The sequence below is a fragment of the Eretmochelys imbricata genome, chromosome 15, assembly GCF_965152235.1.
Source record: "Eretmochelys imbricata isolate rEreImb1 chromosome 15, rEreImb1.hap1, whole genome shotgun sequence".
Lineage (NCBI taxonomy): Eukaryota > Metazoa > Chordata > Testudines > Cheloniidae > Eretmochelys > Eretmochelys imbricata.
Genome location: NC_135586.1, coordinates 3,251,559 through 3,323,264, shown reverse-complemented (window position 1 = coordinate 3,323,264; position 71,706 = coordinate 3,251,559). Strand labels below are relative to the sequence as shown.

The window sequence follows — 71,706 nt, the reverse complement described above, 5'->3', positions numbered from 1 at the left end:
TGGCTAGTTTCCTGCTCAGAGTCACTGGCTTTGTCTAATGCATTGTCCTGGGGGCCCGCCCAGGTACTGCTAGCTGAATGTGAAGGGGCCAAGCTGCTGGTGACCTTAGCCTGTGCCAAGGTACCTTTGCTCATCAGGTTCCTGAGCCACAACAGGATGTGATTCTTGTTCTTCTGCACAGCCCAGCCCATGGAGAACAGGGACTTGCAAATGTGCATTCATACTAGATCTTTATTTAATCAATGAAAACATAAACTAGACACTTAGAGGATTGGAATTAATTTCAGCTGATGGACAGATTTGCTAGGGTTTTATGCATTTGCACAGGAAAATGTTGAGTGTTTCAATTCATTTCAAGGATCCCCATTCAGTAGAACTCCTGAACATAATGGAAATGTATATAAAAATGTTTTAATTTAAAAAAAAAAGGCTTCAAAGGGGGGCACCTGGATTTGAACCAAGGACTACTTCATAGAATCATAGAATATCAGGGTTGGAAGGGACCTCAGGAGGTCATCTAGTCCAACCCCTTGCTCAAAGCAGGACCAATCCCCAACTAAATCATCCCAGCCAGAGCTCTGTCAGGCCTGACCTTGAAAACCTCTAAGGAAGGAGATTCTACCACCTCCCTAGGTAACGCATTCCAGTGTTTCACCACCCTCCTAGTGAAAAAGTTTTTCCTAATATCCAACCTAAACCTCCCCCACTGCAACTTGAGACCATTACTCCTTGTCCTGTCCACTTCTACCACTGAGAATAGTCTAGAACCATCCTCTTTGGAACCCCCTTTCAGGTAGTTGAAAGCAGCTATCAAATCCCCCCTCAATCTTCTCTTCTGCAGACTAAACAATCCCAGTTTCCTCAGCCTCTCCTCATAAGACGTGTTCCAGACTCCTAATAGTTTTTGTTGCCCTTCACTGGACTCTCTCCAATTTATCCACATCCTTCTTGTAGTGCGGGGCCCAAAACTGGACACAGTACTCCAGATGAGGCCTCACCAATGTCGAATAGAGGGGAACGATCACGTCCCTCGATCTGCAGGCTATGCCCCTACTTATACATCCCAAAATGCCATTGGCCTTCTTGGCAACAAGGGCACACTGTTGACTCATATCCAGCTTCTCGTCCACTGTCACCCCTAGGTCCTTATCCGCAGAACTGCTGCCTAGCCATTCGGTCCCTAGTCTGTAGCAGTGCATTGGGTTCTTCCATCCTAAGTGCAGGACCCTGCACTTATCCTTGTTGAACCTCCTCAGATTTCTTTTGGCCCAATCCTCCAATTTGTCTAGGTCCCTCTGTATCCTATCCCTACCTGCCACCGTATCTACCACTCCTCCTAGTTTAGTATCCTCCGCAAATTTGCTGAGAGTGCAATCCACACCATCCTCCAGATCATTTATGAAGATATTGAACAAAACCGGCCCCAGGACCGACCCCTGGGGCACTCCACTTGATACCAGCTGCCATCTAGACATGGAGCCATTGATCACTACCCGTTGAGCCCGACAATCTAGCCAACTTTCTACCCACCTTATAGTGCATTCATCCAGCCCATACTTCTTTAACTTTCTGACAAGAATACTGTGGGAGACCGTGTCAAAAGCTTTGCTAAAGTCAAGAAACAATACATCCACTGCTTTCCCTTCATCCACAGAACCAGTAATCTCATCATAGAAGGCGATTAGATTTGTCAGGCATGACCTTCCCTTGGTGAATCTGTGCTGACTGTTCCTGATCACTTTCCTCTCGTGTAAGTGCTTCAGGATTGATTCCTTGAGGACCTGCTCCATGATTTTTCCGGGGACTGAGGTGAGACTGACTGGCCTGTAGTTCCCAGGATCCTCCTCCTTCCCTTTTTAAAGATTGGCACTACATTAGCCTTTTTCCAGTCATCCGGGACTTCCCCCGTTCGCCATGAGTTTTCAAAATAATGGCCAATGGCTCTGCAATCACATTCCTTTAGCACTCTCGGATGCAACGCGTCTGGCCCCAGGGACTTGTGCATGTCCAGCTTTTCTAAATTGTCCCTAACCACTTTTTTCTCCACAGAGGGCTGGCCACCTACTCCCCATGCTGTGATGCCCAGCGCAGCAGTCTGAGAGCTGACCTTGTTCGTGAAGACAGAGGCAAAGAAAGCATTGAGTACATTAGCTTTTTCCACATCCTCTGTCACTAGGTTGCCTCCCTCATTCAGTAAGGGGCCCACACTTTCCTTGGCTTTCTTCTTGTTGCCAACATACCTGAAGAAACTCTTCTTGTTACTCTTAATATCTCTTGCTACTTTACTTCATCTGCCGTCAAATCTCTACCGCTGAGCTATACCCCCTATAGCATTGGAATCACTGACCTTAAAGAACTTGAAGGACAGACTCTGCTTCAAAGCGCTCCTTTGCCATGCCCAATCCACGGGTGGTTTTAAAAATGGGAGTGGATTAAACATGATACATGCATGGTTACTTCATTCAGTGACGTGTGTTGGATAGCTCAAATTGTTTGTTTTACACATTACTTTAGTAATGCTGAAAATGTTCCCTCCTCCCTCCGGACCGGCCTCAGGATCCCCTTCCTTTTCTAGATTAATTTTCTCCTGGATCTCTGAGGAAAATATGGTTTCAGTGCAAAACACCATTTTTAACCGTAATAATAATGAAATGCCACGCGATGGCGATGCAACATCAGGAATGAAAAGCAACAGGCTCCTGGTTTGCGCCTTGATTATGAAAATGGCTGAACTCCACCCTCCTCTATTCACAGACAGAGTTGTTTATTTCTCCAAGAACCAAACATAAGTTCAAATGAATGTCTAGGGCCGATGAAAGGGGCCTTTGGGACTGATTTTACTTGTCCACAAATGCAGTTTTTGCTGGTGTAAATAGCACCATAGGGTGGGATGGACACAGAATGGCTGAGCTGTCTGGTCACAAAGGCTGGTTTCCCTGCTGCAATTGACCATGCTGCACATTTGCGGTGAATGATATAAATAGCCCAGCATGGCCCCTTCTGGAGGTTTGTGCCTGGCCCATCACTGCTGGTAGACGTGCTGAGGCTATGAATGGCTGCACAGTGCTATGGAACAATACCCACACACCCTATGGCAATGGAGGGGCGAGTCAACCCCCGCTCTGATGCAGGGTGAACAGGAGTTAGTTTCATATGTCTAATTTCAGGTTGTAATCTGGGGTACCCTGCTGTGTGGAAGGGATCCTGGCAGCTCAGATCAGGGCTGGAACAAGCCCCTGGTTTAGGGACTGACCACATAGTTTATTACATTCTGATGTCTCAGAAAAGTGCTCTCCCCAAAAGCCGCAGGCCTGCAGCCCCAGTTTCCCCGAATATAGGAGTCAAACTACACCTAGGCAGACCTGCTGTATGGGAGCCAAGAATTCTCCCACTGAACTGCATGTGTTCAAAACGACTGCTGCATTAGGGCCCCTACTTGCTCCTACTGCCCCACTCTGCTGCCACTCGGGGGAGCACCGTGTTTCTGCTCAGAATGGAATTATTTGGGAATTAATTAACTAAAGATATGGAGATGAATGGGTTCTATTTATATGCACCCTATCCCTTTAAGGTTTGGAGCAATGCTGGAGAGGTTGAAGGGCACAGAGCAAGGAAGCAGGGTGTAGTCCCAGAAAAGTTCTTGTGTTCTGGTGAGACTGAGCAGGTCTGAGGAATTGCAAGCTTTGGTGTTCACGTGCATAAGAACACAAGAACGGCCATACTAGGTCAGACCAAAAGTCCATCTAGCCCAGTATCCTGTCTGCCAACAATGCCCAATGCCAGGTGCCCCAGAGGGAATGAACAGAACAGGTAATCATCAAATGATCCATCCCCTGTCACCTATTCCCAGCTTTTGGCAAACAGAGGCTAGGGACACCATCCCTGTCCATCCTGTGTAATAGCCATTGGTGGACCTATCCTCCATGAATTTATCTAGTTCTTTTTTGTATCCTGTTATAGTCTTGGCCTTCACAACAGCCTCTGGCAAAGAGTTCCACAGGTTGACTGTGCGTTGTGAGAAAAAATACTTCCTTTTGTTTGTTTTAAACCTGCTGTGTATTAATTTCATTTGGTGGCCCCAAGTTCTTGTGTTATGAGAAGTAAATAACACTTTTTTATTTACTTTCTCCACACTAGTCATGATTTTATAAACCTCAATCATATCCCCCCCTTAGTCATCTCTTTTGCAAGCTGAAAAGTCCCAGTCTTATTAACCTCTCCTCACATGGCAGCCGTTCCATACCCCTAATCATTTTTGTTGCCCTTTTCTGAACCTGTTCCAATTCCAATATATCTTTTTTGAGATGGGGCGACCACATCTGCACACGGTATTCAAGATGTGGATGTACCATGGATTTATATAGAGGCAACATGATATCTTTGGTCCTATTATCTATCCCTTTCTTAATGATTCCTAGCATTCTGTTTGCTTTTTTGACTGCCGCTGCACATTGAGTGGATGTTTTCAGAGAACTATCCACAATGACTCCAAGATCTTTCTTGAGTGGTAACAGCTAATTTAGACCCCATCATTTTATATGTATAGTTGGGATTATGCTTTCCATTGTGCATTACTTTGCATTTATCAACATTAAACTTCATCTGCCATTTTGTTGCCCAGTCATCCAGTTTTGAGAGATCCTTTTGTAGCTTTTTGCAGTCTGCCTGGGTCTTAACTATCTTTAGTAATTTTATATAATCTGCAAATTTTGCTACCTCACTGATTACCCCTTTTTCCAGATCATTTATGAACAAGTTGAATAGGACTGTTCCCAGAACAGACCCCTGGGGACACCACTATTTACCTCTCCATTCTGAAAACTGACCATTTATACATACCCTTTATTTCCTATCTTTCAACCAGTTACCAATCCATGAGAGGACCCGCCCTCTTATCCCATGACACCTTACTTTGCGTAAGAGCCTTTGGTGAGGGACCTTGTCAAACGCTTTCTGAAAATCTAAATACACTATATCCACTGGATCCCGTTGGTCCACATGCTTGTTGACCCCCTCAAACAATTCTAGTAGGTTGGTGAGGCATGATTTCCCTTTACAAAAACCATGTTGACTCTTCCTCAACAAATTATGTTCATCAATACTGTTCTTTATTATAGTTTCAACCAGTTTTCCTGGTACTGAAGTCAGACTTACAGGCCTGTAATTGCCAGGATCACCTCTGGAGCCCTTTTTAAAAATTGGCATCACGTTAGCTATCCTCCCGTCATCTGGTACAGAAGCTGATTTAAATGATAGGTTACAGATTACAGTTAGTAGTTCTGCAATTTCACATTTGAGTTCCTTCAGAACTCTTGGGTGAATACCGTCTGGTCCGGGTGACTTATTGCTGTTTAATTTATCAATTTGTTCCAAAACCTCCTCTAATAACACATCAATCTGGGACAGTTCCTCAGATCTATTGCCTAAAAAAAAAGGCTCAGGTTTGGGAATCTCACTCACATCCTCAGCCATGAAGACTGATGCAAAGAATTCATTTAGTTTCTCCGCAATGGCCTTATCATCCTTGATTGCTCCTTTAGCACCTCAGTTGTCCAGTGGTCCCACTGGTTGTTTAGCAGGCTTCCTTCTTCTGATGTACTTAAAAATATTTTTGCTATTACTTTTTGAGTCTTTGGCTAACTGTTCCTCAAATTCTTTTTTGGCCTTCCTCATTGTATTTTTCCACTTCATTTGCTGGTGTTTATGCTCCTTTCTATTTTCCTCACTAGGATTTAATTTCCACTTTTTAAAGGATGCCTTTTTGCCTCTTACTGCTTCTTTTACTTTGTTTAGTCACGGTGGCTTTTTTTTGGTTCTCTTACTATGTTTTTTTTAATTTGGGTTATACATTAATTTGGGGGTATTACATACATAATTTGGTTCTCTTACTATGTTTTTTAATTTGGGGTATTCTTATGTTGTGATCCGGGAGCCTGCTGAGTAGATGAACTGTAATGGTCAGAGATTACACCAGCATAGAAATATGTTGAAGATGAACCCTAACGAAACTAAGATTTTAAATTATCCTCCACATGTCCCATGTCCCACTACAATGAATCCAGGAAGGATCATTTGGAAGCTGAACACTTTGATTCCATCCCTCACCACTGTCAAATTTTAGCAGATTAGGACAAGTCAGCACATAAGAATAACCATATGTATCAGTAACTGCTAATGGTAACAATTCACTACTTCTCCCTACTACAGGTAGCAAATTCCTACAGATAGCAGTTTCACACACATATGTGTGTGAAACTGCTATTTCTGTTGGAATTGGCTACATCAGATACCAGTTTCTAGCAAAGTAGGATCTGTCGCTGCTGCTGGTAGAATGATCCTACAGATAGCATTCACACACACACGCACGCACACACCCCTGCAATCTGAAGGATGTGGTACCTGTAACACTGCTGTCTGATCAAGCTAATTCCTTCAGATAGCAGTTTCTTACACCATAGGATGTGTGGAATTGCTCTGTAGGACTGTGCTACCTGCAGCAGTGACAGGTCCTACTTTGCTAGAAACTGCAATCTGATGTAGCTAATTCCTACAGATAGCAGTCTCACATGTCAAACCAATGATCAGACCAGGCAATCACTCAGTGAACCATCCCATTGTCCACTCCCAACAGCTGGCAGTCAAAGGACGGTTTAGGGACGTGCAGAGCATGGGCCTGCATCCCTGATTATCTTGGCTAATAGCCAATGTACTTATTACTGAGGGACTGATCTAATTCTTTGTTCAACCCATTCATAGTTTTGCCTTTCAAAATATAATGAACACACACCTACAACCCCAAGATACCTTTACAACCCCAAGAATTCTAAAATCACGAGTTGTACACCTTTGAGTCAAGAAATTTTAATAAATAAATGATATTTTATTTACGTGCCTCTTTGTTCCTGAGTCTGTAGGGTGCAGTAAGGCCAGTTCCAATGCCTTGAGCCTAAACACCTGAGTGAATCTTAGTCTGCCCTCATACTGGTCCTGTTACCGCTCCCAAACTTTTCATATACCTAAGGCCATATCTACACTTTAAGTGTGGGTTCACTCGAATTATGTCAGCATAGAGTCACTACGGTTACTATGTCACTTGTGTGCATGCCTCCTGGACTCCTTGTCTCAGCAGTCAGGGTACTCACCAGAAGCACTTGTATAGATTCAGAGTGAGGTGCACCATGCACAGATATCCCACTGTCCACCCACTGGGACGCTTTGGGTTGGCAGTGTATGCTGGATACCAAACAGGTCAGGCAGGGTGCTTGTGACCAGGGGATCCACCTTCCCATAATGCGTCATTAACCATCCACTAATTTTATATGTATCCCACTTAAATGTATACATAATGTTTACATCTTTTTTTCTAAACCCAAAACCTGCCTGGCCCTCCTCACTGTCTGCCATCTCACACAGAATCATGGAGCTTGCATGGCTCTGCACTAGTGTCATGAGCGTTTGCACTCAAAGGTGCGTGCTCCTTTACTATTTGCAAGATCAGCAAACATACATGTGGGGTGTGACATTATACTCTACATGCTTTATGAAAATATGCTTATGATATGGATATGACATAGCTAATATATACTTTATGCAAGATGGCTGATGTGGGGTATCATTGCAAAACTTAAGACCTATTGACTGTGTTTATCCAACCTGTATGCATGTAACATTTGTATTGGAGACTAGAAATATTGACCATGTCTCTGTATTTCAAATATGCTGTGCTGGATGAGGCCAGACAATGTTAGTGGCTTATTGAAGGAATGCACAAACACCTAAAGATTACCTAAGGAATGTGTATACATTAGAGTCCAGGGCCTTGTACCACCCAGACACATATGGAAGGAAAAGGCTATTTTCATGTTTTGTCAGCAGAGTTAAAACTGTCATATCTTTAGCTTGTACCCAGTCCATCTCCCTTTCTGTTCGCATAATAGCTAATTGTTGTTCACAACACCACAAGGCCAACAGGTACAGCCCTTCGCAGCTCTCAGGAACTGCTAATGGTAAGAATTCATTATCTCTCTGCTACAGGTAGCAAATCCCTACAGATAGCATTTTCACACACATGTGTAAAACTGCAATCTGTAGGACTGGGCTACCTGCAGCAGTGGCAGGCCCTACTATGCTAACAAAGGACATCTGATGTAGCTAATTCCTACAGATAGCAGTCTTACATACCTATGGTGTGAGAAACTGCTATCTGTAGGAATTAGCTTCATCAGATTGCAGTGTTACAGGTAGCAAGATTGCAGTTTCTTATTCAGATTCATACATATACGTGTGTATGGAAATGCTATCTGTAGGACCGGGCTACGGGCAGCAGCGACAGGTCCTATTTTGCTAACAAAGGACATCGATCTGATGTAGCTAATTCAAGCTGTCTCACATGTAAAACTAAACGGATAGCTTTCTTTAACAGTGTAACAAGCCTTGTGGATGGGGGAAAGTGGTTGACATGGTCTATCTTGCCTTTAGTAAGGCTTTTGATACTGTCTCCCATGACCTTCTCATAAACAAACTATGGAAATGCAACCTAGATGGAGCTAAAATGTGATGGGTGCAAAATTAGCTCTGGAAAACAGTTTAACAGTAGTTATCAGTGATTCACAGGCTGAAAGGGCATAATGAGTGGGGTTCTTCAGGGATCAGTTCTGGGAAAGTTTCTATTCAAAATGCTCAAATAAATTTGTTAGTCTCTAAGGTGCCACAAGTCCTCCTTTTCTTTTTGCGGATTCAGACTAACACGGCTGCTACTCTGAAACCTGTCAAAATCTTAATCAGTGATTGAGATAATGGCAGAGAGAGTACAATTATAAAATTTGTGAATGATAACAAGCTGGGAAGGAGTACTGCAGAAAGGTATCTGGGGGTCATAGAGGACCACAAGCTGAATATGAGTGAACAGTGTAAGGCTGCTGCAAAAAAACAGAACATCACTCTGGGACGTCCGCTCTACTCTGCACTGATTAGGCCTCAGCTGGAGTATTGTGTCCAGTTCTGGGTGCCACACTTCAGGAAAGATGTGGACAAATTGGAGAGAGTCCAGAGAAGAGAAAAAAAACTTAAGGTCTAGAAAACATGACCTGAGGGAAGTAGCATCTTTATTCAAAAGCTGTTTCTTACAATCTACACGTATAAATAACTGCTACAGATAGCACATTTCTACATGTAGCAATTTCACATACACCATAGTGCAAGAAACTGCTCCCTGCAGGCATTTGCTACATCGGGCGGCAGTTTACGACAATCGCAGTTTCTTACGATCTTTTATGTATCGGTGACTGCTACCAGTAGCACAGTCCTACGTGGAGCACTTGACTACACTACACCCTGCTCCTGGGGCTCCTGCTGCAGCAGGGCCCGCTCCGCCGGCAGCCAAGCTCCTTCCCCGCCTCTTCCCGCAGCGTGCCATGTTCCCGCCCCTCCTGCTCTCTATCGCGGATCAGCTGCAGCAGCTCGGTGCTCCGGGGAGCAGGAGGAGAAGACGCGGGGGCAGAGCCTTGGGGAAGGGGGTGGAATCAGGGCATACCCCTCCAGCCCCCTGCCATGAGTACCCCCACAACCCCAGCCCACACCCCCTGCCCACCCTGAACCCTGCAACCCCTCACACCTCCCCAGCCCCCTGCCCTGACTCCTGCACCCACCCCACACCTCCCTAGCCCCCGCCCCCCCATGCCCTGACTCCTGCACCTCCCCACCCCTCACACCAAATGGGAGCTCCTGCACACAACCCCCCACATTCCCACCTGCACCCCTCACACCAAATGGGAGCTCCTGCACACAACCCCCCACATTCCCACCTGCACCCCTCACACCAAATGGGAGCTGCCCCAGGTAAGCGCTCCACACCCCAACCTCCTGCCCCAGCCCTGAGCCCCCTCCCTCACCCTAGCTCCTGGCTAGACCCTGCACCCCAACTGTTTTTATAAGTTTTTTTATAAAATGCTCTTATCCAAAGCGCCTACAATGGTTAGCTAATGGCACAAACGATATTTGGAGAGATCATTACGTGGTGCGTCGAGACCCTCCGCAATTTTCAAGTGGTCTGCGGGAAAATAAGCTGGACGACAAGAACAATCAAGGTACCTCACTTTACTGTCATTTACTTCCTGTTACTTATAGGAGGAGGATGAAGAAAAAAAGAATGAAAAACGAGGGCAGGAGGAGATAACAGCGAATGTTCTTTTTCTTGGCTGGGTCCCAAGGAGAGGCCCCAAAAATGAAGCTGAGCACAGGGCCAGGGGCCCCACTCACTCTAAATCCGCCACTGGCTGTCACGTCACCTGGGCGGGGGGTACTGTGTCAGCTGATCCCCAGTCTCCAACCTACCTGGGCAGTACAGCAGACATGGCCCTGCCCACTAGCTCCTCTCCACCCCCAGCCCATCCCCCACCCCCAGCTTAGCCCTCTCACTTTTAAAAATGATTGCTTGCTCCTCCCCCCCTCAGGCTTTCCTGGCAGCCCTGTTGCCAGGAATCCAGTTTCAGACTGGGAACTCCAGTAGAAAATGGGACCTGAGTGTCCGGTTAGCAGTGCTGACTGGAAACTAAAAGTCCGGTTATAGGAGTAACCACATTAGCTCCGCTCATCCCACTCCCAATACCCACCCCAGAGGGCTGGAAGAGAACCTGTCCTGCTCCTGCGGGAGAAGGGGCAGCTCAGTGCAGAGAGAGCTGAAGAGAATGGGCTAGAACTGGGTAGGTACCCGCTGTATGTGGGCCGGGGCGGGGGGGTGTCCTGTTTACCCCAGCCCCAGCCCTGCTGCGCTTGCAGTTTACTCCTGGTCCCTCCCTTACTCCAGGGACCAACCCTAGCTCCCACCCCACTGTGCTTTTTCCCCCTGACCCTTTTACAATCATTCCTCCGGGGAGCCCACAAATATGTTTGGCGCTGGGCCCACAAAAAGTTAATCCAGCCCTGCTTGGGGGTGAGGTCTGCCTTGGATACTGACATCATGACCCAATCCAGTTGGAATGAGGCACACTTTGGGTTAACATCATTTTGGAAAATTCTCCCTTAATCCAGTAGTTTTCTTAAAATAGCCGTTCTTGAAAACCACATTCAACGTGGATGTGAATCCCAAAGATAAAAATGAAAGAAAAGCAAGGCCAGTTTTGAGGAGGTCTGCATAGCCTGGCCTAAGGAGTCAATGGCCAGGCTTTAATTGGTAGCCTTCTCAAAATGAAAAGGGGTCTGGATTGCAGAAGTTTTTAACAACAACAAAAAAAAAAAAATAAAAAAAATGCATACATCTTTCTTATAAATAAATATGGACATAATCATCACAAAAGTCATGTCTTTCCTTTGCTCACAAGAGAAGTGCGGAACTAAGTGACCCTTACAGTCTAACCAGTAAAAAAACTTGTCTTCTTGAGTAGTTTTCCTCTTAACAGAAATTTGACTTTAAAGCTTGTCAGAATAAATTCCATTTGAAATGGAAATAATTCATGTCTATACTGATCAGTATTCTCAGATACCTTATTTCTCTTACCTATTCTAGCACTGCAACCTTTGGAGTAAAGTTTTATTTCAGAATTCCTTAGTCAGAAGGGAGTAAAATACATCAAACAAGCCTTTAAGGATTAGCCACCATTTCCTATATTACCAATAAAAAGAAAACAACATAAATCAGAATTATATTGGAAAGCTGAGAGTCATCACATAATTAGTCTCTTGTTGGTTAACAAATAATTAACTTCATGTTTAATTTCATTCTTACTGGTAACAAAAATCTTATATGTTACTTTCTTTTAATTTAACACCGATTTCCACCAAGTAAACCACAATTTTACAGAAGGTTTCACACCCATATAGGTGCCTTCCATTTCTGGAAGTTAATTTATTTATGGCTCTTCTGCCATAAGTGTTCGTGGAAGGGGTCTCACACTATGTGACAAGGTTTGCAACATGAAAAAAACCTTCTTTTCTATTTTCACACTTTTTAATCTTTCAAAGTAGCAGGAGATGGAGACGCGATGCAAAGGCATAAAACACAAGACCAAAACCAAGACACCAAAGCATAGAATCAGGACTCAATATTCAAATATCCTGCAGTCTGAACTTGGAGCTTGACCCACGCATTACTTCATGGGTTACTATCACTTGCACAGAACGAAAGTGCTTATTGTCCAAGAAGGCAGCCAGATTGGGATCCTTCTGAGGAACAGGGCCAGTGCAAGGATGTTTTGCGCCCTAGGCAAAACTTCCACCTTGCACCCCCCCTCCGCCCTGAGGCGCCCCCTCTGCAGCATCTCCCCGCCGCCCCGCCTCCGCCCTGAAACGCCCCCCCTCCGCAGCAGTTACCCGGCGCCCCCCTTCTGCCCTGAGGCGCCCCCCCATGGCAGCTCCCCACCGCCCCCTCTCCGCCCTGAAGCGCCCCCACTGGGGCAGCTCCCCTCCGCTCTGAGGCGCCCCCCCGTGGCAGCTCCTCGCTGCCCCCTCTCCCCCTGGGGAACCGTTCAGCAATTCCCCTCAGCGCGGGGAGCCGTGCGGCAACTCCCCATCCCAGCTCACTTCTGCTCCGCCTCCTCCCCGAGCACACCGCCGCTTCTCCCGCCTCCCAGGCTTGTGGTGCCAATCAGCTGTTTGGCACGCAAGCCAGGGAGGGAGAGAAGCAAAGCAGGGCAGTGCGCTCAGAGGAGGAGGCGGAGCAGAGGTGAGCTGGGTCGGGGAGCGGTTCCCATGTGCGCCACCCCCCCCCCATTACTTACTGCAGGCAGCCCTCCCTGCGCCCCTCTGCCCCAGCTCACCTCCGCTCCACCGCCTCCCCGGAGTGCGCTTTGAGCTGCCCCCAACCACTTGGCGCCCTAGGCGACCGCCTAGTTCACCTAGTGGTTGCACCGGCCCTGCTGAGGAGGGAATGTCCTCCAAAGGCATCAACTCTTTTTCTTTGCCTCATGAAACTCTGGATTCATATGGTAAAGGACAATTGTTCTCAATCTAACTGGCATCTGTTGGGACTCTAATCAATGCCACGGAACTAGGAAATTGTGTTCTAAACACATTTCTGCTGGACCATAGCTCACCATAGCTTTCATCTCTGTGCTGAAAACCAGCAATTAGGTGCCTGTGGTTTCTGAGTTCTTGCCAAGTCCTTGGTCTTGAGGAGGACAAATTTACATTTCTCTGGAGAAGAATCCTTTACCAACCCACCCGAAATCTCAAATGACTTCCTCAAACATGCCCAGTTTACTTCTTTAATCTGATAGCACAGGTCTAAATTAGAAACTAGATATAGGCCTGGTGAGAATCATTGGATGGTACAAGAGGCTGGTTTCTATTCAAAAAGAGTTATTTTTCTTCAGCTGTCTCACATTCAACATCGATTTCATTTTATACACATTTGCAGCATTACAAAGGGTGAATTCAACAAAAACATCAATTCTATTTCCTCCACATCTGCATAGCTAAAGGCAGTATTTCCCAAATATTAGGATTAGCTAGGAGATATCTTCAGGAGTAACTTCCTGTGGGGGCTGGGTCACAACTGTGTTGGGAATCAAATACATGGGCATTTTGCCTAGTTCCAAGTCCCTTACTGTGGCACTCTCTCCTTGCATTATCTGAGATAATACTGACTTAAATAATTGAACAACGCTGCGATGATACCCAGTTAGTTGCAGAGTTTGGGGTGTGCTGTTGTTCGCCACTGGAGATTTCAAACCACTCCCGTTTCCTTGGTAGCGTATCCCAGAACTGGGAGTATTCGCTCCTGTTGACTGAGCTGCGTTTGAACTTTCCCCATGTCATCATGGAAGGGTGGAGGAAAAAAAAAGGAAGAAATGACTATTGAAGCAACTGGTCATTTGCCTCAATGTCCCCAATAAATCTGAACTGCATTCTGCCACAGAAAAGTAATATCCAGTTGTGTGACCAAACCGCCTTCAGGAAAGAGAGAAAAACCAGGGACAGATTTACACCTTTTGTGCCCCTTGGGACAGCATCTTAAGCGGCCCCATGGGGTCCTGTGACCCCCCCCCCCAGCAGCCCTGTGTGGCCAGCTCTGCCTCCTAACCTGGCTCCAAGAAGGCGGCTGCCTGGATAACCCCCCCACCCGCCTGCCGGCTCTTTGCCGCCGCCAGCCCGACCAGTCAGCCGCAGCCAGCTCAGGCTGTTCTGGCACCACCGTGGCCCCTGGTGGGCGAAAGGCAGAACTGCAGCACATTTGTGTAGAAAAAAAATGTTCTCCCTCGGACAAGAATGCTGCACATGCTGCAAATGTCACCCAAGGAGAGGTGGCACGATGTGAGACAAGCAGTGTGTGGGGCATCTCGGCAAGGAACGGGACGGATCAGGAGGCTCCCTCCCTCCTGAGCAGTGTAGCCAGTGGCAGCAGGGCAGCAAAACAGCCCAAAATACTGCAACTTGCAACTGCTAAAAACCCTGGCAACTGACAGCTAACAATAGCCCATTTGGGCTAGAAAATCACATACTTGGCAACCTGCCCGGTGTGCGTAGTTGGAAATCTGACCCTGCTCACAGAGGTATAAGACATTTTCAATTTCAGATGGAATGAGATTCTAGAGCAGGTTACATCTGATGACTCAGAATGAGAACCACCGATTTTCCCGTTGCATTCTCCTCTGATCCACTGAAACCTGATTCACTCGGCACTGTCTCGTTACTGAGTTGTGTTACTTTACAAAAGCTTTACCATCATGATAATGGTTTCTCTAGACTAGGAAAAGTGAAGCAGATTAGGACAGGTTGAGGGGGAAAGTGCTAGCTAACCCACACTACTGTACTTGGGCCATGTTAGTACAGAAAACAGAGTTGTGGTTTTCCATCTGGATAGCTCACTCATGCTGGTTAACTACAAAAAGTGTTAATGGAGACAAGGCCCCGGTAGATTTTAACATAATGCAGCTAACTGAGGTCTTTTGTGTTTCCCTCCCCTGGGCCTGATGCACATTCCTAGTAAGATGGACTCATACTCCCATGACTCAGAACAAAGCAGCTGGCAGAAAGGGTCCTTGGGGATTCACCCCAAAAAGGGTAGCTGCAAAAAGCAGAACCACACAACTCACCTGGGGGAGCTGAGACCACAATGACGTAAATGGCACTAACAGCCTTAAAGGCCACGTGTGGGAAGTACCAAAAATATTAAAGAAAAAATGTATGTTTTGCCAGCCCTAGACAAGGATTTTATGATGTTTATCTCCCTGGTGGATTCTCTGATGATAAATAAGGTGTGACCCCTGATGGAAGCTTTTCCCGCACTCACAGCATGCATAAGGTCTCTGTCCTGTGTGGATCCTCTGATGTCTTCTAAGGTCTGAGCAGTAAATGAAGGTTTTCCTGCACTCAAAACATTCATAGGGTCGCTCACCAGTGTGGATCCTCTGGTGTCTAATAAGGTGTGAGCGTCGAATGAAGTTTTTCCCACACTCACAGCATTTATAGGGTCTCTCTCCAGTGTGGATTCGCTCATGGTTAATAAGGTGTGAGCGACTTCTGAAGTTTTTCCCACACTCAGGGCATATGTGTTTCCTCTCTCCCATGAGGATTCTCTGCTGGGCTGTGGTTTCCTGGAGGTCCTTGTGATTTTCCTCACAATTGACGGATTTGCCCATTTTCTCTCCTGGCTGCCTCTCCTCATGTCTCCTGGACATGTCCCCTTTCGTTCTCTGTGATAATTCCTGGTGTGGTTCCACAGGCTCAGCATCTTCCTGCTGTGGATTCTGCTCCCTGTTCTCACTCACCATCCCACCATCTCCTGAGACACAGAGAGAAACTTCAGAAGCACGAATGAAAATCGGGAGAGGAAACCAAGGGTAAGTGCTGGAGAGATGGGAGAAAATATCAGAACATGAACTCCCCCAAACTCTTCCTCAGAGGGCAGAGAGGAGGGAATCAACTCTGTCTCCACATCCCATCCCAACGCTCACGATGAAGGGAGGTTAGGAAGGGAGCTATTGCCAGGAGTCGCTCAGGATGGGAAAGAAGCCATGAGCGATATCTGCCCTGAGGACACGACACCTGCTGGGGGACAATCCGGAGCTCAAACTGCTCTCGTGGACTTGGTAGGGAATCCCAGCTGTTTTCTTCACGCACAGACAGAATCTGAGTTGTTGGACTAATGACTCCTCACCTGGGAAGGTTCCTCTCAGGATCTCGCTTTCCTCAGAGCCCTGGAGATCTGAGACCCACAGCTCTTCCCCTCGTTCCAGCTGGGCCATAACCTCAGGTTTGGAAACTGGTATCCCTGCTCAGAGGAAAGAATCAAATGAGATCAAGTGACTTCATGGGACATTTGTCACAAAGAGCCTGGCCTTTTTTTAACCATTGATCATTTTAAAACACCAAAATTCTGTGGCTAGCTCTCCAGGTGCTCTAAGGTGCCAGACACTCTGCCTATAAGGGGAATAACCGCTGTCCTGGCACACACATGACCAGAGATTCCTGCTCAAAGGGGCTCCTAAAACCCAGGGAAAGTAACTCCCCATCACAGAAAGCCATGGGGACATCACCTTGGAACTACTTCCTACCGATAGAGACCCAAGGATAACGAGGGAGGCAGGGAAATGGGCTGCTGGGGCTCAGCACAGTAAGGAATAGGAAGGAGAGGGGACAGCACTGCGTGTGGGATGTCAGGGATGTTGGATATCAAGAAGGCACATGCTGAGGAGTTAGGGAATATAGTGAGTCAGGTGTAATGGGGGGGTGGGGGGGGAGATATGAAAATCCACCAGTGTACGGAGAAAATTACAGAATGGTGGAACCACAGAAATGTTGGGCGGGAAAATCATTTAATCCAGCCCATGCACTGAGGCAGGACCAACTACACCCTGACAATGCCTGATAGGTATTTGTCTAAGCTGTTCTTAAAACCTTCCAATGATGGGGATTCCACAACCTCCTTTGGAAGTATATTTCAGAGCTTAACTACCCTTGCACTTACAAGTTTTTCTCTAATATCTAACCTAAATCGCCCTTGCTGCAGTTTAAGGGCATGGCTACACTTGCAGATGTAGAGCGCTGGGAGTTAAACCAGGCTTCAGAGACCGCAGCAGGGAAAACGCTGCCGTGTGTTTACACTGTCAGCTGCAAGCACACTGGCGTGGCCACATGAGCAGCCCTGGCAATGCCACAAAGAGCAGTGCATTGTGGCAGCTATCCCAGTGTGCAATTGGCTGCACTTTTCAAATGGCGGGTGGGGAGGGGGAGTGTGACGGGGAGTGTGTTTTGGGGGGCTGAGAGCATGTCAGCTTGCTGTCTGGTAAGTTCAGACAGCAGCAGACCACTCTCCCCCACACCCCACTCACAACAGCAGCATTCCACACTAATGGCTTGCTTTGTCCCGGAGCAGATAAGCAGCTAGCTGTCCGAGACAGAGCTTTCAAAACAATGAGCAGAGTGGCCTCTTGACTTCAGGGGATTATGGGACGTTTCCGGAGGCCAGTCACAGCGCAGTAATGCAACACCTCATTCACACTAACGCCCGGGCCTTTCAGCCAGGACGCAGCAAGCTTTATGCTTCTCGTGGAGGTGGATTACCAGGATCACTCCAGCTGCAGCGTCCAGGCGCTCTATGTGCCTTGCCAATGTGGACACATCGGGAGTTAGGGCGCCCGGGGCTGCTTTAATGCGCTCTAACTTGCAAATGTAGCCAAGCCCTAAGATTGAGTTTGATCTTTCAACCAGTTTTGTGTGCTCACTTTATAATAATTTAATCTAGACCCCATTTCCCTATGAGAACGGCAGGTGGGACTGTGTCAAAGGAGGTACTAAAATGAAGATATAGCAAATCCACTGCTTCCCTGAAATACTATAGGCCAATCTCCCTGTCAAAGTAGGAAATCAGATTCATAGAATCATAGAATATCAGGGTTGGAAGGGACCTCAGGAGGTCATCTAGTCCAACCCCCTGCTCAAAGCAGGACCAATCCCCAATTTTTGCCCCAGATCCCTAAATGGCCCCCTCAAGGATTGAACTCACAACCCTGGGTTTAGCAGGCCAATGCTCAAACCACTGAGCTATCCCTCCCCCCACTTTTGGCTTGATTTGTTCTTGACAAATCCATGCTGACTATTCTTATAAAGCTTTTATCCTCCAGGTGCTTACAAAGAGAATGTTTAACAATATGGTCCAGTCTCTTTCCAGGTATCGAAGAAGCAGGATTAGCTGCAAAAAGCAGAACCGCACAACTCACCTGGGGGAGCTGAGATCACAATGACGTAAATGGCACTAACAGCCTTAAGGGCCACATGTGGGAATCATCATTAATATTAGAGAAAAAATATGTTTTGCCAGCCCTAGTCAAGGATTTTATTGTGTTTATCTCCCTGGTGGATTCTCTGATGATAAATAAGGTGTGACCCCTGATGGAAGCTTTTCCTAACTCACAGCATTCATAGGGTCTCTGTCCTGTATGGATCCTCTGATGTCTCCTCAGGTCTGAGCAGTAAATGAAGTTTTTCCCGCACTCACAACATTCATAGGGGCTTTCGCATGTGTGGGTTTTCTGGTGTCTAATAAGGTCCGAGCGCCGAGTGAAGTTTTTCCCACACTCACAGCATTCATAGGGTCTCTCTCCCGTGTGGATTCGCTCATGGTGAATGAGGTGTGAGCGTCTACTGAAGTTTCTCCCGCACTCAGGGCAAATGTGTTTCCTCTCTCCCATGAGGATTCTCTGCTGGGCTGTGGTTTCCTGGAGGTCCTTGTGATTTTCCTCACAATTGATGGATTTGTCCATTTTCTCTCCTGGCTGGTTTCCCTGCTGCCTCTTCTTGTGACTCCTGGATACATCCTCTTTCATACTTTGTGATACTTCCCAGCGCAGTTCCACATGCTCAGCATCTTCCTGCTTTGGATTCTGCTCCCCGTTCTCACTCACCATCCCACCAGCTCCTGACACACAGAGAGAAACTTGATGTCTCAGGACTTTTCTGCAGCCACATTAGGACAGCAGCAGCCATGAGCTAAGCAGCAGGAAGTCACAGCCGCACATTCCCTCTAAATTGTATCAAAACAATGTAATATTGGGCTGTTGGAGGCTGCTGTCGTAACAGTGCCCACCATCACCAGATAGAGAAACAGATCGTAAGAAATGTAAAGAAAATGTTGACAGCATTCTGTCTAGCAAGGAATCACCTAACAGATGTGGTTGTGAAATCTATACTTTATTGTTTTGCCTTCATTGTCCCTGCTTCTCTATTGTTCATCTGTCTGGTCTCTGCCTGGTTCTTTGATCATTTCTGCCTGTTGCATCACTAACTTTGCAAGATTTAAATCAGCTCAGGTGGTGGGCTCTGACTGGGTAAAGAGTGGTTTCGTAATGGGCTAGGACGGGTGAAAAATGCTGGTTTGCAGGACTTTACTTTACAATGATTGGTGACAGTAGAGCTAAGCAGGACTCAAGTTTCACTATAATAACTGGGGTCCAACAGGAATTTCTTGGGAACCAACTCCAGGGCACAGCCTAAGATCAGAGCTGCCAAACCTCAACACCCTGCCAACTATATCGTGCAGAAGCTGAAGGAGCCCCAGACAACCTGATCCTGGCTGACCACCAAGACAAAGTTCATCTGATTATAGGGAGTAGTGAGCACTGTATGCTTGGTGTGTGTGTTCTGCTTTGGTAACTGTTAATAAAAAGAAGTTAAGGATATTACTGTGTAAGGCTCTTTCACTAGTAAAAGACCCTGCAAACCTGCAGAAGATTATGCCCTGAGCCCTAGGAACAGCGTAAGGCTGGCCCTGAGCCCTAGAAACTGCATAAGGGTGAGGATACTTAAATTAACCAGCTTATGCCCTGAGCCCAGGGAATGGTAAAGGTGGAATACCCAAGAGTGTGCAAGTAACAGAACCTGAACTAAAAGGGGAGAGGAAACCAGAGTAAGTGCTGGAGAGATGGGGGAAATATCAGGAAATGAATTCCCCCAAGCTCTTCCCCATTAGGGAGAGAGGAGGGGGGTCAATTCTGTCTCCCATCTCATCGCTCAAGATGAAGGGAGGTTAGGAAGGGAGCTATTGCCACGAGTCGCTCAGGATGGATCAGAAGCCATGAGCGATATCTGCCCTGAGGACATGACACCTGCTGGGGGACAATCTGGAACTCAGAGAGCTCTCCAGGGCTTCGTAGGGAATCCCAGCGGTTTTCTTCACGCAGAGACAGTATCTGAGTTGCTCTGATGACTCCTCACCAGGACAGGTTCCTCTCAGGATCTCGCTTTCCTCAGAGCCCTGGAGATCTGAGACCCACAGCTTTTCCCCTTGTTCCAGCTGGGACATCACTTCAGGTTTGGAAACTGGTAACCCTGCTCAGAGGAAAGAATCAAATAAGATCAGGTGAATTCATGGGACATGTGTCACAAAGAGCCTGGCCTTTTTTTTTAACCATTGCTCGTTTTAAAGCACCAAAATTCTGTGGCTAGCTCTCCAGGTGCTCTAAGGTGCCAGACACTCTGCCTATAAGGGGAATAACCGCTGTCCTGGCACACACATGACCAGAGATTCCTGTTCAAAGGAGCTCCTAAAACCCAGGGAAAGTAACTCCCCATCACCGAAAGCCATGGGGACATCACCTTGGAACTGCTTCCTACCATATAGACCCAAGGATAATGAGAGAGTCAGGGAAACGGGCTGCTGGGGCTCAGCACACTAAGGAATAGGAAGGAGAGGGGATATCACTGCGTTTGGGATGTCAGGGGTGTTGGATATTAGGAAAGCACATGCTGAGGAGTTAGGGAATATAGCGAGTCAGGTGAAATGGAAAGGAGTTCAAAAATCCCCCAGTGTTATGGAGAAGGTTATAGAGTGACAGAACCACAGAAATGTAGGAATGGAACATTTAATCCAGCCCATGCACTGAGGTAGGACCAAATAAACCTAGACCCATCCCTGATAGGTATTTGTCTAAGCTGTTCTGAAAAACTTCCAATGATGGGAATTCCACAGCCTCCCTTGGAATCCTATTCCAGGACTTAACTACCCTTGAGTTACAAGTTTTTCCCGAATATCTAACGTAAATCGCCCTTGCTGCAGATTGAGTACAATCTTTCAACCAGTTTTGTGCCCACTTTGTAATAATTTCATCTAGACTCCATTTCCCTAGTTTCCCTCTGAGAACAGCATGTGGGACCGTATCAAAGGACGTACTAACATGAAGATATCGCAAAGCTGCAGGTTCTCTGTAATACCGTAAGCCGGGGTAGTTAATTATTTTTTTGTCAAGGTCCAAATATCTTGGTCAAGGGATAGTCAAGGTCCAGACTTGAAAGAAAACAATAAAAAAAAAAAAGAGAAGTAGGGCTGTCGATTAGTATCAGTTAACTCACACGATTAACTAAAAAAAAATAAATTAATCATGATTAAAAAAATTAATCATGAATAATTGCATTTTTAATCATACTGTTAAACAACAGAATACCAATTGAAATTTATTAAATATTTTTGGATATTTTTCTAATTTTTAAATATACTGATTTGAATTACAACACAGAATACAAAGTGTACACTGCTCACTTTATATTTTATTATAAATATCTGCACTGTAAAAATGATAAATAAAAGAAATAGTATTTTTCAGTTCACCTCATACAAGTACTGTAGTGCAATCTCTTTATCATGAAAGTGCAACTTACAAATGTAGGGTTTTTGGGTCTCACAACTGCATTCAAAAACCAAACAATGTAAAACTTTAGAGTTTACACATCCATTCAGTCCTACTTCTTGTTCAGCCAATCACGAAGATAAAGTTTATTTACATTTATGGGAGATCATGCTGCCCACTTCTTATTTACAATGTCATCAGAAAGTGAGAACAGGTGTTCGCATGGCACTTTTGTAGCTGGCACTGCAAGGTATTTACGTGCCTGATATGCTAAATATTCATATGCCCCTTCATGCTTCGGCCAGCATTCCAGAGGACATGCTTCCATGCTGATGATGCTCGTTAAAAAAACATGTTAATTAAATTTGTGACTGAACTCCTTGGGGGGAGAATTTTATGTCTCCTGCTCTGTGTTTTACCCACACTCTGCCATATATTTCATGTTCTAGCAGTCTCGGATGATGACTCAGCACGTTTGTTTTAAGAACACTTTCACTACAGATTTGACAAAACGCAAAGAAGATAACAATGTGAGGTTTCTAAAAATAGCTACTGCACTCCACTGAAGATTTAAGAATCTGAGGTGCCTTCCAAAATTTGAGAGGGACGAGGTGTGGAGCATGCTTTCAGAAGTCTTAAAAGAGCAACACTCCAATGAGGAAACTACAGAATCTGAACCACCAAAAAAGAAAATCAACCTTCTGCTGGTGGCATCTGGCTCACATGATGAAAATGAACATGTGTCACTCTGCACTGCTTTGGATCATTATCGACCATCATCAGCATGGACGCATGTCCTCTGGAATGGTGGTCGAAGAATGAAGGGACACATGAATCTTTAGTGCATCTGACACGTAAATACCTTGTGACTCCAGCTACAACAGTGCCATGCGAATGCCTGTTCTCACTTGCAGGTGACATTGTAAATAAGAAGTGGGCAGCATTATCTCCTGTAAATGTAAACAAACTTGTTTCTCTTAGCGATTGGTTGAACAAGAAGTAAGACTGAATGGACTTGTACGCTCTAAAGTTTTATATTGTTTTATTTTTGAGTTCAGGGTTTTTTTTGTACATAATTCTACATTTGTAAGTTAAACTTTCATTGTAAAGTGATTGCAGTAGAATACTTTTTTACAGTGCAAATATTTGTAATCAAGAATATAAAGTAAGCACTGTACACTTTGTATTCTGTCTTGTAATTGAAATCAATATTTGAAAATATAGAAATCATCCAAAAACATTTAAATAAATGGTATTCTATTATTGTTTTACAGCATGATCAATCCCAATTAATTTTTTGATCGCGTGATTAATCCCAAATAATTTTTTTTAATCGCTTGACAGCCCTAGTAATAATAAAAAGATTTCAGGGTCCATTAAAAAGTGTCTGGTCTGGATTTGGCCCACGGTCCACCTATTGATTACCCCTGTCATAGGCCAATCTCTCTGTCAAAGTAGGAAATGAGGTTGGTTTGGCATGATTTGTTCTGGACAAATCCATACTGACTATTCCTTATAACACTATTATCCTCCTGGTGCTTACAAACTGATTGTTTAAAAACATGTTCCAGTATCTTTACAGGTATCAAAGTTAGGCTGACTTGTCTATAACTCCCCAGGTCTCCTTACTACCTATCTTTAAAATGGGGAACAATGTTTGCCCTTCAGCAGTCCTCTTGGACCTCACCTGTCCTCCAGGAGTTCTCAATGATACTTGCTAATGGTGCTGAGATTGCCTCAGCTAGTTCCTTAAGTACCTAGGATGAGGTTGAGGAATTAGATATGATTATAACTCAGTAGCAACAGACTAATTCCTCTGGAAAAGTAAGAATAAGACCATGGGATCTCAGCAGGGACCGACTCAGAGATCCAAGGAGTCTACAGAGAAGAGAGACTGTGGCTACTACAGATAGGGAGGGGGGGAGCAGGACCCTCCAAGTCCCCAGAAGTTTCATTACCAACCTATGATGTCACCAAGCAAATGCATATTTATGCCAGGGAATAGGTCACCTTGTGAGGACTGAGGAACAGAGGCTGTGGTCACAGTTTGTAGGTAAGACAGTGGGAGGGAGGGAGGCCCTGAACAGTGGAGAGAAGAATGAGAATCATCATATTTGAAAATATGTGAACTGAAAACGGACTCTGATCAGAACGGAGTGCACGCTCTCCAACGGGGACAGGGCACGGATCCTCTCACAACAGGCTCTAGATCCCCAAACCACCCCTCCCTCCCACCCACTAACCGCACCCTCCTCACTTAACTTGGTGTCCCTTAAGCCATTCATAAATGCAACTGACCCATCACTCTTTAGGGGTGAAAAAATCCATGCCCCTGAATGACACAATTAAGCCGACCTAACCCCCAGTGCAGACCATGCTAGGTCAATGGGAGAATTCTTCCAGCAACCCCTAGCTAGTACCACTTGGGGAGGTGGATTGACTACGGTAATGGGAGAATCCCTCCCATCCCTCTAGTTCATGGCTACACTGAAGTGCTACTACAGTAGCATTCAAAGAGTAGACAAGCCCTTAGTCCTATTTCTCCAAGCCCGCCGTGGTGGAGCTGGAGTGGCTCTGTAATAACAATTGCTGTGTGTTGTCCTGGATACTGGGATATTTACTGCATGAACACTTTGGTTTACTTCAGTAGGGGGCTGGCAGGAAAAGAAGCAGAGAGCAAAGATGACTGGCTCAAGAGGAGTCACACCTTGGTAAACCCTTAAGGACTGTTAAGAGACAATGTCTGAACGATTAGCTTTGAGTATTCTACCTCCTACCTGCAGCAATTGTACAGACCTGGCTTAGACGAATAGGACCAGAAGATCAAACGGACTGGGGCAGTTAAAAAAGGGACTCCATCTTGGGAGGGGCACAGCTGTTCTGGTGACTGTTTGGGGGAAGAGAGAGACAAGACGACCCTGCTGGGGTGTCTGAAGAACTTAGACCTGCCTCGCTAACCATCGGACACACAGGCATGAAGACTGTTATTTTAAAATAATTTTCCCCACCGCAAAATAAAACAGCCTTCTGCACACCAAAGGAGAGTTTGTCTCTTTACACCACTGATCCCAGGCTCCCAATGGTGTCTGCACTCAGCCTGACCTGGGGGGTAAGCACACTTGATACACAGGGTATGGTAACCCAGAGCCCGGTCAAGGAGAGGGAGAATTGCAGAAATCCACTTTGGGAGCTGGAAAGGCAGGAGGCTGATACCTTGTATACGTGTGTGTGGGAGGGCTCAGACATACTGGGAAGGGGACAGAGATATAGCTAGTCCTGTCACTCACTCGGACACCCACTCCCCGTCCTCCCACTCCCCTCAGGCCTCCCTGCTGTGTGGTACTGCAGGGTCACCAGCAGCCCATCAAATTATCCCCTCCACTGCTCCCCCTTCTCCTAAGAATAGGAACCTCACACGGTCTTCTATCAGTGGACGGGCCCAGTCGACTCCCACACAGTACATGTCTTTGGGAAGCGATTACAGCTGACCACCAGTTCTGACACTATTATGGTTTCTGTGTAAAAGATGACTAATATAACTGCTCTAAAATCCACAGACTATGGTACTTGGGCCACGTTGGTACAGAAAACAGAGTTGTGATTTTACATCTGGATACCTCACTCAAGCTGGCTAACTGCAAAAAATGCTAATGGAGACAAGGCCCAGGTAGATTTTTACACAATGCAGCTGACTGAGGTCATTCGTGTTCCCCCCACCCGGGGCTGATGCACTTTCCTAGTAAGAGGGACTCATACTCCTACGACTCATAGAACAACGCAGCTGACAAAAAGGGTCTTTGGGGATTCACCCCAAAAGGGGTAGCTGCAAAAAGCAGAACCGCACAACTCACGTGGGGGAGCTGAGACCACAATGACGTAAATGTAACTAAACAGCCTTAAAGGCCATGTGTGGGAAGTACCAAAAAAATATTAAAAAAAAAATGTATGTTTTGCCAGCCCTAGACAAGGATTTTATGGTGTTCATCTCCCTGGTGCATTCTCTGATGATAAATAAGGTGTGACCCCTGATTGAAGCTTTGCCCACACTCACAGCATTCATAGGGTCTCTGTTTACTGTGGATCCTCTGATGTCTCCTCAGGTCTGAGCAGTAAATGAAGCTTTTCCCGCACTCACAACATTCATAGGGGCTCTCGTCTGTGTGGGTTTTCTGGTGTCTAATAAGGTCCGAGCGCCGAGTGAAGTTTTTCCCACACTCACAGCATTCATAGGGTCTCTCTCCCGTGTGGATTCGCTCATGATGAATGAGGTGTGAGCGTCTACTGAAGTTTCTCCCACACTCAGGGCATATGTATTTCCTCACTCCCATGAGGATTCTCTGCTGGGCTGTGGTTTCCTGGAGGTCCTTGTGATTTTCCTCACAATTGATGGATTTGCCCATTTTCTCTCCTGGCTGCCTCTCCTCATGTCTCCTGGACATGTCCCCTTTCGTTCTTTGTGATACTTCCCAGTGCGGTTCCACATGCTCAGCATCTTCCTGCTTTGGATTCTGCTCCCTGTTCTCACTCACCATCCCACCATCTCCTGAGACACAGAGAGAAACTTCAGAAGCACGAATGAAAATCAGGAGAGGAAACCAAGGGTAAGTGCTGGAGAGATGGGAGAAAATATCAGAACATGAACTCCCCCAAACTCTTCCTCAGAGGGCAGAGAGGAGGGAATCAACTCTGTCTCCACATCCCATCCCAACGCTCATGATGAAGGGAGGTTAGGAAGGGAGCTATTGCCAGGAGTCTCTCAGGATGGGAAAGAAGCCATGAGCGATATCTGCCCTGAGGACATGACACCTGCTGGGGGACAATCCGGAGCTCAAACTGCTCTCATGGACTTGGTAGGGAATCCCAGCTGTTTTCTTCACGCACAGACAGAATCTGAGTTGTTGGACTAATGACTCCTCACCTGGGAAGGTTCCTCTCAGGATCTCGCTTTCCTCAGAGCCCTGGAGATCTGAGACCCACAGCTCTTCCCCTCGTTCCAGCTGGGACATCACCTCAGATTTGGAAACTGGTAACCCTGCTCAGATGAAGGAAAACAAGTGAGATCAGGTGAATTCATAGCTCATGTGTCACAAAGAGCTTGGCCTTTTTTAACCACTGCTTGTTTTAAAGCACCAAAATTCTGGAGCTAGCTCTCTGTGTAAGGTGCCAGACACTTTGCCGAATTGGGGAGTAACTTTCCACCAATCTGCTGACACACATGGCCAGACACTCCTGCTCAAAGGGACTCCTAAAACCCAGGGAAAGTAACTCCAGATCACCAAAAGCCATGGGGAAATCACCTTGGAACTGCTTCCTACCATAGAGACCCAAGGAAAATGAGAGAGTGAGGGAAACGGGCTGCTGGGGCTCAGCACAGTAAGGAATAGGAAGGAGACGGGAATATCATGGTGTGTGGGATGTCAGGGGTGTGGGATATCAGGAAAGCACATACTGAGGAGTTAGGGAATATAGCAGGTCAGGTGTAATGGAAAGGAGTACGAAAATCCCCCAGTGTATGGAGAAAGTTACAGAATGATAGAACCACAGAAATGTAAGACAGGAAGATCATTTAATCCAGCCCATGCACTAAGGCAGGACCAAGTACACCTTGACAATCCCTGACAGGTATTTGTCTAAACCGTTCTTAAAAACTTCCAATGATGGGGATTCCACAACCTCCTTTTGAAGTATATTCCAGAGCTCAACTACCTTTGCACTTACAAATTTTTCCCTAATATCTAACCTAAATCGCCTTGCTGCAGATTGTGTATGATCTTTCAACCAGCTTTGTGCACTCACTTTATAATAATTTAATCTAGACCCCATTTCCCTATGAGAACGGCACGTGGGACTGTGTCAAAGGATGTACTAAAATGAAGATATAGCAAATCTGCTGCTTCTCTGTATTATCCTAGGCCATTATCTCTGTCAAAGTAGGAAATCAGGTTCGTTTGGCATGATTTGTTCTGGATAAATCCATACGGAGTATTCTTTATAACTCTATTATCCTCCAGGTGTCTACAAACCGATTGTTTAATAACAGGTTCCGGTATCTTTCCAGGTATAGAAGTTGGGTTCACTGGTCTATAACTCCCCAGGTCTCCTTAGTACCTATCTTTAAAATGGGGAACGTTTGCCCTTCAGCAGTCCTCCAGGAGTTCTCAACGATACTTGCTAATGGTGCTGAGATTGCCTCAGCTAGTTCCTTAAGTACCTAGGATGAGGTTGGGGAATTAGATATGATTGTAACTCAGTAGCAACAGACTAATTCCTCTGGAAAAGTAAGAATAAGACCATGGGATCTCAGCAGGGACCGACTCAGAGATCCAAGGAGCCTGGAGGGAAGAGACACTGTGGCTGATACAGATAGGGAGGGGGGAGCAGGACCCTCCAAGTCCCCAGAAGTTTCTTTACCAACCTATGATGTCACCAAGCAAATGCACATTTATGCCAGGGAAGGGATCACCTCATGAGGACTGAGGAACAGAGGCTGTGGTCACAGTTTGTAGGGAAGACGGTGGGAGGGAGGGAGGCCCTGAACAGTGGAGAGAAGAATGAGAATCATCATATTTGAAAATATGTGAACTGAAAATGGACTCTGGTCAGAATGGAGTGCATGGTCTCCACCAACGGGGACAGGGCAGGGATTCTCTCACAACAGGCTCTAGATCCCCAAACCACACCTCCCTCCCGCCCACTAACCACACCATCCCCACTTAACCTGGTGTCCCTTAGGCCATTCACAAATTCAGCCGACCCATTGCTCTTTAGGGGTGAAAAAATCCACGCCCCTAAGCGACACAATTAAGCTGACTTCACCCCCAGTTCAGACAGCGCTAGGTCAAAGGGAGAATTCTTCCAGAAACCCCTAGTTAGCACGACTTGGGGAGGTGGATTGACTACGGTAATGGGAGAATCCCTCCCATCCCTCTAGTTCATGGCTACACTGAAGTGCTACTGTAGCATTCACAGTAGACAAGCCCTTAGTCCTAGATCCCCAAGCCCCCTGTGGTGGAGCTGGAGTGACTCCGTAATAACATGATGTCTGTTGTCCTGGATACTGGGATATTTACTGCATGAACACTTTGGTTTACTTCAATAGGGGGCTGGCAGGAAAAGAAGCAGAGAGGAAAGATGACTGGCTCAAGAGGAGTCACACCTTGGTAAACCCTTAAGGACTCTTAAGAGACAATGTCTGAATGATTAGCTTTGAGTATTCTACCTCCTAGCTCCAGCGATTGTACAGACCTGGCTTAGACGAACAGGACCAGAAGATCAAACTGACTGGAGCAGTTTAAAAAGGGACTCCCTTGGGGGGGGGGGGGGAGGGAAGGTGTTCTGGTGACAGTTTGTTGGGGGAAGAGAGAGACAAGACGATCCCACTGGGGTATCTGAAGGACTTAGACCTGCCTCGCTGACCATCGTACGCACAGGCATGAAGACTGTTATTTTAAAATCCTTTTTACCCACCGCAAAATAAAACAGCCTTCTGAACACCATGTTTGTCTCTTTACACCACTGATCCCAGGATCCCAATAGTGTCTGCACTCAGACTGACCTGGGGGGTTAGCACAGCTGGTACGCAGGGTATGCTGACCCAGGGCCTGGTCAAGGAGAGGGAGAACTGCAGAAACCATAGGCGTAATTTGACTTCTATATTTGGGGGAAGGCTCTATTCAGGCCAACAGGGCCGTGCGGGGCGGGGGGGGGGGGGGTCAATTCTGTGCCTGCCACAGGGGCGCCATTTCAGATTGCAGGGGTAGAGTGGGAAAGGTGTAATTTTAACCGTGATTCCAGAGGCTACTTAGGCAACTGAAAACTCTGGTATTTTTGCAGATAATAACTTAGAAATCTCTGATAGGAGCACTGGATCTAATTCCTATATCTAGAAAGAAAATTAAATAAATATTAGACCCACTCAGCTCTAATACTAACATGTTCTGACATCTTGTGGCAAGTCAGTTATGGGACACTGGTTGGCTTTAAAATTGTAATGTATATTCTTACTCAGATACGCTTACTGAAGTCTGAAGGGACCATCATGATCATCTAGTCTGAACCCCTGCACTTACAGGCCACAGAACCTCACTCACCCACTCCTGTAATAGACCCCTCACCTCTGGCTGAGTTACTGAAGTCCTCAATTTGTGGTTTAAAGACAGCAAGTTAAAAATAATTAATAATTTAAACTAGTTTAAACCTGCACGTGACCAACACCCCATGCTGCAGAGGAAGCAAAATCCCCCCCACGGTCTCTGCCAATCTGTCCCGGGAGAAAATTCCTTCCCAACCACTAATATGGTGATCAGTTAGACCCTGAGCATGTGGGCAAGATACACCAGGAAGATACCTGGGAGAGAATTCTCTGTAGTAACTGTCTCCAGCCATTGGGGATTTTTATTACAGGCAGTTGCCAATGGGCCACATGCCATTGTAGGCAGTCCTGTCATACCATCCCCTCCATAAACTTATCAAGCTCATTCTTGAAGCCAGTTTGTTTTTTATGTCCCCACTGCTCCCCTTGGGAGGCTGCTCCAGAACTGCACTCCTCTGATGGTTAGAAACGTTCACTTAATTTCAAGCCTAAACTTGCTGATGGACAGTTTATATCCATTTGTTCTGGGGTCCACACTGGTGCTTCACTTAAATAACTTCTCTCCTTCCCCGGTATTTATCCCTCTCTGATGTATTTATACAGAATAATCATATCTCCCCTCAGCCTTCTATTGGTTAGACTAAACAAGCAAAGCTCTTTGAGTCTCCTCTCATAAGGTAGGTTTTCCATTTCTCAGATCATCCTAGTAGCCCTTCTCTGCACCTGTTCCCATTTGATTTCATCTTTCTTAAATATGAGAGATCAAAATTGCACAGTACTCCAGATAAGATCTCACCAGTGCCTTTTATAATGGTAGTAACACTTCCCTCCTCTACTGGAAATACCTCGCCTGATAGATCCTAGGACTGCATTAGCCTTTTTCACAGCCACATCACATTGATGGCTCATAGTCATCCTGTGATTAACCAATACACCCAGCTTTTTCTCCTCCACTGTCACTTCCAATTGATAAGTCCCCACCTTATCACAAAAATTCTTGTTGTTAGTCCCTAAATACTTGACCTTGCACTTTTCCATATTAAATATCATCGCATTTCTATTACTCCAGTTTACAAGGTCATCCAGATCTTCTTGTATGATATTCCAGTTCTCCTCCATATTGGCAATACCTCCCAAATTTTGTGTCATCTGCGAATTTTATTAGCACACTCCCACTTTTTGTGCCAAGGTAGAAATAAAAATGTTAAATAATAGTGGTGCCAAGACCGATCTCTGAGGAACTCCACTAGTAACCTCCCTCCAGCCTGACAGTTCACCTTTTCGTATGACATGTTGTAGTCTTCCCTTTAACCAGTTCCTTATCCACCTTTCAGTTCTCATATTAATTCCCACCTTCTCCAATTTAACTAATCATAGAATCATAGAATATCAGGGTTGGAAGGGACCTCAGGAGGTCATCTAGTCCAACCCCCTGCTCAAAGCAGGACCGATCCCTGACTAAATCATCCCAGCCAGGGCTTTGTCACGCCTGACCTTAAAAATATCTAAAGAAGGAAATTCCACCACCTCCCTAGGTAACGCATTCCAGTGTTTCACCACCCTGCTAGTGAAAAAGTTTTTCCTAATATCCAACCTAAACCTCCCCCACTGCAACTTGAGACCATTACTCCTTGTTCTGTCATCAGCTACCACTGAGAACAGTCTAGAGCCATCCTCTTTGGAACCCCCTTTCAGGTAGTTGAAAGCAGCTATCAAATCCCACCTCATTCTTCTCTTCCGCAGACTAAACAATCCCAGTTCCCTCAGCCTCTCCTCATAAATCATGTGATCCAGTCCCCTAATCATTTTTGTTGCCCTCCACTGGACTCTTTCCAATTTTTCCACATCCTTCTTGTAGTGTGGGGCCCAAAACTGGACACAGTACTCCAGATGAGGCCTCACCAACGTCAAATAGAGGGGAACGATCACGTCCCTTGATCTGCTGGCAATGCCCCTACGTATACATCCCAAAATGCCATTGGCCTTCTTGGCAACAAGGGCACACTGTTGACTCATATCCAGCTTCTCGTCCACTGTAACCCCTAGGTCCTTTTCTGCAGAACTGCTGCCAAGCCATTCGGTCCCTAGTCCGTAGCGGTGCATTGGATTCTTCCGTCCTAAGTGCAGGACTCTGCACTTGTCCTTGTTGAACCTCATCAGAAGGTGAATATATGAATAATTTCTCATATCAAATGCCTTACTGACATCCAGGCAGATTAGATCTACTGCATCTTCTTTGTCTAAAAAATCAGTTCTCCAAATCTATAATTACTTTCTATCATTTAGACTTTGTCTACACCACACAGCTTTTAGCTAAAAGCCATGCAGTGTAGCTGCTATTTGTCAGCAGGAGAAAGCTCTCCCGACAACAAAAAACATTCACCCCTCATGAGTGGAAGCAGCTTTGTCCGCAGGACGACAAAGCGCTGTTCACACCAGCATCTTTTCGTTGGTAAAACTTCTGTTATTCGGGGGGAGGGAGGGGGGTGCGCGGGGGAAGGGATTAACACCCCTGAACGACAAAAGTTTTGCAGGCGAAGTTCCAGTGTAGACAAAGCCTTAAGCTACTTGCTTTTTGCAGTTCACCAAGTTTGGAACAGATCATTTAACTTTAGGAAACATTCTAACAGCCCTTTCTTATCTTAATCACCTGTTAATCACTCTGTTTATAAACAAAATTCTGACTCCCTGTCTCAGGGGTACAAGCTGGGAGCAGCACATCTCCTGTCTCCTCTGCGGGACTCATCGCATTGCACACTCAGGGTGCCTGCCTGCGGCTTGCAGTTGTTTTTTTTTGGGGGGTGGGGGGACAACGCCCTCCCAGACCCCTCCCCCCTCAAACTCCACCTATGGCAGAAATCCACTCCAAGAGACGGAAAGGCATGAGGCTCACACCTTGGGGGGTGGGAGGGCTCAGACATACTGGGAAGGGGACAGAGATAAAGCTAGCCCTGTGACTCACTAGGACACCCACTCCCCTTCTTCCCACTACCCTCAGCCCTCCCTGCTGCGTGGTACTGCAGGGTCACCAGCAGCCCATCAATATATCCCCTCCACAGCTCCCTGCTCCCCCTTTTGCCAAGGACCGCTGATAGGAACCTCACACTGTCTTTTATCACTGGATGGGCCCAGCTGACTCCCACATGCTCCATGCATTTGGGAAGTGATTACAGCAGAGCGCCAGCTTGGACACTCTTATGGTCAGCACTGCTTTCAGTTTAAACGTTGACTGATCTAACAGCTCTGAAATCCACGTGTGCTCAGATTGTCTTGGCATTTGCTATTCTCTATGGGCATGCAGGGCATAGTTAGTGGTTCAAATTTGGGGTTATTTGAACAAGGAGTTCCCTAGATTCCCCCAGGTCTCCCCCCAAAAGAACCTTTTTATGAAGCCTCCTTGTTTTACAACCTTTTAAACACATCTAAGATGAAACTACGCCGTTTATTGCCCCCTGACTTACCTCAGTCACTTGGCATTTATCTCAGCTAGTACCTGGTAACCACCAGTATTGCCTTGATTACAACTGTTTTGGGAACCAAATACATGAGCATTTTGCCTAGTTCAAAGTCACTTATGGTGGAACTCTCTCCCCAGGTTATCTGAGATAATACTGACCTAAATAACTGAACAAAGCTGTGATTATATCCCATTAGTTGCAGAGTGTGGGGTGTGCAGACATTCACCATCTCAGACTAGAGATTTAAAACCACACCTTGTTTCCTTGGTAGCATATCCCAGAACTGGGAGTATTCTCTCCAGTTGACTGAGCTGCATTTGAACTTTCCCCATGAAACCTTGGAGGGGTGAGGAAGAAGCAAAAGTAAAGGGAGAAATGACTATTTAAGCAAATGGTCATCTGAATCAAAGTCCCCAATAAATCTGAACTACATTCTGCCAGTTTTCAGAGTAGCAGCCGTGTAAATCTGTATTCGCAAAAAGAAAAGAAGTACTTGTGGCACCTTAGACACGAACCAATTTATTTGAGCATGAGCTTTCGTGAGCTACAGAAGTGAGCTGTAGCTCAAGAAAGCTCATGCTCAAATAAATTGGTTAGCCTCTAAGGTGCCACAAGTACTCCTTTTCATTCTGCCAGTTGTGTGACCAAACAGCCTTCAGGAAAGAGAAAAATCTACATCTCACAGAGGTATATGACATTTTCCATTTCAGATAGAATGAGATTCTAGAGCATGTTACATCTGATGTCTCAGAATGAGAACCACAGATTTTCACGTTGCATTTTCCTCTGATCCACTGAAACCTGATTCACTCAGAGCTCTCCTTATTATTGTGTTGTGTTATTTACAAAAGTTTTAGCATCATGATAATGGTTTGTCTAGACTAGGAAAAGTCAGGGAGGTTAGGAAAACTGGGAAACTAGGTTGAGGGAAAACATGTTAGCTACCCAGACTATTGTACTTGGGTCATGTCAGCGCAGAAAACAGAGTTGTGATTTTACATCTAGATAGCTCACTCAAGCTGGCTAACTGCAAAAAATGCTAATGCAGACAAGGCCCACATAGATTTTAACATAATGCAGCTAACTGAGGTCATTTGTGTTCCCAACACCTGGGGCTGATGCACATTCCTACTTAGAGGGACTCATACTCCCCCGACTCATAGAACAAAGCAGAAAGGGTCTTTGGGGATTCACCCCAAAAGGGGTAGCTGCAAAAAGCAGAACCGCACAACTCATCTGGGGGAGCTGAGACCACAGTGACGTAAATGGCACCAACAGCCTTAAAGGCCATGTGTGGGAAGTACCAACAATATTAAAAAAAAAAAAGTATGTTTTGCCAGCCCTAAACAAGGATTTTATGGTTTTTATCTCCCTGGTGGATTCTCTGTTTATAAATAAGGCGCGACTCCAATGGAAGCTTTTCCTGCACTCACAGCATTCATAGGGTCTCTGTCTCCTGTGGATCCTCTGATGTCTCCTCAGGTCTGAGCAGTAAATGAAGGCTTTTCCACACTCACAACATTCATAGGGGCTCTCGTCTGTGTGGGTTTTCTGGTGTCTAATAAGGTCCGAGCGCCGAGTGAAGTTTTTCCCACACTCACAGCATTCATAGGGTCTCTCTCCCGTGTGGATTCGCTCATGGTGAATGAGGTGTGAGCGTCTACTGAAGTTTCTCCCGCACTCAGGGCAAATGTGTTTCCTTTTTCCCTTGAGGATTCTCTGCTGGGCTGTGGTTTCCTGGAGGTCCTTGTGATTTTCCTCACAATTGATGGATTTGCCCATTTTCTCTCCTGGTTGGTTTCCCTGCTGCCTCTTCTCATGACTCCTGGACACATCCTCTTTCGTTCTTTGTGATAATTCCCAGCACGGTTCCACATGCTCAGCATCTTCCTGCTTTGGATTCTGCTCCCCGTTCTCACTCACCATCCCAACTCCTGAGACACAGAGAGAAACCTCAGAAGCAGGAATGGAAAAGGGGAGAGGAAACCAAGGGTAAGTGCTGGAGAGAAGAGGGAAATATCAGAAAATGAATTTCCCCAAAGGGGAAAGAGGAAGGGATCAATTCTGACTCCATAACCCATCCAAACGCTCAGCATGAAGGGAGGTTAGGAAGGGAGCTATTGCCAGGAGTCGCTCAGGATGGGAAGGAAGCCATGAGCGATTATCTGCCCTGAGGATATGACACCTGCTGGGGGACAACCCAGAACTCAAAGAGCTCTCAAGGGCTGGATAGGGAATTCCAGCTGTTTTCTTCAGGCCCAGACAGTATCTGAGTTGCTCTAATGACTCCTCACCTGTGCAGGTTTCTCTCAGAAGCTCTCTTTCCTCAGAGCCCTGGAGATCTGAGACCCACAGCTCTTCCCCTCGTTCCAGCTGGGACATCACCTCAGGTTTGGAAACTGGTAACCCTGCTCAGATGAAGGAAAACAAGTGAGATCAGATGAATTCATGGGACACGTGTCACATAGAGCATGGCCTTTTTTAACCCCTACTTGTTTTAAAGCACTGAAATTCTGGAACTAGCTGTCCGGGTAAGGTGCCAGACACTCTGCCTATAAGGAGATAAACTCTCCACCGCTCTGCTCCAGACATTCCTGATCAAAGGGGCTCCTAAAACCCAGTAACTCCATATCATAGAAAGCCATGGGGAAATCACCTTGGAACTGATTCCTACTGACAGAGAGACCCAAGGGCTATGAGACTGTCACAAGGAAACTGGGGCTGGCGAGAATGGGCTGGCGGAGCTCAGCGCAGTTAAGGGGATATCACTGTGTGTGGTATGCCAGGGGTGTTAGTTATCAGGAAAGCACATGCTGAGAGTTAGGGAATATAGTGAGTCAGATGTAATGGAAAGGAGTACGAAAATCCCCCAGTGTATGGTGAAGGTTATAAAGTGACAGAACCATGGAAACGCAGGGCGGAAAGGGACTTCAAGAGGTCATTTAATGCAGCCCATGCACTGAGGCAGGACCAAGTACACCTAGACCATCGCTGATAGGTATTTAAGCCAGTGGTTCTCAACCTGCAGTTCCCAGGCCGTTTGTGGCCCAATCAGCACACAGCTGGAGCCCATGTGACATCCTCAGGGCCATAGAGGTAGTATATATATTGTGCGGATGCAACCCACATAACACAGAGAGCTGCCTATGCGGCCCACGATGGTAAATAGGTTGAGAACCACTGGTCCAAGCTGTTCTGAAAAGCTTCCAATCACGGGGATTCCACAATCTACCTTGGACTCTTGCTTCAGAGCTTAGCTACCCTTGTAGTTACAGGTTTTTCCCAAATGGTAAACCTAAATTGCCCTTGGTGCAGATTAAGATTGAATATGATCTTTCAACCAGCTGTGCCGCTGTAAGGTCTCCCATGTAGAGCTCTCCTGCTGGTAAAATAAAACCAACCTTAACAAGGGGCAGCAGCTTTGTTGGCAGGAGCGTGTCTCTCACAGACAAAGCGCTGTCCCCCCCGGCGCTTTTCGTCGGTAAAACTTTGGTCGGTAAGGGGGTGTATTTTTCACACACCTGACCGACAAAAGTTTTACTGCCAAACGTGCAGTGTAGACATAGCCTCTTTAAGTATCTGTAACAAGGGGAACAATGTTTGCCCTTCACCAGTTCTCTGGGACCTCACCTGTCCTCCATGGGATAATTCTCAAGAACTCCATGGGAGTTCTCAACGATAATTGCTAATGGTGCTGAGGTTACCTCAACTAGTTCCTACTGCAAAATAAAACAGCCTTCTGCACACCAAAGGAGCGTTTGTCACTGTACACCACTGATCTCAGGCTCCTAAAGGTGTCTGCACTCAGCCTGATCTGTGGGGTAAGCACAGCGGGTATGCCGGGTATGGTAGCCCGGGGCCCGGTTGAGGAGAGGGAGAACTGCAGAAATCCACTCCAGGAGACGGAAAGGCATGAGGCTGACAACTTGCTGAGGGGGCCACTTAGAGATACTGGGAAGGGGACAGAGGTGTAGCTAGCTCTGTCACTCACTAGGACACCCATTCTTTCTCCATACCACTCATGATTTTATACACATTTAGCATATCCCCCCTTAGTTGTCTCTTTTCCAAGATGAAAAGTCCCAGTTTTATTAATCTCTCCATTCCATTATTAATCTCTCCATTCCAAGCCATTCCATACCCCTAATCATTTTTGTTGCCCTTTTCTGAACTTTTTCCAATTCCAGTATATCTTTTTTAAGATGGGGCGACCACATCTGCACGCAGTATTCAAGATGTGGGCGTAACATGGATTTTTATAGAGGCAACATGATATTTTGTGACCTATTATCTATCCCTTTCTTAATGATTCCCAGTATTCTGTTGGCTTTTTTGACTGCCGCTGCACACTGAGTGGATGTCTTCAGAGAACTATCCACAATGACTCCAAGATCTCTTTCTTGAGTGGTAACAGCTAATTTAGACCCCATAATTTTATATGTATAGTTCGGATGATGTTTTCCAAATATGTATAGTTGAGAATATGTTTTCCAGCTCTCACAGTATTTAGCTGTCTCTAGGAGACATGCTGTGGCCAGTACAGCAGTAACTGTTGTACAGGAGGTCTGATTACATGACCGGACTTCTGGCCTTTTAATGTCTGAATCTATAATAGCTCTGAGGAAGGACTAAAAGAACATGACATTGTTTGTGTTGTGTTCCACAGACTGGAATACCAGCACTGATCTGCATGCACTGCAACTGCGCGCACTGTGTCAGCTGTAGCTGTAATTGGACGGTGGAGGAATTAGTCGGAGCAGCTTTGCAGAGCTGTGACTGTGATATGAAGAGAGGTGCACGTGAACCTTGAAGGACCAAGTTTGCCTCATTTCAGTGATGTGTTGCAGGCTGTGTCAGCAAATGTGCACAAGGGTGTGTTCTTGCCATGAGGGTTGTCAGCACTCCGGTGGCGTACATGCCAGTTCTGTCCAGGGCTCAGTTAGGGGTTGTCATAACCATACAGCTAAGGGTAGCCTAGAATTCCTCCTTACTTGTAAGGGGTTAAGAAGCTCAAATAACCTGGTTGGCACCTGACCAAAAGGACCAATGGGGAAAGAAGATACTTTCAATCGGTGGGGTGGGGTGGGGTGTGTGAGATCTCCTCCAAACAATCCTGAGCGAGTCCCTAATATTACAAAAATAGTAAGTAAAGCCAGGCAAGGCGTGTTGGGATATCTTTTGTTTTAGCTTGTGAATTTTCCCTTTGCTGTAGGGAGGTTTATTCCTGGTTTTTGTAACTTTGAAACTAAGCCTAGAGGGAGTTCCTCTGTGATTTTGAATCTTTTGTTACCCTGTAAAGTTATCTTCCATCCTGATTTTACAGAGGTGATTCTTTTACCGTTTCTTTAAATAAAACTCTTCTTTTAAGAACCTGATTGATTTTCAGCATCCTCAAGACCCAGGGGTTTGGGTCTGTGATCACTTGTAACCATTTGGTTAGGATATTATTCTCAAGCCTCCCCAGGAAAGGGGGTGTAAGGGCTTGGTGGGATATTTTGGGGGAATAGGAACTCCAAGTGGTCCTTTCCCTGAACCTTTGTCTAAATTACTTGGTGGTGGCAGCATACTGTCCGTCCAAGGACAAATAGAGATTTGTGTCTTGGGGAAGTTTTAACCAAAGCTGGTAGAAATAAGTTTAGGGGGTCTTTCATGTGGGTCCCCACATCTGTACCCCAGAGTTCAGAGTGGGGAGGGAACCCTGACAGGGGTACATGAAGGCAATGGCTCAGAAGGAATTCTCAGGGGCTGGGGGTAAAGAGGTAGAAACATTCTGCAAGTTGGAGATGGTTTGAGTGGAGTGGGCTCAGTGTTCGAGTGTTGGCCAGGGGTGTAGGCAGCTTCTGTTCTTTATGACAAACCTTCACCTGAGTTTTGCCTTATCATACAGAAGATGTTAGATTTTGTGCTATACAGCTCCTGTGCTCTGCTCCCAAAGTGTTCTCTAGCAGCAGAGGGTAGAAAGCTAGTGTGTGTGTCACTGGCATGTCAGGGTGTTGCTGAAACTGGGAAGAGTTAAGGTTGTATTATGGAGATGATGTCAACTTTACCTCTTCATTTCCCCTTTAAGAACCAAGGGAAAGAAATCCTTACCCAGCGTGGTCACCGTCTCATAGTTCTCCTGCATGACATCCCAGTAGAGGTCTCTCTGAGCAGGGTCCAGCAGAGCCCACTCTTCCCTGGTGAAGTACACAGCCACCTCCTCGAAGGTCACCAGACCCTAAAAAAAACAAGAGTCCCTCACTCAGCACCTGCTACCCCAGTCACAACCCACTACTCACGGGGAAGCAGGGCCAATCAAATGGAAGCTCTGGGAGGCAGTCAGCAGAGTCCGACCTGCACCCTCTGAGGAGGCATCAGGGTGAGGGGAGAAAGAGAGTCCCTCATCCCTCCCAGCAGACAGAGGGGAGCAGGATATTCTCATGCCTCACGTACCTACGAGTCAGAGACCGATATAGGGGATGGAGCCCTTTGAGGGGAATCCAAATACCCTCCTCACTGCCAGCAGCTGGATGTGAGGGGATGGGGCACCTGCCCTAAGCCCAACCGGTGGGTGCCCCCTTCATATCTCATAGGAGCCATTGGTTAGTAGGTTCCAGCTTCAGCACTGGCAGTCTGATAATTTCCCCAGCCCTGTCCAGGTGGGCGTTTCCCTGTTCCGTAAATAGGCCAATTTCCTCCCTCAACCCCAATGGATCTGTTCCTAGAATGTGAGCCTCAGGTTAAACAAGTCCCAGCAGGTTTGTCACACTCTGTCCTCCTCCTTTTCTCCACCCTGTGGATTTCCTGCCCCCTCCCACCTCCAAACTAAACTCCCCAGAAGCTCCCATCTCCTATGTGTTTACTGCCCCTCACAGTCCAGAGGGAACTCATGAGCAACTCTCTCATAATCCCTACCTGAGCCAGCTCCACAGCAGCCATTTCCCTTCCACATCCCCTGGGAGGCTGGGCCCATCTGGAGTGAAACGTGGATGTTGTTCTGCAGCCTGCCAGGGTGAGAAGGGGGATTGGAGAGATTTCAGAACTGGCTTTAGATAATTTCACAGCACGTTCCCCCAGGCTCTTTCCCTGCAGAGAAATGTTCTAGGCTCTCCTACAGGCAAAATACCCAGTTGCTTTATTGCAGTGCAGACCCGAGCCTTCCCACCAGGGCTAAACCCACGGAGAACCTTTAACACCCGACATGGCCCCAAGGGCAGCACATTCCCCGGGCAGGGTGGGATCTAGGCAGAGGCAGGGACTGGACAAAATCTGTCCAGTGCTGAGACAGAAACTGGATATGAGTAGGTCTGGGCGCTTGTGACCTCTCTCCCCACTTAGTTCTCCTCAGTTTCTCTCTCCCCTCCCTCTACCGAGGTGACTTGGTTACTGTCTATTCATGGAGGCCTTCACTATCCAACAGGTGTTAATGAAATTTTGGATCCAATCTTTGTGCTTCATCCTCATCTCTGCTAACCCCGGTTGGGTTTCAGTCTCTCTGGCTATGACACAGACACACCAGGGAAAGGGTCACTGGGCCCAGCTGCAAGCTGCCCGATTTCACAGCTGGGATTCTAAAGCAAGGAAAAGATTTTTGAAATGGGGGTTTTATGGGACTTCATTGTCCTTTGGCTCAGCCCATATCTTGTATAGCTGCTAACTGCTCATTCACAGTAGGTCCATACACACAGTAATACCCTCTTCCCATTCATAGCCAATAGGGATATAAGATAATGAATGATCTAGTCTGCTGTTTCTCAAGCAGTGGTTCACAACCCCAAGCGGCTTGCGACCGACAATCAGATATTATCTGTTTTGTTACGATCTAAAGGAAAGAAAGTCTCATTCTCCCACTTCCTGCCACTTTTAAACTTCAAGGTCAACTATTCTCTGTCAGCCTCATGAGACACACACACATCCAAGTCATGTAGGCTCAGCTTTTATACACGTTTTATTCTTACTGTCACAGTAAACGTAAGGAATTGGACCAAAAAAAAAGGGGGGGGGGTCACCAATGGGGAAAGTGTGAGAAACACTGACGCACTCTAGCAGCTCCCTTCTCATTCACAATGATCCCAGATGCAATGTAGGGCTCTCTTCCCCTTCACAGCCAGTCTGAACACAGAAGACCAGCCCCATCTCTCATTCAGGGTCAGTCTCTATTCAGGGTACAGCTGGGCTCCACCCCCTCCTCATTCCTGAAACTCAGCTGCCCCCATGTGACCATGTTCAATCACTCATTAAAGCTGTCAGATTGTTCAGTGACTGGATGTTTCGTCTTTGTCTCACCCTATTTCACATCAGTCAGAGTGTTGCTCCTCTCCCCACAGGGAAACACACCCAAGATCAGGATTTACTTTGAATCCCCTTCAGATGCCACAGCAGGAGTGAATGGGGCAGTCACGAGGCTCACCCTGTTTCACACTGTTCAACAGCTTCCAGGTACACTAACATGGTGATTGGTCTGAAATCTCTGCATAGCCCATCAGAGACAGAAACGTACCTGTGTCACTCCCCAGCTCCAGTCGCAGAGTCTCTAGGGGAAGGAGAGGATGGGAGAGGTGAGAATTCAGGCCCTGGCATTCACGGGGTTGTTCCTAGTGGTTTTTAAGGTAACTACTGTTTACTATGAGATGGTGACACAGACCGCTGCAGACAGAGCAAGCCCCACAGGATACTCCCCTGGGGAAAGGTGACTCGCTGAGCTGGACTGTGAAATGGAGCTCAGGATCAGTAACATTGCTAGATCCCCGACTCCTCCCCAGGGCAATTCAATCTAACCAGAGGAGATGCCACCCCAGACTGCAATTCACCTTTGAATCCCTGCAGCACCTCTTGCAGGATGGCACTTTTCAGAGAGAAATCGCAGAGCCTCTTCTCCAGCTCCACAAACCCCGGCTCTGGCTTCTGAAACTTCCTGTCCTCCCTGCTAAGGAAAGCAGGAGGGAAGAGAAATGGGCCCCAGCCCCAGAAGTCCCCAAACTCCAGGAAACCTGGAACTGAGCTTTGTAGCCTAAAATGATCACGGTTCTGGTGAGTCACCTGCCCTCAGCCCTGTGCTCTCCATGGGCCCAGAGAGAAAGGACATGAGGAGGAATGGAGACAGGTTGGGAGCTTTCTCTGGGACACTCTCCTTGCCTGGCGAGCTGAGTGACCTCCCACACTGGGTTACTCCGGTAACAAGGGGCACCGGCACTGGGATTATGGGGAAAGTGAGGAGATATGGACTAAAGAGTGGGCGTCTCTCATACTCACTGAGGCCCCAGATGGAGGCCAGGTCTTCAGCAGGGAATGAGCCTGGGCCCTTTAATGCCAAGAGCTCTGACCCTTCAACAGAAGCCGTAACCCTGGGGTGTCCAGCTTATATGGTGAAGATGGCCATATTCCACTTCCTGTTATGGTCAGTGGGCCATGACATCAATTTAGGACTCTGTACACTGCTCCATTCCTGGCAGGACACCACCTGCTCTCAATGGGAGACCCACATACCAAGGTCAAGGTGAGAGTCTACCCTTTGTATAGGAAATAAACTTTTGAGTTAGTATCACTCAGTGGGAACATACCCCCTCCCACACCTGCTAGGGCTCCTGCTATTTCTACTCTTTATTTCCCTTCCTTTCCACCCTCCTTTCTCTATTTCTCTTTTTTGTCTTTGTATCTCCCCTCTGTTCTGTCCTTCCTACAGAAACTCCCTGTTCCCACCCCTAAAGGGCTTCACTTCCACCCCCTCCCCATTCCACCTGCTAGAGTGATCAGCCATGGAATATTGAAGGTTAACATTAAAGTGGCATCATTTCAGTTGACATGCCAATAGGATTAACGGAGGACGGGGGGAGTTCACAGCCGTCTGAGCCACGGCTTTAGGCCGATGCTGCATCAGACAGACAACAGTGTGTCCATTTGCATTTGGGAGGGTTTCTTTGCAACCATGAAGAGTAGAAACTTACTATAAAATTGAAAGCTGAGTTTCTGCACAGTGTGAATATGTGATGTGGCCACATAAACAGATCAGACAGGCAGGGTCTGGCCCATACGCCTGACAGCGCCGGTGTGACCTCATCAGCTGTCAAATAGTAACAGATTCTTCCCCCTGGTGAAGCAGCCACTAGTGGAGATGTGGTCATGGGCACGAACACTGCAGGGGCAGGGGAAGCACCAGCTTTAGTGCAGTTCCCAAGCATAACTGAGCACCGGGGGGGAAGGGGGAGGAGGGAGGAGAAGAGTGAAATGGAGCCAGGGACTTACCTGCTCCCAGTGCTTCCAGCACCCTGAGAGGGAGAGAAAGGAGATGCAGTCAGGTGGGGTGTCCAAGGCTGGGGAGACCTCCTGCTCTGCAGGGCAGTCACCATTGGAGTCTTGGGTGTTTGGAGACTTTCAGACACTCAAATTCATGTCCGGAGAGCAGCTGCCACCCCCCAGGGATCCCTGCTGGGACGTCGTCATCGGGGAAAGTTTCTGCCCATGCACTTTACAAGGAAGAAAATATGCATCTGCCTGGAAAGTGAAATTCCCACTAGTGCTGAGAGTCCCGCAAGCACCCTACTCCTTAAACCCATTCACCTGGGGTGTTGTGGGGCCTTACGCTCAGTACCAGCGTTCCCTCTAAGCTGGGCGGCCACGCGAGAGTCAATCAAGTACCGCACACTTGATAAGTAGAGCCTCGCACATCCAGCGACTTGTGTTTAGGTGCCCCTCTGCCCGCTGCCATGCTTCTCCTGCCCTCTGCCTTGGAGCTCCTGGCCAGCTGCTCCCGGGACCCCCCTGCACTGGTGCTCTCTCTCGCCCTCTCACACACTGTCTCTTTCACACTCACCTCCCAACATATACTTGTGTTATTGTTGTTATTACTTCTTGGTACTTCCTGCAATGCACATATATTCTCTGTAATTTTATTCTTTCAAAGTGCTGTTATTTTAGTTTTTTGACTGGTCTATGCAATGCATAATTTTTATTTCTCTCTTATGCCTAAATTTAATTCTTTGAGTAGTAAGTTCTAAAATGCCTAACCTGTCCTAGCTGAAGTAATTATCCCTATGGTAACTTTTAAAAAATATATAGTACATCGAGGTTTTTTGTTTCTACTGGTGGCGCACATCCGCACATTACCTCGATATCGGTGCACAAAACAAAATTCATTCCACACATGGATGGAAAAAATTAGAAGGAACATTGCTCAGGACGTTGGCATGGCAGGGAAGGGATGTCACACTCAAGCCCAAATGCATTTAGACATGTACAAGGCATTTACTGTGTGACCTTGGTCAGAGCTCTGCCCCTCTCCCTCCCCCCCATGCCTCACTTTCCCCATTGTAAAATAGGGACCTTGCCCTGACACCCCCCCCCCCCGCTTTGCAAAGAGCTTTGGGGTCAAGGGCTAAGATGCTCCTGAAGAAACACTGCATATTATCATTGCAATAACATGGTCTGACCTGCAGGGATTGGCTCAGCGGCTGCTGCCCCTTCTCTCCTCCTCTCTCACTGACCGCAGAAATCTCTCCGGAAAGTTTGCAGAGGCCCTGATCCCTTCTCTGGACAATGGCTCTCTCTAGCTCTTCCAACTGGGACAGCAGCAGCTGCTTCTGCTCCTCCAGAAACCCCTGCAGCTCCTTCCATTCCCAGACGATCTTCTGCCTCTCGACTTCCATCTGTTTCTTCAATCACAGAGAAAGGGCAGATCAGTCACAATGTCCCTCTTGCAGATGGAGGAGTTATTTACCAGAATCAGGGTGGATTTGATTTAAATCAAATTCATTTAAATCATGATTTAAATCAGTAGTCAGGAAGACTTGATTTAATCATGGATTTCTACATAAAAGTACATTCTTGTTGGTTGTTGTAACCTTAATACATATTCTTCACAATTCAGAGATAGATGTAGGTTTCATTTTTAGAAGGTACACACTATACATTTTTAAGGTGATGTATTTTGAAAACTTTTCACATCAGTTTTACAGCTATATCAGAAAATGAATGATTGTTTGGTTATTTCATTTACCAAAGGTAATTGAAGCAGATATTTATGAAGTCATTGGGAAGTGAACTATCTCCAAATTCAACTGGTTAATCATTAAATATTTGAAGGATTTTCTTGCCATGCTGTATTAGGAGGAGAATGTCACCAGACAGACATTTAAATTGTTTTATTTAACCATTTCTCACCTCTCTATATTATTTATTTATTTTAAAAAAAAGGAGTACTTGTGGCACCTTAGAGACTAACCAATTTATTTAAAGCTCATGCTCAAATAAATTGGTTAGTCTCTAAGTTGCCACAGGTACTCCTTTTCTTTTTGCGAATACAGACTAACACGGCTGTTACTCTGAAACCTGTTATTTATTTAAAAACATTTTTGCTGTTCACAAGCACATTACCTCTGGAGACACAAATCCACAGTTTGAGAACTGCAAAACTAAGCATCTGTGATGGTATCTTCAAGACTGAGCACTGAGTCCCATTGGGTAGATAGAAAGATTAACCTAAATAATCTATACAGGGGCCCCTGGAACTCCATAAAATTGGGTCCCTAATCCATGAACTATTGGAACTCATTTATAAAACTTTTCTTAAACATTACATGAATATATTGTCTCATACTATAGAATTAGAATTTATAATCCCTATTCCATGATGAGATATCTTTGAGCTATAATGTATCTTAATTAAAACTATCTTTAGATAGGTTTTTTCCTCAAAAAGCATTTTATCAAAAAAATCCAATTTAAAAAAAAAAAATTAAAACATCTTTGATTTTTATCCACCCTGACCAGAACACAGGATCTCCTGCAGTGGGTGATGGGAAATTCATTTAGGCCAGGGAAGGATCAGGGCAGGGATGAGTTGTACATCGCTACCAGAAGAGACTTTTCTCCCCAAAAATCTCATCAGATTGCCCTGGGCCAAACTCTCCATCTCTGCAGCCCACGTTTCATCTCCTTCCTCCCCATCTCCCCTAACTGCTATAAAGGAACTGTAACATCCAGACAGCCTGTGGGCAGGGTCTCTGGGTTAACACACAGACTCACACTTTCCTGCACAGCAGCCTCTTGCACCCCAAGGACATCATGTTACTCACCTGCCTGACCCTGCATGCTCCCTGGGCTCCAGTGGGGATGGTTTCCTGGCAGGACGGGCCCTGCGTTCACAATGTCACTCAGGGCACTGTGAGCCCAGGCAAACCTGAGGGGCAGTGGGCACTTACCAGCAGCTCCTCACTTTGCCGCTTCTCCTCGGCTTTGGCTACTTCTCTCTCTTTTCGCAGAGGGGCCAGACACTCTTCTGGTGCCACCTGGAAGAAGCAGGGGAGAGGGTTACAAAGTGCTACAAATGGCCTCACAACTGCGAGACTTCAAAGCCCAGCCTGCCCTGAAGATGCTGAAGCGGAGTCCCTGGGATCCACTTAGACTGTTTTTTTCCAGGCAGGTCTAGTTCAACCACAGCAAGGAAGATCCAAGAGGGGCTGGTGAAAGGGGGAGCGTGTTTTCTCTCTAAAACATAGGATCCTAAAACATAGGATGGTGAACATCCCCCCGGCCACACCCACATCCCTAACAATTAACTTCAGACATTCCCCCTACTTCCCTAGCTGCCACCCCCAACCCTGCCCAAGTGCTGGATCTAAACACCCCCCCCATATCCCCCAATCCCCAGCTCTGATCCCCACACACTGACACACTCCAAACAGTCCCAGCCCTTCCTCACAGCCCGGCTCTGACCCCCAGACAGTGGTGAGCTGGAGCCAGTTCGCATCGGTTCGCTAGAACCGGTTGTTAAATTTAGAAGCCCTTTTAGAACCGGTTGTTCCGCAAGAGAGAACCGGTTCTAAAAGGGCTTCTAAATGTAACCAGCCAAAAGTGGCGCCTTAGGCGCCGACTCCATAGGTGCTCCAGCCTTGGAACACCCAAGGGGAAAACTTGGTGGGTGCAGAGCACCCACCGGCAGCTCCCTGCCCCACCCCCGGCCCCAGCTCACCTCCGCTCCACCTCCGCCCCTGAACGCGCCGCCCCGCTCTGCTTCTCCGCGCCCCCCGGCTTCCCACGAATCAGCTGTTTGCGCGGGAAGCCGGGGCGGGCTGAGAAGCAGGCGGTGGCTTTGCGCTCAGGCCCAGGGAGGTGGAGATGAGCTGGGGCGGGGGGGCATGAGGAGGGCCGCCCGCGCCACAGCAGGTAACCCGGTGGGGGGGTGGCGCAGGGGAACCACTCCCCACCCCAGCTCACCTCCGCCACCCTCGGCCTGAGCGGGAAGCCGTCACCAGCTTCTCAGCCCTCCCCAGCTTCCCGCCGAACAGCTGAATCGCGGGAAGCCGGGGGGGCACGGCGAGGCAGAGCGGGGCGGCGCATTCAGGGGAGGAGGCGGAGGCGGAGCGGAGGTGAGCTGGGGCTGGGTGTGGGACAGGGAGCTGCCGGTGCATGCTCTGCACCCACCAAATTTTCCCCGTGGGTGCTCCAGCCCCGGAGCACCCACAGAGTCAGCGCCTAAGGCGCCACTTTTGATGTGATCGGTGGGGGGAGCAGCCGCTCCCCTTGCTCCCCCCCAGCTACGCTCCCCCGCCCCTAGGAGCCAGAGGGACCTGCTGGAGGCTTCCTGGGAACTGCCCCAGGTAAGCACCGCCGGGACTCCACACCTCGGCCCTTAGGGGTGGGGTGGGCACCCACTATGGTGGCCCACGAGACCCTCCTGCTCGGTTCTGGGGGCAGTCAGACGACAGGGGAGGATGGGGCAGGGGTCCTGGGAGGGGGGTCAAGGAACGCGTGGGGTAGTGGATGAGGCAGGAGTCCGGGGGGGGCGGGGTGGGCAATGACCCCCCGTGGGCTGAGGAGGAGGGAACCGGTTGTTAAGATTTTGGCAGCTCATCCCTGCTCCCAGATACACCCACCCCCAGCTCCCCGTTCCCGGGCCCAGCCTGGGCGCCGAGCTCCGCAGCCGAGCAGCGCTCCGGGCCCCTCCTGGCCCGGCCACTCCCGGGCTCGGTCGCACCGGCCCCGCCGCAGCGGCTGCTCCGCTCCGCGCCGCCCGGGACGCTCGCCCGGCAGCCCCTCTCCGGCTGCGGGGAGCTCGGGGACCCGGGCAGGGGGCGAACCAGGCAGCCGGGCCCGGCCCCTCCCGGCAGGAGCGTGTCCGCCCCACGCGTGTCTCCGCCTCTCGGCCCCCGGCCCTGCCCGCTCCGCGCTGCCCCCGGGCCCACCGCGCTGCTCCGCGGGCTGCGGGGCTGCAGCAGCCTCCGCGCTGCGCTCCCGGCCCCGGCCCCGGCCATGGCTCCGCTGCTGCAAACACAAAGGGGACAGGAAGGGGCGGCTCCTACCCGGGCCTGGCCCTGCCCCCGGCGGGCCCCCGGCAGGGTGCTTGTGACTCTCGGTGACGGGAGCTGCTCGGGCCGGGAAACCTCCTGAGCCCCGCGCCGTGCCAGGGAGCCGGGGCGCTGCCCTGTGCTGGGTCCGCCCTGCAGCTGCTAACAGCCGCCTGCGCCAGGCAGTGCAGGGATGTCCCTTGCGGTCCCTTCTCGCCCTGTGATTCTCTATACGCGCCACTAGCTCCCCCCTTTCTCTCCCCTCACTGACCCCTTCGGGGTTCTGCTCACAAATCCCCCCATTTCCTCTCTGATGGTCACGTTTCCATTCGTCTCACATTTGGGATATTTCCCCAGCCATTTTATCGGCAGCAGACTGCCCTTGTTGGGATGGGAAATCGTTGCCCTGAGTCAGCCCCTCCACAGGCAAGGGGTCAGCGGGTGACGCTTGGGAGAGCCCTGAGACAGGGCTGCCTCCAGGTGGGAGTTGGAGCCCTGTGGGTCCCGGGGTATTAGAGAGACGAGGTTGGGGAGGTGATACCTTTTGTTGGACCAACTTGTCTCTTTCCCCCGCAGACGCTGGTCCGATAAAAGAAATGACCTCACCCACCTGGTGCGGTGGGAAGCTGCCTCTGCAGAGGTGCTCGTTCCCTGCCACCAACAGGGCCTGGAAGGGACACAGGATGCTCAGGGTGTACGCGGGGCCTTGCTGGCTGGTGTCCGAGAATCACCCTATTACTGTGTTAACCCTGCCCATTCCCATCGCTGATTTCACCAGGAGGGTCCCCAAACCCCATGACAAATGCTCTGCACCAGGGGTTACTTCATCCAGTGCTGAGATGGCGCCACCTCGGGGGTGGGTCCATGGTGACCGTTACTTGTCAGCATCAGAGCATAGAAACTGTTTATATTTGGGCTCCACCAGTATCCTGTTAAGGAAGCATCAGCCCAGCTCCCTACACCTGTGCCACTGCTTGTTTGGCCTGGGTGGACTGAGCATGCTCAGTAACGTCTGCGGAAGCCACTGCCCTCGCTCTGCCCTCACTTAAACTTGGGTTTAAAATCTGCTGCCTGCTATTCACTGGGACTAACGGGGGACAAAGGGGTAGGGGGACCAGATGTCCCGATTTTATAGGGACAGTCCCAATTTTGGGGTCTTTTTCTTATATAGACTCCTATCACCCTCCACCCCTGTCCCGATGTTTCACACTTGCTGTCTGGTCCCCCTACACAGGGTGGGGGGATGTGCAGGGGGCAGAAACTCACTGTGCAGGGGGTCAGACAGCTGGAGGCAGGGGAAGATGAGGGGCTGAGGCACAAAATCAGGAACAAGGGGCAGGAGCCAGGGTTACAAACTGGGTTGAGGAGGCACGGCCTGAGGGCAAAGCCCCATTCCAGGGAGGGACGGGAGGGCAGAGGGGCTTTTTTATTTCCCCTCTCACACAACACGACAGCTCAGCTTCCCAGGACCGTGTCCGTAAAGGCACAGGGCATCCCAATGCCTGGACAGGCAGCGACTCTCTATCAGCTACAACCTACTGAGGAGCTGCCGAGACTTCATTCAATGAAATATTCTACATCGGGGGGGACAACTTTTTGGCCCGAGGGCCACATCGGAGTTGTGAAACTGTATGGAGGGCCAGGTAGGGAAGGCTGTGCCTTCATAATCAGCCTGGCCCCCGCCCCCTATCCGCCCCCGCCCACTTCCCGCCCCCTGACTGTACCCCCCTCAGAACCCCCGACGCATCCAACCCCCCCTGCTCCCTGTCCCCTGACTGCCCCGACTCCTATCTGCACCCCTGCCCCCGACAGGCCCCCGGGACTCCCACGCCTATCCCACAGCCCCCTGCTCCCTGACCGCCCCCCACAGAACCTCTGCCCCATCCGACTGCCCCCTGCTTCCTGTCCCCTGACTGCCCCCGGGACCCTCTGCCCCTTATCCAACCCTGCTCCCTGCCCCCTTACCATGCCACTCAGAGTGCAGGACTAGCAGCTGCGCTGCCCGGCCAGAGCCAGCCGCACTGCCTGCATGGCAGCGTAGCTATGGGGGAGGGGGGACAGCAGGGGAGGGGCCGGGGGCTAGCCTCCCTGGCCAGGAGCTCAAGGGCAGGTCAGGATGGTCCCGCAGGCCGGAAGCGGCCCACGGGCCGTAGTTTGCCCACCTCTGTTCTACATACACCTCCAAAAGCTGTGTCACACATTTTGAGTATTTAAAGAATCCCTTATCAGTTTATATGTCTGAAGAAAGTCTCCTAGCAGTTCAGACATTTGTCTTACGTATCTGCTGCTGCCATTCCTTGAATGGCACTCCCTTCCTTGTAATCCATTTTAAATATACTTTTTGCTCCTTCTTTTAAAAATTTTATTACTCATTACTTTTAGCACTTCATCATTGACCTTTGTTACCCTAGTGCAGATGGATCTCACTGTGCTGTTCAATTTATCTTTTAATAGCAAATAATCATGGGAAATATTTCTGAGTAAATAGTTGCTAGGTGTTTGAGCAATGCCACCTGCGTTCCTAGTAGAGCATTTCCCATGACGTCTCATTGGGAATTTTTAATTCTAAATTTTTCTTTTTATATCACAGGTTTACGGGAGGGAGGGTGAAGGAGTTGGGGGTGCAGGTGCTGTTCTCTTCCATCCTTCTGGTCAAGGGTAGAGGCTCAAGTAGAGACAGATGCATCCTGGAGGTGAATGCCTGGCTGCAAGGATGGTGTCACCAGGAGGGCTTCAGCTTCCTTGACCACGGGATGCTGTTCCAGGAAGAAGGGCTGCTAAGCAGAGATGGGGTCCACCTATTGAGGAAGGAGAAGAGCATATTTGGATACAGACTAGCTATCCTTGTGAGAAGGTTTAAACTAGGTTCAACAGGGGCAGATGACCACAGCCCACAGGTAAGTGAAAAACATGGAGACCTGGGAGAAGGGTCAGAATTTGGGGGGAGCATGGGCTGTTATAGCAGGGATAAAGGAGAGACAAGACAGAACTGGGGGGGAATCAAATCAGTACCTTAGATGTCTGTATACTAATGCGAGAAGTATGGGGAATAAGCAGGAAGAACTCGAAATGGTAGTAAATAAACACAGCTATGACATGGCATCACAGAGACTTGGTGAGATAATATGCATGACTGGAATATTGGTATAGAAGGGTACAGCTTGCTCAGGAAGGACAGGCAGGGGAAAAAGGGAGGAGGTGTTGCCTTGTGTATTAAAAATGTATACACTTGGACTGAGGTGGAGATAGAAATAAGAGACAGACTTCTTGAAAGTCTCTGCATAAGGATAAAAGGGGTAAAAAACCAAGGGTGGGGATCTACATGGGTGATCTACTACGGACTACCTAAGAGAAGAAGAGGTGGATGAGGGTTTTTTTAAACAACTAACAAAATCATCCAAAGCCCAGGACTTGGTGGTGATGGGGGACTTCAACTACCTAGGCATCTCTTGGGAAAACAACCCAGCAGGGCACAGATTATCCAACAAGTTATTGGAATATATTGAAGACAATTTTTTATTTCAGAAGGTGGAGAAAGCTACTAGAGGAGAGGCTGTTCTAGATTTGATTTTGACGAACAGGGAAGAACTGGTTGAAAATTTGAAAGTGGAAGGCATCTTGAGTGAAAGTGATTATGAAATGGTAGAGTTCATGATTCTAAGGAATGGTGGGAGGGAGAACAGCAAAGTAAAGATACTGGATTTCAAGAAGGCAGACTTTAGCAAACTCAGGGAGTTGGTAGGTAAGATCCATGGGAAGCAAGTCTAAGGGGAAAAACAATTGGAGACAGTTGGCAGTTTTTCAAAGAGACATTATTAAGGGCACAAGAGCAAACTATCCCACTGCATAGGAAAGATAGTAAGTATGGCAAGAGAGCACCCTGGCTTAACCAGGAGATCTTCAATGATCCAAAAATCAAAACAGAGTCCTACAAAAAGTGGAAACTAGGTCAAATGACAAAGGATGAATATAAACAAATAACACAAGTATGTAGGGACAAAATTAGAAAGGCCAAGGCACAAAACAAGATCAAACTAGCTAGAGACATAAAGGGTAACAAGAAAATATTCTACAAATACATTAGAAGCAAGAGGAAGACCAAGGAAAGGGTAGGCCCATTACACAATGCAGGGTTGCGGGGGGAGAAACAATAACAAAAAATGTGGAAATGGCAGAGGTGCATAATGACTTCTTTGTTTCGGTTTTCAACAAGAAGGTTGGTGGCGATTGGACGTCTAACATAGTGAATGCCTGTGAAAATGAGGTAGGATCAGAGGCTAAAATAGGGAAAGAACAAGTTAAAAATTACTTAGACAAATTAGATGTCTTCAAGTCACCAGGGCCTGATGAAATGCATCCTAGAATACTCAAGGAGCTGACTGAGGAGATATCTGAGCCATTAGCGATAATCTTTGAAAAGTCATGGAAGGTGGGAGAGATTCCAGAAGACTGGAAAAGGGCAAATATAGTGAAAATCCCATTGTCCAGTCCCAGCATCTGACAGTCAGAGGTTTAGGGACACCCAGAGCATGGGGATGCATCCCTGATTATCTCAGCTAATAGCTGAGGCACCTATCCTGAGAAACTGATCTAATTCTTTGTTGAACCCATTTGTAGTTTTGGCCTTCAAAACATAATGAACACACATCTACAACCCCAAGATATAAATAAGTCGGCATCTGTGGTGGCACACAAAATGTACAAAATTATAACGCACTTTGGATGTCCACAGCGTATACTGACAGATTGTGGATCAGAATTCAATAATGAGGTAAATACTTATTTCTGAAGTTGTTTTTGACTATGTCTTCAACCACACATTCAGTCACAGATAGCTGACGGTGAACATGGGCTTCATTGCCCTAGTGAGTTTTTCTTTATGGGCATTTTTGCTGATTAATTACTATGAACTTCCACTTAACTTTGGCAAGGATTACTGCTGGTCACCCCATCAGGGCTGCTATAACATTTTATTCTTTGGTTTCTTTTTACCAAACCTGTCCAAAGGAAAGTTTATGGCATAACTTATTTTCTTTCAGTGTAACCTGGAGCTTTGCAAAAAACCTGGGAATACACCAACATAGCTTCACCAGCCCATACCACCCACAAACCAATGGATTGGCTGAAAACACAAACAAATCCATCACAAGGTATTTTTAGGGCTGGGAAAATTATAGTACTAATAGCAAGGAAAATGAACTATGACAGAAGCTGTAAATTGCTTCAAAATCTTCAAAGTTATTTTAATACATTGCAAGTCCACTTTTCATGCATTTCAAGAAAAAATAATCATACCAGTGCACTAGGCTGGCCTCCTCCTTACGCCTTTTGGATTCCATAGAATTTCTCTCAGTAAACACAGTCCTTTCCCCTCCCCCCACAAATAATCCATCACCATTTGTTAAAGATCATTGCAGAAGTTGGTTGATGACACTGGGAGGAATTGGGAGGAATTTCTTGGTGACATTTTATTTGCAATCAAAACCAAACACAACAACCAAAATGTCACCCTTTCGACTACTTATGGCTTTGAAGCAACATTCCCAGACCAAGTCTCAGACAATTACATGGTAAGTGTCTTTAACAACCAACGGCTTTCAGATGCACATGTTATTCTGTGACTGTTCATTTTACAAACATAACTCCTTCTCCATTTGTTTACAAAGCCAACAGATTCCGAGGAGCTCAGTGAAGAACACTACGCTGAGTGCAGCCTACGTTTGAAATGTAGAAATGATGCTGACATTGAACTGGCTTTTAGTAATATTTCTAAAGCACAAGAAAAACCACAAATATGACATGCCAGAAGTAGGACTCATACACGTGGGAAACTAACATTGGAGGTTGGGGACAGTGTCATGTTACTGAATGCGAGAAGGAAAACAAGAAAGGGAGGGCCGCTGCAACCTACCTACTGTGGACCATACAAAGTGACCACTGTCAAGGGTAAAAGAGTTAAATTGGAAACTATCTCAGGGAAACTTTTAGGATCTATGTACAATATCTCCCTCTTAATACTATTTAAAGAGCCTCCAACATTAGGCCCTGAAAACAGATCACAGGAAAACATGGAAATGGGTGATAGTGAGAAAACACTTGTCTCAGAAGAGATTGGAGAGACGGGAGGCAATGTATCTCGCCAGCCTCATGACAGCCAAGTGATCAAGGGGGAGGTCACAGGCATGGAAGAAGAGGAGTGTGTAGTGGCAGAAGTTGCAAGCAGTGATCCAAGTGATGTTGATGACATGCTTATGGGGGATGGTGAAGACAAAGAATGGTTTCTCAAAGATAATGCTTGCCACACATTTATTTTTAAACCGTTTGTTAACAAACTTCCATTTATGAAGCATGTTAAAAGTTTCTGGATAAGAATGGCAGCATTCATGATGGTCAAACAGAGGAAAAAGTAATTGTGTTACCATACATGTAATATCCGTTAATTTTTATTTTCTAGTAAGATTTGTACTTACCCACAGAGACTGGAGGCCAAAGTAAGAAAAATGGGTTTGTATGACACTTCATTTTGTAACCTGATGCTAGGAAGATGGCTGGGTGAGGAGGTAAATTGAAATAGCTGTAAACATGGAAGCAGTGGCAGATTTAGAGTTAGTGGGGGCTCTGGGTTGGCGCAGGAGTTGGGGTGTGGGAGGGGTGAGGGGCGCAGGCTCTGGGAAGAAGTTTGGGTGCAGGCTCTGGGCTGGGGCAAGGGGTTGGGGTGCAGGAGGAGTCGGGGTAGCGTTAACCTTGGGTGGCGTGGCTCCCAAAGTGACCGGCACACCCCTCTGGCAGCGGCTCCTAGGCGGGGGGCGGTGTCTTTGTGCACTGCTGCCCGCAGGCACGGCCACCACAGCTCCCACTGGCCACAGTTCCCGGCCAATGGGAGCTGCGGAGTCGGTGTCCAGGACAGGAGCAACGTGCGGAGACACCCCCACCCCCTCAGGGGCCGCAGGGACATGCTGGCCGTTTCTGGGAGCGGCGCGGCACGGAGGGATGGAGGCAGAGCAGTCAGGGAGCCAGCCGCCTTAGCCCTGCTGCTGGCATGTCTCTGTGCACCCCTAGTGGGGTGGGGGGCAGTGTGTCTCCATGTGCTGCCTGGGGCGGGGGCAGTGCGCGGAGCCGCCTCCCCCTGGCCAGGGGCACGCAGAGACATGCCAGCAACCAGCTGCTTCTGTGAGTGGCGTGGGGCCACTGGTCACGGAATGCAGACAGCCTGCCTGCCTGAGCCCTGCTGCACTGCTGGCTGGGACTCGGGGGCAGGCTGTCAGATGAGATTTGTCCTGCATTTTGGGGGGGCCCCTGTCATTGGTGGCCCCGTGCCACCACACAGTTTGTTTCATGGTAAATCTGCTTCTGCATGGAAGGTGACTGGATTGATTCCTCAGATGTTTTTGAAATGTTAACTATTCTTTCAACACCTGTTGTAGGTTATTGATGCGTATTTGTGTTGTGTGGTCAAGAAAACAAGTGGAAAGGTTGGCCACTTATTGTGATGCTACATGGAAATATCAATTATATCAATAATCAAACCATCAGATGAATATGTGCTAAGACATGTTTAACTCCACATAGCCTGGAATTGTGAGTACAAACCTCTAATTGCTGCATCTCACTGTACTTACTGCTGCCAAACCTGTACTCAGAAGTAATTTGAGGCATATACCTGAGATACAATCCGTGACATGTATAGGGCCACATTAGTTTTGATATACAGTTCAGTGGGGCCATGACATCAACACAAGTATATGCATTGCTTAGTCAGTTTTTAAAGTAAGTACAACAGAGCACATGGGGTCTTAAAAACATAAGTTTTGTAAACGGACTTACATAGGTTTTTTGGAACAGTAAGGATCCCTTTCGTGCCTTTTTTCTTATGAATTACGTTGTGTTTTTTGTGTGCCACACTAACAACTTGCTTGAGTGTCAACAGGTACAAGCCCTCTCGTCATTAGTTGCCACTAGCATTCTGTCAGGCAGAGCAAGATGAATGAAACTAGAGAAGGTAAATGTTAACACGCTTTCCTGCCCAACATAGGCAAATCCCATTTTCAGAAAGGCAGTTACGCACAGTCTTAAGAAACAGCAGAAACAAGGCTATGTTGGAGGAATGAGTAATAGTAAGCATGTCCTGAAATTGGGAAATACAATGTAATCCACACTTTGCTTCACAGGCAAGTATAACTGCATTTTTAATTCTTTTCTCAATGATTACAGAGTGGAATTCTGCAACGTGCTCTATAAGTGCTTCCATTCAACACACCAAATCCTTGGGTTATTGTGGTAAGATGTTTTCCACTGTTATACTTTGGGATTGTCTGTACTTAATGTATTATTACATAGGATTCAAATACACCTGTGTACCAGTGATATAATTTCCTGTATTGTGGGTTTTTAATAACGTTAATACATGAAAATTGAACTGTAATGTAAGTCTTGAAATTCTGAGGACTGCAGTTTAGGAAATAAAACACTAGTTTGAAGACTCATTCTGTTGGCAATGTAAAAATAAATACTATCGTCTGCACTGTTGAATTCAAGTGTGCTGTTTGTTCGAATAGTGTGACTGTTTGACCGTGTTGGTGTTTGATTGAAAAGCATGAATTGGGAGTGCAATGTTCCAGGTGGGCCTTGAGTGGTTGATTGGAGGGAAGGCTGTGAGCCGGGCCACCTGCTTCGAGCCAGCAGCCTTATAAAAAGGCAGCCAGTTGTGAACCAAGTGAGCAGCGAACAGAGGACAGGCAAACAGAGGGAGTTTGCCGGGGAGTTCGCCCAGAGTGTTTCTGCCTTTCCGGCTCTGGTGAGCAGTACATACAACACCCGAGGAGCCTCTTAGAAGGAAGACATGGCTAGTGAGCGATCAGCTGTTGTGACCTGCTCAGATTGTGCCATGTTTGTCTTTCTCCCAGAGGTCAGAGGCGAATTCATCTATACAAAGTGCAAGCTGGTCTGCATATTGGAAGAGAAGGTTAGAGGACGAGAGAACCAGGTATCAACCCTGCATTGCATCAGAGAAAATGAAGGTTTTCTGGATAGAAGTCGGTGTTTGGTTCTGGAAGCAAAACATGCTGTGGAATCAGAGAGTATGGTGCAGAACGGGGAAGAGTATTGCCAGCATGTGGCCTCCAGAAGAAGAAAGATGTACCCCCAATGCAGATAGAGGTGCAAAACTGTTCTGAGGTGCTCTCCACAGCTATTACTGCGGAGAAGGGTTTGGAAGAGCCCTCTGAGGGAAGGGAGCAGAAAGAGACCCCATCAGCCGGAAGGCCTGGGATGCACTGTCCTATGGATGGGGGTTCCATGACCACGACTCCCAAGAGGAGGAGACGGGTGGTGGTGGTCGGGGACTCCCTCCTAAGGGGGACAGAGTCATCCATCTGCCGATCAGTCCGGGAGACTCGAGAAGTGTGCTGCTTGCCTGGAGCTAGAATCCAGGATGTGATGGACTGTTTGCCAAGACTGATAAAGACCTTGGACCTCTACCCCTTCCTACTTCTCCACGAGGGCACCAATGATACGGCCAAGAATGACCTTGAGCGGATCACTGCGGACTATGTGGCTCTGGGAAGAAGGATAAAGGAGTATGAGGCACAAGTCGTGTTCTCGTCCATACTCCCTGTTGAAGGAAAAGGCCCAGGTAGGGACTGTCGAATTGTGGAGGTGAAGGCGTGGTTACATAGGTGGTGTTGGAGAGAGGGCTTTGGATTTTTCGACCATGGGATGTTGTTCCGGGAAGAGGGATTGCTAGGAAGAGATGGGATCTACCTAACGAAGGGAGGGAAGAGCATCTTGGCAGGCAGGCTTGCTAACCTAGTGAGGAGGGCTTTAAACTAGGTTCGCCAGGGGATGGTGACCTAAGCCCAGAGGTAAATGGGAGAGTGGGATACTGGGAGGAAACACACGGAGGAGGGTACAAGACGGGAAGCCTCCTGATTCATACTGAGAAAGTAGGACAATTGGCTAGTTTTCTTAGATACATGTACACGAACGCAAGAAGCCTGGGAAACAAGCAGGAAGAATTGGAAGTCCTGGCCCAATCAAAGAACTATGATGTGATTGGAACAACAGAAACTTGGTGGGGCAGTTCACATGACTGGAGCACTGTCATGGATGAGTATAAATTGTTCAGGAATGACAGGCATGGGAGGAAAGATGGAGGAGCTGCACTGTATGTAAGAGAGTGGTATGATTGGTCAGAGCTCCAGTTTGAAACAGGAGAAAAGCCTGTTGAGAGTCTTTGGGTTAAGTTTAGAGGTGAGAGCAACAAGGGTGATGTCGTGGTGGGCGTGTGCTTTTGACCACCGGATCAGAAGGGTGAGGTAGATGAGGCTTTCTCTGGACAACTGACTGAAGTCTCCAGATCACAGGCCCTCGTTCTAATGGGGGACTTCAATCACCCTGACATCTGCTGGAAGAGCAATACGGCGACAAACCAGGAAGTTTTTGGAGAGTGCTGGGGGACAACTTCCTGGTACAAGTGCTGGAGGAACTGACTAGGGGGCCATGCTCCTCTTGATCTGCTGCTCACAAACAGGGAAGAATTGGTAGGGGAAGTAGAAGTGGGTGGCAACCTAGGCAGCAATGACCATGGGATGGTTGAGTTCAGGAACCTGAGAAAAGGAAGAAAGGAGAGTAGCAAAAATACGGACCCTAAAAGTCAGAAAAGCAGACTTAGACTCACTTAGGGAACTGATGGGCAGGATCCCCTGGAAGGCTAATATGAGGGGGCAAGGAGTCCAGGAGAGCTGGCTGTATTTTAAAGAAGCCTTATTGAGGGCACAGGAACAAACCATCCCAAAGTCCAGAAAGAATAGCAAATATGGCAGGCGACCAGCTTGGCTTAACAGTGAAATCTTTGGTGAGCTTAAACACAAAAAGAAAGCTTACAAGAAGTGGAAATTTGGACAGATGACTAGGGAGGAGTATAGAAATATTGCTAGAGCATGCAGGGGTGTAATCAGGAAGGCCAAGGCACACCTGGAGTTGCAGCTAGCAAGGGATGTAAAAGGTAACAAGAAGGGTTTCTACAGGTATGTTAGCAACAAGAAGAAGGTCAGGGAAAGTGTGGGACGCTTACTGGATGGGGGAGGCAACTTAGTGACAGAGGATGTGGAAAAAGCTGAAGTGACTCAATGCTTTTTTTGCCTTGATCTTCACAGACAAGGACAGCTCCCAGACTGCTGCACTGGGTAACACAGCATGGGGAGGAGGTGAGCAGGCCTCAGTGGTGAAAGAACAGATTAAGGACTATTTAGAAAAGCTGGACATGCATAAATTCATGGGTCCAGATCTAATGCATCCAAGGGTGCTGAGGGAGTTGGCTGGTGTAATTGCTGAGCCATTGGCCATTATCTTTGAAAATTCGTGGCGATTGCGGGAGATCCTGGCCGATTAGAAAAAGGCAAATATAGTGCCCATATTTTAGAAAGAGAAAAAAGACAACCCTGGGAACTACAGACTCACTTCAATCCCCAGCAAAGCAGGTCCTCAAGGAATCCATTTTAAAGCACTTGGAGGAGAGGAAGGTGAACAGTCAACATGGATTCACCAAGGGCAAGTCATGTCTGACCAACCTGATTGCCTTCTATGATGAGATAACTGGCTCTGTGGATATGGGGAAAGCGGTGGATGTGACATATCTTGACTTTAGCAAAGCTTTTGATACGGTCTCACACAGTATTTTTGCCAGCAAGTTAAAGAAGTATGGGCTGGATGAATGGACTATAAGGTGGATAGAAAGCTGGCTAGATTGTCAGACTCAACAGGTAGTGTTCAACAGCTCTATGTCTAGTTGGCAGCCAGAATCAAGCAGAGTGCCCCAGGGGTTGGTCCTGGGGCCGGTTTTGTTCAACATCTTTATTAATGATCTGGATGATGGGATTAATTGTCCCTCAGCAAGTTTGCAGATGACACTAAGATGGGGGGAGAGATAGATCTGATGGAGGGTAGAGATAGGTTCCAGAGTGACCTAGACAAATTGGAGGATTGGGCCAAAAGAAATCTGATGAGGTTCCCTCTTATACAGTCGGCTCCGGTACAGTCCCTTCAAATTTCAGGTCTGTCCTCTACCAAGGAACTGGAAACTCCCAGTGGATTGGAAAACCAAAATAGTGGAACACAAAAGACAAAGAGATGGGCACAACTGTGGACCACTAATCCTAAAAGGTATTCAATGCCAGATGTTCAATATTAATTGTTAATGATGCATGATTATGATGTTTTTTCTAATTAGAAGTGTTATTAGTTTGCAGAAACATATTTATAGCATAAAGACATCTGTACTGTAGAAACCACACAAGAGGCTTTAACTACTTTTTAGAAGAAAAATAACAATTATTTTAATGAAAGACTCAAGTAATAACTTTGTTACATATACTTAGCGAGCCCATAGTATATGGGAAGATAACAGAAAGCATGGAATAAAGTCATTTTAAGTAGTTCAGAGTAACAGCCGTGTTAGTCTGTATTTGCAAAAAGAAAAGGAGTACTTGTGGCACCTTAGAGACTAACCAATTTATTTGAGCATGAGCTTTCGTGAGCTACAGCTCACTTCATCAGATGCATACCGTGGAAACTGCAGCAGACTTTATATATACACAGAGAATATGAAACAATACCTCCTCCCACCCCACTGTCCTGCTGGTAATAGCTTATCTAAAGTAATCGTCAGGTTAGGCCATTTCCAGCACAAATCCAGGTTTTCTCACCCTCCACCCCCCCACACAAATTCACTCTCCTGCTGGTGATAGCCCATCCAAAGTGACAACTCTTTACACAATGTGCATGATAATGAAGTTAGGCCATTTCCTGCACAAATCCAGGTTCTCTCACTCCCTCACCCCCCTCCAAAAACCCACCCCCATACTCACACAGACTCACTCTCCTGCTGGTAATAGCTCATCCAAACTGACCACTCTCCAAGTTTAAATCCAAGTTAAACCAGAACATCTGGGGGGGGGGGTAGGAAAAAACAAGAGGAAATAGGCTACCTTGCATAATGACTTAGCCACTCCCAGTCTCTATTTAAGCCTAAATTAATAGTATCCAATTTGCAAATGAATTCCAATTCAGCAGTTTCTCGCTGGAGTCTGGATTTGAAGTTTTTTTGTTTTAAGATAGCGACCTTCATGTCTGTGATTGCGTGACCAGAGAGATTGAAGTGTTCTCCGACTGGTTTATGAATGTTATAATTCTTAACATCTGATTTGTGTCCATTTATTCTTTTACGTAGAGACTGTCCAGTTTGACCAATGTACATGGCAGAGGGGCATTGCTGGCACATGATGGCATAAATCACATTGGTGGATGTGCAGGTGAACGAGCCTCTGATAGTGTGGCTGATGTTATTAGGCCCTGTGATGGTGTCCCCTGAATAGATATGTGGGCACAATTGGCAACGGGCTTTGTTGCAAGGATAAGTTCCTGGGTTAGTGGTTCTGTTGTGTGGTATGTGGTTGTTGGTGAGTATTTGCTTCAGGTTGCGGGGCTGTCTGTAGGCAAGGACTGGCCTGTCTCCCAAGATTTGTGAGAGTGTTGGGTCATCCTTTAGGATAGGTTGTAGATCCTTAATAATGCGTTGGAGGGGTTTTAGTTGGGGGCTGAAGGTGACGGCTAGTGGCGTTCTGTTATTTTCTTTGTTAGGCCTGTCCTGTAGTAGGTAACTTCTGGGAATTCTTCTGGCTCTATCAATCTGTTTCTTTACTTCCGCAGGTGGGTATTGTAGTTGTAAAAAAGCTTGACAGAGATCTTGTAGGTGTTTGTCTCTGTCTGAGGGGTTGGAGCAAATGCGGTTGTATCGCAGAGCTTGGCTGTAGACGATGGATCGTGTGGTGTGGTCAGGGTGAAAGCTGGAGGCATGCAGGTAGGAATAGCGGTCAGTAGGTTTCCGGTATAGGGTGGTGTTTATGTGACCATCGTTTATTAGCACTGTAGTGTCCAGGAATTGGATCTCTTGTGTGGACTGGACCAGGCTGAGGTTGATGGTGGGATGGAAATTGTTGAAATCATGGTGGAATTCCTCAAGGGCTTCTTTTCCATGGGTCCAGATGATGAAGATGTCATCAATATAGCGCAAGTAGAGTAGGGGCTTTAGGGGACGAGAGCTGAGGAAGCGTTGTTCTAAATCAGCCATAAAAATGTTGGCATACTGTGGGGCCATGCGGGTACCCATAGCAGTGCCGCTGATCTGAAGGTATACATTGTCCCCAAATGTGAAATAGTTATGGGTAAGGACAAAGTCACAAAGTTCAGCCACCAGGTTAGCCGTGACATTTTCGGGGATAGTGTTCTTGACAGCTTGTAGTCCATCTTTGTGTGGAATTTTGGTGTAGAGGGCTTCTACATCCATAGTGGCCAGGATGGTGTTATCAGGAAGATCACCGATGGATTGAAGTTTCCTCAGGAAGTCAGTGGTGTCTCGAAGGTAGCTGGGAGTGCTAGTAGCGTAGGGCCTGAGGAGGGAGTCTACATAGCCAGACAATCCTGCTGTCAGGGTGCCAATGCCTGAAATGATGGGGCGCCCAGGAGTTCCAGGTTTATGGATCTTGGGTAGTAGATAGAATATCCCAGGTCGGGGTTCCAGGGGTGTGTCTGTGCGGATTTGATCTTGTGCTTTTTCAGGAAGTTTCTTGAGCACATGCTGTAGTTGCTTTTGGTAACTCTCAGTGGGATCATAGGGTAATGGCTTGTAGAAACTCGTGTTGGAGAGCTGCCGAGCAGCCTCTTGTTCATATTCCGACCTATTCATGATGACAACAGCACCTCCTTTGTCAGCCTTTTTGATTATGATGTCAGAGTTGTTTCTGAGGCTGTGGATGGCATTGCGTTCCGCATGGCTGAGGTTATGGGGCAAGTGATGCCCCACTATGGATGTAGAAGCCCTCTACACCAACATTCCACACAAAGATGGACTACAAGCTGTCAAGAACACTATCCCCGAAAATGTCACGGCTAACCTGGTGGCTGAACTTTGTGACTTTGTCCTTACCCATAACTATTTCACATTTGGGGACAATGTATACCTTCAGATCAGCGGCACTGCTATGGGTACCCGCATGGCCCCACAGCATGCCAACATTTTTATGGCTGATTTAGAACAACGCTTCCTCAGCTCTCGTCCCCTAAAGCCCCTACTCTACTTGCGCTACATTGATGACATCTTCATCATCTGGACCCATGGAAAAGAAGCCCTTGAGGAATTCCACCATGATTTCAACAATTTCCATCCCACCATCAACCTCAGCCTGGTCCAGTCCACACAAGAGATCCAATTCCTGGACACTACAGTGCTAATAAACGATGGTCACATAAACACCACCCTATACCGGAAACCTACTGACCGCTATTCCTACCTGCATGCCTCCAGCTTTCACCCTGACCACACCACACGATCCATCGTCTACAGCCAAGCTCTGCGATACAACCGCATTTGCTCCAACCCCTCAGACAGAGACAAACACCTACAAGATCTCTGTCAAGCTTTTTTACAACTACAATACCCACCTGCGGAAGTAAAGAAACAGATTGATAGAGCCAGAAGAATTCCCAGAAGTTACCTACTACAGGACAGGCCTAACAAAGAAAATAACAGAACGCCACTAGCCGTCACCTTCAGCCCCCAACTAAAACCCCTCCAACGCATTATTAAGGATCTACAACCTATCCTAAAGGATGACCCAACACTCTCACAAATCTTGGGAGACAGGCCAGTCCTTGCCTACAGACAGCCCCGCAACCTGAAGCAAATACTCACCAACAACCACATACCACACAACAGAACCACTAACCCAGGAACTTATCCTTGCAACAAAGCCCGTTGCCAATTGTGCCCACATATCTATTCAGGGGACACCATCACAGGGCCTAATAACATCAGCCACACTATCAGAGGCTCGTTCACCTGCACATCCACCAATGTGATTTATGCCATCATGTGCCAGCAATGCCCCTCTGCCATGTACATTGGTCAAACTGGACAGTCTCTACGTAAAAGAATAAATGGACACAAATCAGATGTCAAGAATTATAACATTCATAAACCAGTCGGAGAACACTTCAATCTCTCTGGTCACGCAATCACAGACATGAAGGTCGCTATCTTAAAACAAAAAAACTTCAAATCCAGACTCCAGCGAGAAACTGCTGAATTGGAATTCATTTGCAAATTGGATACTATTAATTTAGGCTTAAATAGAGACTGGGAGTGGCTAAGTCATTATGCAAGGTAGCCTATTTCCTCTTGTTTTTTCCTACCCCCCCCCCCCAGATGTTCTGGTTTAACTTGGATTTAAACTTGGAGAGTGGTCAGTTTGGATGAGCTATTACCAGCAGGAGAGTGAGTCTGTGTGAGTATGGGGGTGGGTTTTTGGAGGGGGGTGAGGGAGTGAGAGAACCTGGATTTGTGCAGGAAATGGCCTAACTTCATTATCATGCACATTGTGTAAAGAGTTGTCACTTTGGATGGGCTATCACCAGCAGGAGAGTGAATTTGTGTGGGGGGGTGGAGGGTGAGAAAACCTGGATTTGTGCTGGAAATGGCCTAACCTGACGATTACTTTAGATAAGCTATTACCAGCAGGACAGTGGGGTGGGAGGAGGTATTGTTTCATATTCTCTGTGTATATATAAAGTCTGCTGCAGTTTCCACGGTATGCATCTGATGAAGTGAGCTGTAGCTCACGAAAGCTCATGCTCAAATAAATTGGTTAGTCTCTAAGGTGCCACAAGTACTCCTTTTCATTTTAAGTAGTGTTACAAATGTGGCTGGAGTGAATGGTTGCTATTGATAAAGCAGTGAAATCTATTTGGATAGCATTATATCCACCAGCAGTAAACTAACATTTGGAGAAACAGACTGTGGCTCCAAATATAATTTAAAATATGCCCACCAAAAAAAGTATTTGCAAACCAATTAATTATTTGGAGTAATTGACACTAATGAACAAATCAAGATTTCTATTTACAGTTTTGGTTACAATGTAATCACCATTTGACTACATTTTATTGATTTTTTTTTCCAGAGAGCATGGAGGACTGCTGCTTATACTGCAGTTATGTGACTTGCAAAATGAAATAATGATGGTAAGAAACACAAAATGGTATGAGAAACACACACCATATGTTGGAGCAGATAAATGAGAATATGATTATTTGAAGTACAAAAATAAACTCATGGCTGAAGATGTAGTCAGTTGTATATTGACCCAAAGTAATAACTTGCCTAAGAATCAGGATTTTTGTAATAATTCCACTGTAGCGAGTATTTCCACCACTGCTGATAGGCATATCTTGAGTAATGATGATACGTTCAAGGAATATTATTTTGTAAATTTTACCAGTTAATTGAAATTATCTGTACCATTGTTAGTTTTGTGATTTTGTTTTCTCATCTATTACTTATCAAAGATGCAGTGCGCCTCTCATAAGAGGTGGGTACATGCCCTGCCTTCCCGAGGGAACCAATGAAGGAAACTTGACTGATGAGAAGAAAGAGTACAGATGCAACAAGTATGCATAGCTCAGATATTTAACTGAAATGTACATTGTAGAATGATTTTGTTAAGAGGAGTATTTTGGTTTTCTTCAAATAATACAGCTGAAATATAAATGAGAAGTAATGAGGTGTAACATTACTGTACATTTCAGTAAAGAAAAAAGTGTTAATAACTGTATCTATAAAAGAAAAGGAGGACTTGTGGCACCTTAGAGACTAACAAATTTATTTGAGCATAAGCTTTCTTGAGCTACAGCTAACTTCATCGGATGCATTCAGTGGAAAATACGCATCCGATGAAGTGAGCTTATGCTCACGAAAGCTCATGCTCAAATAAATTTGTTAGTCTCTGAGGTGCCACAAGTCTGCCTTTTCTTTCTGAGAATACAGACTAACACGGCTGCTGCTCTGACACCTGTATCTATAAATATATCCAGATGCTTGTTTTTTTTTAAAACGGTTGAAAATAAAACTAAAACGAAAATGTTCTTGTTTCTATATCTTGTTACAATACTAAAGGTTTTATATTTTGAAAAATACCTCTCTACCGTTGTGTCCATATTTACAATGGAGATTTCACAAGGGTGAGAAAGCCTGGATCTGTGCTAGAAATGACCCACCTTGATTACCATGCACATTGTAGGGAGAGTGGTCACTTTGGATGAGCTATTACCAGCAGGAGAGTGAGTTTGTGTGTGTATGGGGGTGGGGGGGTGAGAAAACCTGGATTTATGCTGGAAATGGCCCACCTTGATTATCATGCACATTGTAGAGAGAGTGGTCACTTTGGATAAGCTATTACCAGCAGGAGATTGAGTTTGTGTGTGTGGTTTTTGGAGGGGGGTGAGGGGGTGAGAGAACCTGGATTTGTGCAGGAAATGGCCCACCTTGATTATCATACACATTGTGAAGAGAGTGGTCACTTTGGATGGGCTATTACCAGCAGGAGAGTGAGGTTTTTTTTGGGGGGGGGGGGCGGAGGGTGAGAAAAACCTGGATTTGTGCTGGAAATGGCCCAACTTAATGATCACTTTAGATAAGCTATTACCAGCAGGAGAGTGAGTTTGTGTGTGTAGGGGGGTGGGGGGGTGAGAAAACCTGGATTTGTGCTGGAAGTGGCCCACCTTGATTATCATGCACATTGTAGGGAGAGTGGTCACTTTTGATAAGCTATTACCAGCAGGAGAGTGAGTTTGTGTGTGTGGTTTTCTGGAGGGGGGTGAGGGAGTGAGAGAACCTGGATTTGTCCTGGAAATGACACACCTTGATTATCATACACATTGTGAAGAGAAAAGGAGTACTTGTGGCACCTTAGAGACTAACTAATTTATTTGAGCATGAGCTTTCGTGAGCTACAGCTCACTTCATCGGATGAATTTGAGCATGAGCTTTCGTGAGCTACAGCTCACTTCATCGGATGAAGTGAGCTGTAGCTCACGAAAGCTCATGCTCAAATAAATTAGTTAGTCTCTAAGGTGCCACAAGTACTCCTTTTCTTTTTGCAAAGACAGACTAACACGGCTGTTACTCTGAAACCTGTCATTGTGAAGAGAGTGGTCACTTTGGATGGGCTATTACCAGCAGGAGAGTGAGTTTGTGTGTGGCGGGGCGGAGGGTGAGAAAACCTGGATTTGTGCTGGAAATGGCCCAACTTGATGATCACTTTAGATAAGCTATTACCAGCAGGACAGTGGGGTGGGAGGGGGTATTGTTTCATGGTCTCTGTGTGTATATAATGTCTACTGCAGTTTCCACGGTATGCATCCGATGAAGTGAGCTGTAGCTCACGAAAGCTCATGCTCAAATAAATTGGTTAGTCTCTAAGGTGCCACAAGTCCTCCTTTTCTTTTTGCAAAGGCAGAAGAATACGGCTGTTACTCTGAAAAGTGTGACAGGGCATCAATCATCCATAAAGGTTTGTTGCCGCTGAGCTTTCTCAAGCGGTGCTCTGGGGTGATGCCCTGTCACATTCATAGCAAATTGTGCCAGAGGTATCCCCCCTTGTTACACTTTGCTACCCCTGGACCAGAGGAGGGGAAAGTTGAAAGGAGAAACTGGAGGCACAGCAGGTGAGGTGACTTGCCCAAGGCTATACAGGCCTGTACTTGCCCTGTACTTTTCTGCAAAATCCCAATTTACAAACTTTCTGGATTCCCCTTATAAATTCTCCAAAGGCCTGATTAGTTAAATCGGTCTAGTATTTCCAGCAGCGGTTATTAACTGGCAGGTTCATCAACTGGAACTCTCATCTTTCCAAATGTCAAGCAGGATAACGTACCCAGCTTATTGCCCTTAGACACTAGAGGTGATTTTAAGTGAGTTTTAACGGTGTTGGCTAGAGAACAGACAAAGTGGTTACTGGTTTGTTATTTTCTGTTTGCTTATTCCAGGCAAGAGAAGTAGGGACAGGAGAAACAGCAAAATGAGTGAAAGCAAAGTTACCAAAAAGTTGGAGCGCCACAGGTTGCAAGCAGAAGAAAATGACTGAATGCATAAGAGACGGATGGAATTAAAACAGATGGAAATTGACACAGAAGCAGCCAGACAGAAAGCTGACCACGAGATAGTCCTGGAACTGAAAGACAAAGAAATGAAGCATGAACTGGTCATCATGGAGTGGAGGAGACAGAACCCCCCCACCAGGGGGCTCCACCTCTCCAAAAATCCACAGGTGGGAGCAGTTGTGTCCAGCATATAGTGAATCTGGGGACATTGTTGAATACTTCATCACTGTTGAGAGGCTGTGTATGCTCCATGTGATTCCTGACGATCTAAAGAAGACCACTTTGGTTGCAAAGTTGACTGGGAGAGCTTGGGACATATTCAATAAGATGCCAATTGGAGATGCTTCCAATTACGGTAAATTTAAGGACATGGGCTTTAAAACGGTTTCAGATTACACCTGAAATTTATAGAGTAACATTTAAAAGCTTTAAGAGAGGGGCTAGATTAAGTAATGTGGCTTATGTGAACCAAATGACAGATCTACTGGATAAGTGGGTCAGGGGAAAAGGTATTTGAAGGAATGTGTGATTTGGTCGCTCAGGAACAGTTCCTGAATATGTCTAGTGATGATGTGAAACAGTGTTTATGGGATAAAAAGGTAGAGATGGTCAAAGAACTTGCCACTTTTGCAGATAAATTTGAGAAATCCCAAGCACCTAGTAGGAATAAATCACAGGCAGAGGGGTTAAAGTTTGGTGGGAAGCAAGGTCCTCATTTTACCCCTGGGAAGAAGGAGAGCGGATGGGAGGGTGGACACTCACCTCTCCAGGTTCACTCCTCCAGTCCTTGTCCCAAATCTCCTGTAAAATCAGAAGAGCCCAGGAGGTCCTATCATTATAATTCCACTGAGCACCTGAGGAATAAATGCCCTGTGCTGAGTGGGAATAGGCAGCAGGCAACTCATGGCAATGCTGCTACCCAGAGCACAGAGGCACCTCAGGCAGTTGCCACTTATTATACAGGATTTGTAAAGGTTGCCACGGCACAGCCAGGCAGTAAGCACAGGGCTGTCAGAATAAATGGCAAGGAGCTCCCTGCATGGAGAGATACTGGTGCAGAAATCTTGGTGGTCAGGAGAGACCCAGGTCAGGAGAAAGACACACTGCCAGGACAGATGGCAGAGCTTTTGTTAGTTGGTGGTCACAAAATCCTTATGCCTTTGGCTAAAGTGCACATAGAAACTGAGGATTTGCAAGCTGAATTAACCATTGCTGCAGTCCCTCAGAATCCTACACAAATTCCTCTGGGTAACAATTTTTTTAATGTGGCTCAGGCTGTCCAGGGGTCTGTCAGCAGCGAGAAAGTCTGCTGTGATGGGTGTGGATTCCATGGGCTCTGTAGCTGGAGGCAAACACTCCATATTCTTTATAAAAAGAAAAGGAGTACTTGTGGCACCTTAGAGACTAACCAATTTATTTGAGCATAAGCTTTCGTGAGCTACAGCTCACTTCATCGGATGCATACTGTGGAAAGTACAGAAGATCTTTTTATACACACAAACCATGAAAAAAAAATTTTCACCACTGTCATAAATATAAAGGGAAGGGTAAACCCCTTTAAAATCCCTCCTGGCCAGAGGAAAAATCCTCTCACCTGTAAAGGGTTAAGAAGCTAAAGGTAACCTCGCTGGCACCTGACCAAAATGACCAATGAGGAGACAAGATACTTTCAAAAGCTGGGAGGAGGGAGAGAAACAATGTCTGTTGGTATGCTGCTTTTGCCGGGGATAGACCAGGAATGGAGTCTTAGAACTTGTAGTAAGTAATCTAGCTAGGTATGTGTTAATTATGATTTCTTTAAATGGCTGAGAAAAGAACTGTGCTGAATAGAATGACTATTCCTGTCTGTGTGTCTTTTTTTGTAACTTAAGGTTTTGCCTAGAGGGATTCTCTATGTTTTGAATCTAATTACCCTGTAAGGTATCTACCATCCTGATTTTACAGAGGTGATTCCTTTACTTCTATTTACTTCTATTTCTATTAAAAGTCTTCTTGTAAGAAAACTGAATGCTTTTTCATTGTTCTCAGATCCAAGGGTTTCGGTCTGTGGTCACCCTATGCAAATTGGTGAGGATTTTTACCAAACCTTTCCCAGGAAGTGGGGTGCAAGGGTTGGGAGGATTTTGGGGGGAAAGACGTGTCCAAACTACGTTTCCCAGTAAACCCAGTTAGAGTTTGGTGGTGGCAGTGGATATTCCAAGGGCAAAGGATAAAATTAATTTGTACCTTGGGGAAGTTTTAACCTACGCTGGTAAAAGTAAGCTTAGGAGGTTTTCATGCAGGTCCCCACATCTGTACCCTAGAGTTCAGAGTGGGGGAGGAACCTTGACAACCACTACAAAAGGTTTTCTCTCCCCCCACCCCACTCTCCTGCTAGTAATAGCTTACCTAAAGTGATCACTCTCCTTACAATGTGTATGATAATCAAGTTGGGCCATTTCCAGCACAAATCCAGGTTTTCTCCCCCCCCCACAACCCACTCTCCTGTTGGTAATAGCTTATCTAAAGTGATCACTCTCCTTACAATGATCACTTTAGATAAGCTATTACCAACAGGAGAGTGGGGTGGGGGGAGAGAAAACCTTTTGTAGTGGTAAACACCCATTTTTTCATGGTTTGTGTACATAAAAAGATCTTCTGTACTTTCCACAGTATGCATCCGATGAAGTAAGCTGTAACTCACAAAAGATTACGCTCAAATAAATTGGTTAGTCTCTAAGGTGCCACAAGTCCTCCTTTTCTTTTTGCGAATACAGACTAACACGGCTGTTACTCTGAAACTTGTCATATTCTTTATGAAAACATGCTTATGATATGGATATGATATAACTGAGATATACTTTAAGCAACTTTCCCACTCTTGGTATTGACACCTCCTCATCAAATATTGGGAGTGGACCACATCCACCCTGACTGAATCGGCCCTGTCAACACTGTTTCTCCACTTGTGAGGTAACTCCCTTCTCTTCAGGTGTCAGTATAATAATGCCTGCAGCCGTAATTTTCACTCCATGCATCTGAAGAAGTGGGTTTTTTACCCACAAAAGCTTATGCCCAAATAAATTTGTTAATCTTTAAGGTGACACCGGACTCCTTGCTTTTGTGGATACAGACTAACACGGCTACCCCTCTGATACTTTATGCAAGATGGCTCATGTAAGAGGTCATTGGAAAGGTTATGATTTACTGAATGTGATTATCCAATTTGTATGCCTGTATCATTTCTGTATCTGAAGTTAGGAATATTGACCATAAAAACAGTAAGGAGTCCGGTGGCACCTTAAAGAGTAACTGATTTATTTGAGCATAAGCTTTCGTGGGTAAAAACCTCACTTCTTCAGATGCAAAAA

At 46.8% G+C, this 71,706-nt stretch overlaps 1 protein-coding gene and 1 long non-coding RNA gene across 8 annotated transcripts in view; one reads left to right on the top strand and one right to left on the bottom strand.

Annotated features, from left to right (window-relative positions):
* Positions 1-2,082, top strand: part of LOC144275696 (uncharacterized) — a 9,803-nt gene extending 7,721 nt beyond the window's left edge. The window contains exons 2-3 of the long non-coding RNA XR_013348082.1: positions 1,655-1,809; positions 2,050-2,082. This is a non-coding gene — a long non-coding RNA (uncharacterized LOC144275696). The remainder of the gene's footprint in view (positions 1-1,654; positions 1,810-2,049) is intronic.
* Positions 2,083-12,758: 10,676 nt separating this feature from the next.
* Positions 12,759-48,352, bottom strand: LOC144275693 (uncharacterized). Of its 7 annotated transcripts, none has more exons than XM_077835167.1 (17): positions 48,266-48,352; positions 46,283-46,369; positions 44,513-44,734; positions 43,897-43,944; positions 43,329-43,351; positions 41,897-42,012; positions 41,587-41,619; positions 40,002-40,090; positions 39,198-39,324; positions 35,402-35,515; positions 34,541-35,041; positions 26,476-26,589; positions 25,609-26,100; positions 20,149-20,262; positions 18,350-18,853; positions 16,094-16,207; positions 12,759-15,718 (listed from the first exon to the last, which is right to left on the bottom strand). In XM_077835167.1, exons 1-17 carry the CDS (start codon positions 48,332-48,334, stop codon positions 15,135-15,137), a joined length of 3,351 nt encoding a protein of 1,116 aa, XP_077691293.1. In that variant the 5' UTR covers positions 48,335-48,352; the 3' UTR covers positions 12,759-15,134. The 7 variants fall into 7 exon arrangements, with proteins under 7 accessions (XP_077691293.1, XP_077691295.1, XP_077691294.1 ...); XM_077835169.1 differs by having other exon boundaries at positions 25,609-26,097; XM_077835168.1 differs by having other exon boundaries at positions 41,897-42,009.
* Positions 48,353-71,706: the final 23,354 nt, after the last annotated feature.

What these genes read in the sequence shown, in the direction of transcription:
- LOC144275693 (XM_077835167.1), bottom strand. Translation starts at nt 48,334, where the DNA reads ATGGCCGGGGCCGGGGCCGGGAGCGCAGCGCGGAGGCTGCTGCAGCCC. An exon ending in TGAGACGGTGACCACGCTGG is followed by an intron (nt 35,516 to 39,197) that starts GTAAGGATTTCT and finishes TCATCTGAGCAG; the next exon opens with GGTTACCAGTTTCCAAACCT. An exon ending in ACAGAGACCCTATGAATGCT is followed by an intron (nt 26,590 to 34,540) that starts GTGAGTGCAGGA and finishes TCATCTGAGCAG; the next exon opens with GGTTACCAGTTTCCAAATCT.